Source organism: Sardina pilchardus, chromosome 1 (genome assembly GCF_963854185.1).
Source record: "Sardina pilchardus chromosome 1, fSarPil1.1, whole genome shotgun sequence".
Lineage (NCBI taxonomy): Eukaryota > Metazoa > Chordata > Actinopteri > Clupeiformes > Clupeidae > Sardina > Sardina pilchardus.
Window position 1 is genome coordinate 5944149 of NC_084994.1, and position 68186 is coordinate 6012334.

General features: G+C 41.3%; 4 protein-coding genes and 1 long non-coding RNA gene across 8 annotated transcripts; 2 read left to right on the top strand and 3 right to left on the bottom strand.

Moving 5' to 3' along the window:
• Window positions 1-4767: 4767 nt before the first annotated feature.
• Window positions 4768-11856, bottom strand: LOC134081344 (interferon-induced protein 44-like). The gene is made up of 8 exons (XM_062537553.1): window positions 11812-11856; window positions 9403-9463; window positions 9174-9207; window positions 8883-9081; window positions 8038-8190; window positions 7233-7398; window positions 5486-5586; window positions 4768-5173 (listed from the first exon to the last, which is right to left on the bottom strand). The coding sequence occupies exons 2-8, from the start codon at window positions 9446-9448 to the stop codon at window positions 4961-4963; spliced, it is 912 nt and encodes a 303-aa protein (XP_062393537.1). The 5' UTR covers window positions 9449-9463; window positions 11812-11856; the 3' UTR covers window positions 4768-4960.
• Window positions 11857-12480: 624 nt separating this feature from the next.
• LOC134081360 (interferon-induced protein 44-like) lies at window positions 12481-23772 on the top strand. Its single transcript, XM_062537554.1, has 8 exons — window positions 12481-12541; window positions 13613-13673; window positions 13941-13974; window positions 14298-14496; window positions 20163-20315; window positions 20657-20870; window positions 21172-21272; window positions 22485-23772. Exons 2-8 carry the CDS (start codon window positions 13625-13627, stop codon window positions 22659-22661), a joined length of 927 nt encoding a protein of 308 aa, XP_062393538.1. The 5' UTR covers window positions 12481-12541; window positions 13613-13624; the 3' UTR covers window positions 22662-23772.
• An 8021-nt stretch (window positions 23773-31793) lies between these two features.
• Window positions 31794-42223, bottom strand: LOC134079218 (interferon-induced protein 44-like; the record flags this gene model as incomplete). Its single annotated transcript, XM_062535470.1, has 6 exons — window positions 42142-42223; window positions 36254-36320; window positions 36030-36063; window positions 35386-35584; window positions 34827-34985; window positions 31794-32027 (listed from the first exon to the last, which is right to left on the bottom strand). Coding segments are annotated over exons 2-6 (681 nt in total), but the record flags the coding sequence as incomplete, so codon positions are not given.
• A 1805-nt stretch (window positions 42224-44028) lies between these two features.
• On the top strand, window positions 44029-60133 carry LOC134081376 (uncharacterized). 3 transcript variants are annotated; one of them, XM_062537555.1, is made up of 16 exons: window positions 44029-44076; window positions 45170-45270; window positions 49764-49812; window positions 49914-49956; window positions 50101-50290; window positions 50411-50554; window positions 50691-50898; window positions 51977-52077; window positions 52827-52988; window positions 55068-55104; window positions 55182-55215; window positions 55549-55747; window positions 56897-57040; window positions 57130-57310; window positions 57511-57611; window positions 58045-60133. In XM_062537555.1, exons 3-16 carry the CDS (start codon window positions 49770-49772, stop codon window positions 58585-58587), a joined length of 2130 nt encoding a protein of 709 aa, XP_062393539.1. In that variant the 5' UTR covers window positions 44029-44076; window positions 45170-45270; window positions 49764-49769; the 3' UTR covers window positions 58588-60133. The 3 variants fall into 3 exon arrangements, with proteins under 3 accessions (XP_062393539.1, XP_062393541.1, XP_062393540.1); XM_062537556.1 differs by lacking the exon at window positions 44029-44076 and having other exon boundaries at window positions 44526-45270; XM_062537557.1 differs by lacking the exon at window positions 45170-45270 and having other exon boundaries at window positions 44039-44076; window positions 49914-50290.
• Window positions 46559-48566, bottom strand: LOC134081449 (uncharacterized). Of its 2 annotated transcripts, XR_009939532.1 has the most exons (4): window positions 48449-48566; window positions 47222-47558; window positions 46877-47013; window positions 46559-46607 (listed from the first exon to the last, which is right to left on the bottom strand). It is a non-coding gene; the product is annotated as an uncharacterized LOC134081449 (long non-coding RNA). The 2 variants fall into 2 exon arrangements; XR_009939531.1 differs by lacking the exon at window positions 48449-48566 and having other exon boundaries at window positions 47222-48270.
• Window positions 60134-68186: the final 8053 nt, after the last annotated feature.

Here is a 68186-nt window from a genome sequence, read left to right on the forward strand (position 1 = left end):
AGTTTTGGTTATATTTTGTAATTCTATGTCTTCATTGCCCTGTAAATAAATTAAATAGCTGTACTTGTAATTGTTGGTCCGCAGCCAAATGGAGTAGGTCATGGGACAAAGGCTACCTCAACGTCTGGCACAGCCAAATGTATATTTCCCTCAGTGAGCAGGAATAGGTGAAATCTGTGTCTATCCCACCAGGCTGTCCAAGATTGCTTGCTCCCGTGCCTTTACCTCACGCATGAGCAAATCGGTCTCTTCTAGAGTAAATCTTCCCTGACGCCCCCAGGTAAATCTGCCATGATAATACCAACAGGCCATGGAAAAATGCGCCAGGCTTTTACAGGGAATGAGAAATCAAATTGGTTTATTGCATGCTACGTCCAAAAGACACCCACAACCCTAGCTCTGCCGTATTACCCAGAAGAGGTGGTCACGGCAAGGCAGTCGGCTAAGCGCAGCAAGAACAAGAGCCACACAAACACGACAATCTAAACTCAGATTAAAGGGCGTGAACAAGCCCATTTCATCCTGCTACAATCATAGCACTATTTAAATACACTAGTGCAGTGCCCGTACAAACAATGTTTTCCAAGAAACTTGTTGCCCAATTACGTTGATGCAGGTAGATCATGTTAGATTGCCGATGATGTAGAATCAGGCCCGTGCAGTTAGTAGAGCTTTTTACTGACTTTGCAAAGTAAAAAAAGTGAAGTGGAAAGGCGTTTGAGTTGCAGCTAATGGCAATATTAGACACATTACATACCCGTGCGCTTTTGCTGTTGTTGGGAAATGATAAAGCTAACCGCATGACCATGCCATGCCAGTATTAACTCGGAAGTGATGTTTGAATTAATGTCATGCCCATAGCCGATGTCTAGATAGAGTCAAGAGTGGCTGTTTTAAAACCGCGGTGGATGATGTAGAGTAGCCTATGCAACATTACGTTACTTACCAACATGTGTGCATGTGTGTCGGACTCAGCATGTTTATCCAAGATGAACAATCTTGAAACGGTCCGTTGTTTACAGTAAGTGATTTTTTTAATTTCCATGAATGGCAACATGTGAGTTTGTCAGCGGATGGGCTTTCTTTTCTATGCTGAAGTAAGTGAGAGGGAGAAGGGGAGGAGTGGCTAGAGTTAGAGTAGCTAGAGAGCGATAAAATTGTATTTTGCTTAATTTAACGATATCTTTGTCATTTTTTGTCCACAAATGACCAAACTTTGCACTGCACTCACGCATGCCATGGCAAGACCTGTGTCAAATTTTAGGTCAGTCGGATGAGTGGTTGGAGAGTTATGCGTGGAACACACAGACAGTGACATACAGACAGACGTTCCTTGCATTAATAGATATACTAGTGCAGTGCCCGTGTAAACAATGTTTTCCAAGAAACGTGTTGCCCAATGACGTTGATGCAGGTAGATCATGTTAGATTGGTGATGAGAGTTCTAAAAATGGCCGCAGGATCCTTCGAATATAGTGATCTGGAAAGAAACGAGATCATCTGTAAAGAGTCTTTATTCGATCATGCACTTCCACAAACAACGGAAATCTCCGATGAACTACTTCATCTCACTAAACGCCGAGTAAAGGTGCATCTTCACGCAATCACCTTGAGCGACTACATCAGACAAGGAATTATCCCACGGGGTCTCAGATGGCAGAAGGAACCCATGTTGAGTAAGAAAACTGAAGAATTCCGCGATCGTTGGTGTTCCATCTTGAACTAGATGCACCGCATAGCGGTACACAATATGACCGCCGCTCAGTTCTGCACATTCTTTCCAAAACGAATTACGCTCGTCAACTTTCCTGTATCTCCGATTTGTGCAATATACTGTATGTATATATCTCCTTCTCTTGCAGCTCATGTGTATATGAGTGTGTGCATGTGTGAGTTTGCTTGTATAAAGATGTGTGTGTGTCTGTCTGAGTGTGTGTGAATGTGCATGTGTGCGCGTGTGTGTGTGGAATCCGTGGAAGTGTGTTTATCTGTGCTTGTGAATCTGTTGATATGTGTGTGTGTGAACTTGGTTACTTTTTAAACTGAGCCCCCTGCCGGCTCAACATAAAAATGGAAATCGGTTTTGCCAATAGCCTACTCACTATATTGGAATTTAACAGTTACGCCATTTTGACAGTAACGTCAACAATATATAGAAGCAGTGGCGGACCGTCAGGGCCTTCAAGGCCTTCTCTGAAGGCCTAACTATTTCCAAACGAATGAAAAATACTAGTGTCTTTAATAACATTTTACTTAACCATTTATTATTTGCTCCTGCTTCCTTCCCCGATCGTTCTAGACTACTACCGCTGTCGGCTGTGTGATTTGATTGACAGACTGTCTGAACAAATAGCGAGAGTGTGCGATATATTTTCATCCAATCCCATGAGTTCCCTTGTTAAGGCCCGCATCAGGCCTTCACAAGGAATCACTGCGTTTACGGTACCTAAGCAACCATTAGAAATCATATTATACTTTGACTTAACTTCATCATTTTATTTTATTTTCATACTTGATCGTACAGACAAGTGTGTAGTATCGTTGGAAAGCCCCGGTTCTGCTCTTTCCTGCAATATAAGTTTCATCTCGCTGTGACTTATAATAGCGGAGCAATGTAACAAAGAAAATGTGTGCGTTTTTTGACGCACTTTGCGTCGGGCTCATAGGGTTAAGGCATGTATAGGCTATAGGCTATAGGCTCTTTAGATCAATAGCAGGTATAGGTATAATATCTGTCTACAACGTTCTCAGCGCAGAGAAATTATTTGCGGCGGGCGAAGTGCAAAATGCGCACCATTCGTTTCTGTCGGATTGCTCACGAAGTTCACACTGATATGAATGACACTTGACAGAGCGCAATCTTTCTGATGGCAGTTAATGCAATTAATGCAATTAATGAAGCCATTCAGTAGCCTATTCCAGTTTTTAAATTGCAATAGGCCTACATTTCTACTTGTTCTCCAACTTCAGGCAGTAGGCACTGACAGTAACAAAGTTATGTCCGCTTTGTTAACTTGACAGCGAGCGAAGATATTCTATTCTGTCAAAAGTAGGGCCACTGCTGATGAGCTATTCAACATTCTCAACAATTACCCTAGTCTACCTGAAAGAACATGACATCAAATGGGAAAGCTGTGAGGGACTCGGATGGCGCACATACGATAGCAGGTAAAAGAAATGGCCTGCAGACCGTGATAGAGGGGGTAGCGCCCGATGCGCAACGGACGGACTGTTTCATTCAGGGAAGCGCTCGCGTCAGGGCCTGACCTGACCTGACTGAAATTTTGAACGAGGTTGTGCTTCATTTAGCCTATAACACAATGGTAGCCTATAGTTGGCCCTATTTCTGTAATTTTGGAAATCATCTTTTTTTGAAGCAAGGATTAACACCTTGTCAATGACAAAAACTGACGATATTGGTCATTGATTTAGATTTTTATTTTCTCTATTTCTGAACTGATATTTAGGCCTATCTGTAGCCTAACTGTTACTGAGGTATATTTAGCAAGTGACGTTATGTCAATAAATTTGACAATTTTGAGCTTGACCTAGGCTACTACTTTTTTAGAGTGATGATGATGGACAGGTGGGGGTCGAGAAAGCCCCCTTGATCAAAGTGGGGAAGGAAAGAAAAAGTTTGAGAACCACTGCAGGCTATGTAGCGCCCCAAAATAATTAACTAGGCTACTGCTCTTCCACTTGTTTAGTTTTATTTTATTTTTTTTACTAGAAAACAAGCATTAGCATCCCAAATCAAATCAAGAGATATTAAAATTATTGACCGATTGTCAATATCAAAATAATTGTGACACATTAAAATTCTTATAATGTTTTTCACTGGCTATGGCTCCTAACTGATGCATGAGATATATAGACCTAAATTTATGTATGGATAGATACTGTAGATAGATAGCCTAGCCTACAGTACAGCCTTCTGTAAATAGCTATATTGTATTGGATGTGAGTTGTATCGGTCTACAACACCACTAAATGACATTGAGAAACCCATGCTGATATATTATATTCACCTGTGTAACAACCATGTTAGTATATGTTGTGGTCTAGGCGGCCCGTGTGTCTGGCAAGGGGCCTGCACTTAAAGATTGTGCTGATACCTTTTGCAAACAACCAATGCTGGCTTTACCAATGATATTAGTATTTGAACAATCTGTTTTTAGAGTGTAGAGTAATATCAGGGACAGAATATCAAAATATTCACTGAACGATGCATACTGTATTTTGTTTTTGGTTTGCAATGCCTTTGTACATTGGTTGGTCAAAAAAAAAAAAAAAATCCTATGAGTGAGGGCTGCCCACAAAAAACCTGCATGGGCCCAATGGTACAAAAGTTCCTCTGGGCCAGAATGGGCTAGCCCACACTGGGCCAGCAGGGGCTTTCTGGGGGCAATCAGCTAATTGTGGGCTGCCCAAAGAGAGCCCACAGAGAGCCCAAAGGTTTAGTCCTGACCTGGGCAAGCCCACGCTGGCCCTGCATGGGTTTGTATGGGTTTGGCCCTAGCCCACACTACCCGAAGAAATACCGCATGGGCCCCATATGGGCCCCGCAAGGGCGTGTTTGCTGGGTTTAGTAGGGATGGTGCAACAGAAAAAGAATGCAGCGCTAGTTTGAAACTAGTTAGTTTCAACGTAAGGTTAAGACGCAACTTACACCTAAACGTACGATCGACCTTACGTTCGACTGGTGCAACCGGCTGCAAGTCCTTAATGGACAATAGCAATGGCTAACGATACAGAAGAGGCAGAGGGTTGATCTGTCAGCATTTATTATCTGTTATACAATGAATCTGCAGGGTTACACACAGGCAGGGGATAGAATTCTGGCATCTCCCGATCCAGACTACAAAATCTTGAGAGAATGAAATAGAATAAAATTTGCACACATTTGCTGTTGAGTTTAAGACATTACAGTGTATGTTGATATCAAAACAGCTCTGGTAACTTAATGCTGATTATCACAGCTACTGTTCCTCATGTTGGCAGGACCAGGAGGCATCTTATCTTCCACGTGGTCGTTGGCGAAATTCAGGATGTGTGTCAGTGCAGACAGTAGAAGCACGTTCACATTTGGGTCCAGATCAGTCTCCTCATGGTAGTTCTTTACTGGGAAGATGTAGCTCACAGTAACTCCCAGTTTGTAGCTGCAGTCCTGCATCTGAGGAGATGTTGACAAAGAGGAGAAATGGAAAGGAAAGAAAAAATATGTTGACAGTCAGGGTGGGAATTTCGTCATTTTAGGGGCAAGGCCATTTGGCCTTCACCTTCTTTTTTTTTAGGGGCACCAAGGCCACATGATAGGGCACAAAGGCCACTGAGTAAAATTCGATGGTTTTACATTTCAGGGTTATCTCGACACAAATACATACAACTTCTTTAAGAAACGAGGATAAATGGAAAGAAAAGAGACAATACGTTGACAGTATCCTACAACACGTGTACAGAGGCAGATTCTCTAATGGAAGTCTACCTTCTCCTTGATCTTCTTGCTCTTGTAGATCATTGTGATGTCCTTCCCGACATCTGGGCATGCCTGATCCACTTTCGTTAGCATTGTAACCTGAGGGATTCCTGCAAGAGAAACTCTGCATGACCATGACCTTTAATTTGACATCTGCCTTGTCATACAAAGCAAATTCAGCATACACTTCTAGTGCAACCAAGTGGCTACAAAGCTGTGCTTTAAATTTAACATGCTGGTTTTGGGCGTTTTTTTTAAACATGTTAAACATGCATAATGGTGTCTCGTAAGGATCCTGTCCATGCTTGACATCGTTGAATATTGAACAGGCAAAACCACACAAGCAAGACCAGACCAAATTGGCAAAAACAAGGCATAAAAATGGCGCTCAATTTTTGCAAGCAAACATTTTTGCAAGCACGATTACAGGCTTTAGAGCAGGGGTCTCAAACTCAAATGAGCTGGGGGCCACTGTAACCAACATCAACTGGTTGGGGGGCCGCATAGGTTGCCCCCCCCCCCCCCCCCCCCCCCCCGCCAAGTCTGTGGTTTACAAAGGTGTAAATACTGTATAGCCTACCTATCTAATCAGCATATGATGTCTGGATGACAACTACCTCGAATTATGCACCTCTCAGTAAATACTGAATGTTGAACATATTTGAGCAGTTTTACTTTACTTTTGTTGTCCTTTCCCCTACATAAGAAATTAACAGCAAAACAGTAAAATGTAAACCAACAACAGTAAACTATGGCTACGCCTATAGGCTACTAAAGCAAAGCTTTTGTATACAATGAAGTAGCCTGGTCAAATCAGTGTCTGTCACAAGTGACTTTGTAGTTTTTCAGCTGTCTGTACGGGGTCCAGGACACTATCATCTCTATTACCACTGGCACCTCCATTTATGTTGGGCAGAGGGTCGAAGCATGGTAGCCGCTTAGAAAACACTGTCGTTCACTCAAAAGACACACCTTCACAGACGCACCCAGATCACTGTCAATTACGATCGATCATAATCTCCAAAAGGCAGACATACTTCAGAATCAGATATGTGAATAACAGACCCAAGACCTCATCAAACGTGATTTTTTGTTTCAACATTTGATGTATTTCTGCTTCAGTTTGTGCAAAACTTTGGCCTGCATGCATCGCTTCCGCGTCATTACAAACCACACGTCTCCTGCGTGTAGTTTGTAATGAGGGGGCTAGTTCATGAAAACGTTGCTTGAATCGAAACACTTGATGTCTAGCAGGTGGAGTCTAGGCTACAAATGAGATTTGTCACCGTACCTCCAGTCTGTTTTAACCCGTGTCGTTTATCGCATAAAAAAATACCCTCAAGGGGCGACTTAGGCTACATTATTATTTTGACAGAAAGTTGCGGGCTGGAACATGTTGCAAGTAAACAATTGCTAATTCGTGTTGTTGTCACGAGCCTGAGCTACGGTAGCGCAGCCATAGAGCCCAGCCCACGATTGTTACAAAATATAAGATGCCTAGATGCATCTGCGTGGGCCGCACTAACATTAAGCTTCGACTTCAGGCCGGGGGGCGCAAAATATCGTCTCGCGGCCCGCGAGTTTGAGACCCCTGCTTTAGAGGGAGCTAGAGAATTCTGGATTTTTCCAAAACAGCCTATTTAATATTCTACCTCAAGTCCCATGACAGTTCAAGCTAATGTGACTTTAAAAAATGCTGCTGACGGTAGCTTTAAGTATATTTTGTGGAAAAATAATAGTGTTGACCTTTACTGACCCATTTCACTAGCCTGTTCTCTGATTTGCTTCATCTTCTTGAAGTCATCCTCTCCCATCAGAGTGACCCTGTCCGCTGGAACGACACTTACGAGGCAGTGAATCCTGTCACTCAGAGTGGGGCTGCTGATTAAATCTGTGTCTGAACAACGGCTTCTAGGGTTAAGCTGCAGTGAGAAGAGTTAAGTGAACAGACTCTAGAAGTGATGTGTTAAAATTTCAAATACCGCACTCTAAAAAGTGATGTGTTAATGGCTCATTGTGAGTAGGCTCAGGGACAAAAAAAAAAAAAAATGTGTCAATTTCACTACCCTATTGTGTGGCTGGGTGAAGGGTCAAAGTCAGATTTCAGCTATCTTACAACAACAACAACAGCAACAACAACAACAACAAGCAAACAAAGAAAAATCTACACACTTTGTCTGGCTTTTTGAGATAGCTGAACTGTTTTTTTCCCCAGTCAGCCACACAATTGCTCTGTTGAAACTGACACAAAATGTGTTGTCCCTGAGCACACACAGTAGAGACACAGTCATTTTAACACATCACTTTTTACAGTGTCAAGTCAAGTCAAGTTTATTTTTAAAGCGCATTTCATACACAGAGGTCATTCAATGTGCTTTACATAAACAGAAAGCAAATAGTAATGCATGAGTGCCTGCTTGCATGTAAGTGTGTGTGTGTGTGTGTGTGTGTGTGTGTGTGTGTGTGTGTGTGTGTGTGTGTGTGTGTGTGTGTGTGTGTGTGTGTGTGTGTGTGTGTGTGCTTGAGTGGCTGCATGCACGTGTGTGTCTGTGTGTTATTACCTTATGGCCGTCTTTCATTTGACCTTTTAAAACTTTGATGAGGTCATCAGGATGCGCCCCATCAGAATCCCCCACTTCTAGACCCATGATGTCACACATGACAAAGGGGAGGAATTCTCTAGTTTCTCCATCTCTGATCCTGTGGACTTTGAACTGAAATGACAACAAATGAGATCTGAATTCCAATGTCATGTCAATGTCAAAAGTTGTGCGCTTTTCAATAGACATTTTCACCATGTGAATTTGACTTTTTGGATTTCATCATTGTCAGTGGCTCAATTGGATTATGGGATTATGATTATTTGGAATCCATAGGGGGCACTGCGATACAGGAAGTGAGCTCGTATCTCAGCAACACTTTGATGTGCGAAGCCAAACTTGGCACAGGGACATGGTATCTGGTTGTGAGGCCGCAGCAGGAAATTGGTATCATTTGCCATCCGTATAGGGGGGCACTGCGATACAGGAAGTGAGCTCGTATTTTAGCATTTCTTTGATGTATGAAGGCCAAACTTGGCACGGGGACATGGTATCTGGTTGAGAGGACACACTAGAAAATTGGCTTCCGTAGGGGCGCTGTGATAAAGGAAGTGAGCTCATATCTCAGCAACGCTGTGATGTATGAAGGTCAAGCTTGAATGAAATGAACGTTTGGTTCCCAGACCACGTGGTGGCGCTAGCCAGGCTAACTACCAAACGACAACTGATGATTTTTTTGCTGTTCAGTAAAATAATGTGAGGAGTGAATTAAGCTGTTTGTCTGACTCCCTGCATTTACAATTTTACATTTACACAAAAATGATTTTTTTTTAAAAAAATATGTGTTAACATGGAATCTCTCTTACTATCTTTGTAAAACTGCGATCACTGAGTGTTTCAGGAATGGCTGCACTTGTCATGCGCTCCTGGAAGATGGAGTCTATGGAAGTGATGAAGCTGGACTTCCCTGCTCCCACTGGACCATGGACCAGGATACGCAGACTCGGGACCTCTGGGTTTCTCACTCTCATTCCTTTCAGTTTTGACTTCATTGTTTTTTCCTCACTGCCGCAAATCATATGAATGGTTCACTACAGCAGTTCAAGATGAATTCTAATCGTTGAAAAATATATATTATATTTAGAAAAAACACTCACCCCCACTTAATGGCTCGCCAGTCTGTTTCCATCACTGTGAGAAACACAAACAAAATTGTACCTTTCTTATAATTGTACCGGTCTTGCAACAGCATGTTTAGGGATGATCAGAAGATCTCATTAGACACTGTTTGTCTTTTTTTCCATCACATCTCATCATCCTCATTACTTACTGCACTTGTCATTGTGTGTGTGTGTGTGTGTGTGTGTGTGTGTGTGTTCTACTCACATGAACTTGGAGTGGGAGGCTTAGTGAGTTTCAATAACCAGTCCATTTTGTCCTGTGTCAGCTGAGGGAGCAGAGGAAATCATTTGAACATTTGAAAATGTTTATGTATTATTTTTTTTTCCGTTGCCGTTCCAGTGTTTCAAGGCCTTTCCTCTAAAGGGGTAACTGGTTAGAGTGTGTAAATGTTGCGTCAGTAATTTAGATTACATATTAGAGAAAGACCATTACACTGGGGACATGAAAATCCATCTTATCAAAACAGAGTAGGCCTAGCCTATGACACAGGGGAAACACTGATTAATTAAATCTAAGGGAGTCTGGGGACAGGAAAGTTAATTGGAACAATAAATACTGTGTGTGTGTGTGTGTGTGTGTGTGTGTGTGTGTGTGTCTGTGTGTGTGTGTGTGTGTGTGTGTGTGTCTGTGAGTGTGTGTGTGTACTTGTTTATTTATCAACTGCATCTTGATTTGGCGGTGCAAAAAACAAAACACACATGCTAATTCATTGTGATAACATATGTACTACTATTATATGTAGCATCAAACTTTCCATTTTTCAATTGCATACATACATACATAATGGCAAAACTACATTGAATTACACTGTGAGCTTATTGTTGTTGTTGTACAGTAAGTGTCCTACTTTGTGAGAAGAGGTTGTTTACATCACTGCCTGTTGTACTGGGCATATATGCTTGTCAGCTACTTGCTGACAAAACAGGAAGTGGTGGCTGGCATGAAGCACCTTGTGGTTAAGTGTGGGCGCAGGATTGGGTAAGCGCTCGTGGGAACAAATGGCATACAATTGGCCAGTGACTTTGTATATGACTGTACAATTTTAGCATTCATTCCAAATATTGCTTTGTATATTTTAAGAGGGAATACACATAGCTGTATGAGAACAGAAATTATTCTATCACCCAAGCAGATGTCCATTCTTGTGAAACACTAATATCCTAAAATCATGAGAGACAACTTAGCATTTCAGTGTTGAAAGTTAGCTTACACTGCAACTATTGGTTAACTCTGGGTTAGGGTTAGGGTTAGGGAGAGAGAAGAGTGTGGAGCTAGAATTTAGAATTTAGAATTTTACTTCCACTGTAGCATTTTCCCCGGTGTGTTCCAGAGTCCGGCTGACATGCTGACCAGAGGCCTGCCTCCCACTGCGGTGACATCAGAGGACTCAGTGTCCCCAGTATGTTTTTTTTTTATCACAGCAGGAGCTTCATCTACACTGAGAAGGATCTTCATCTTCCTCAATGCGTGTGACTCTAAAGCACAGCCTACTGTAACTATAAGGGCCCTGCTGGTCTGTGCTGAGTCCATCACGCCTCCTTATGTTGCTGGCACTTGCTCTGTGCTCCTGTGTGTCTTTCCCTCTGATGGCCAGTAGGTGGGGGTGTGGAGCTGTCAGAGGAGTGTCTATGTAGGCTGGGTGAACCCTGCCTGACCTGGCTGGCTCAGGATGGAAACCTGCATATCTGTCTACCCTGCTCTCTGTCCACAACCTTGGCTCCAATCACAAACTAGGTTATCCAAAAGATGCACCGGATTGTTGGTTTGGTTGGATGAAGCCATGAAGGACTATCCAAGCATAGAGTCATTTGAACGATGGAAATTAATCACACCTCTTGTGCAGTAGAAATAAAGTGCAGACTTCCCATACTAATATTCAATCTGAAAAGATTGATCTTAGCATGGTGATAGCCAGACTACAGTCTATGCACTACACAAGGCTGATGGCTCTCCCTTGAATATCTCTACCCTTTTGTATACTGACTTTTACAGTATGTGTCTCTCTCACTCTTTTTTCTCATCACTTTATCTACATTACAGTAGGTCTCCTTCATGTGTCACTCCACCCTTGAGCCAGATGGAGCCAGGCTCCCCCTAGTGGTGTTTGGAGGAATAGAGACATAACAGATGGCCGTTTGTGCCTTACACATACTGTATATTGATGCCTTTCTTCATAGACAATAAAGATCATACAGTCAAAACCAAACTGCCACATGTGGACAAACGAGTCTTTGACTCTTATAAATGAGTGCAAAATTGGCACATTAATCTCTGATTAATGCTATTGAATAAACAGATAAATGCAATACATTTGTTTCACAAGAGAATACAAGTGAGCCTCATCCTCTTTCACAGCTATGGTATCAATATGAAATAGTTAACCTGACACAGCTATGGTATCAATATGAAATAGTTAACCTGACACAGCCACATGCCGGCTAAATAGTGCTTCACATTTAAAAAACAGATTGCTCCAAAGCTATACATAACAGATTGCAGAAAAACACAAGCTACAAATGTGGACAAGATCACAAACTAAATTATTTTTGCATGCATGCTAGCAAAAATAAAAATAAAAATTGTATTAAAATGTATGAGCTATGTTTGTCCTACCTTTATGATAAGAGGAGACCTGTGTTTAAACACTGTGTAGGATGCTGCTGTAGAATCTGAATGTCAACAACTTGCAGAAACAGTTTCATTTTCATAGACAGGAAGAGGTGGCACGAATCAGCGTGTGGTTTAGTGTGCAGGACTAGGTGTGTTTGTGTGCAGAACTAGGTGTGTGTGTGTGTGTGTGTGTGTGTGTGTTAGCCAGTGCTTGATCAAGGGAAAAATACTGTCTCCACGGCTAAGTTGATGACAAAATCACCCTTTGGTCAATTTTTTTGCCAGAGGTGTGACAGTTGTGTGCCTGCCCGGTGTACAGTAGCAACCCTGTAAGAGCAGGCCTACTGTCCCATCTACCAGGCATCACTTCTCCCTCCCAGAGATCCTGGAGTGATACAGTATGTGTGTTATGTTGGTCTGACATAATGTTTTATACGTAGTTTTTTGGCGTTCAACCAAACTGTATAAAGCAGCAGTTCTCTCTGCTTCTATGGCAAAGACACAAACATGTGCCCACAGACACAAACATGCAAGTTCAAAAGGGCTCTAGTTTCTGTGTTTGCGTTCCCATAACTGATCTCCAAACCACAACCGTGACATGCTGACATTTGTTCAGTCACAGCATCCTGTCTCTGAGATGAAAACAAAAAGGTTTCATGAGAAGCGGGCACCAAAGACATTGGCAATGAAGTGTCTGTGCTGAACAACATACAGCACTCTCCACCTCCCAAAGGTAAGATACATATGACTGACATCATTAACATAAATCTTCAGCAAAAAAAAAATATATATATTATTTTTGTATTACTTATAAAATATGAAGTTACAGTATATAGCAGTTGCAGTGAAAGTTAAAATTCTCAATGTAAGTTAATATAGTAATTTGTGTTACAAAGACCATGTTTTAGTTTAGCAGGTTAATTATGAGAAACACACAGTAAATTATGACAACAGTTGGGATTCGTATTCAAACTAACTGGCAAATATTGTCAGCCTTCATCCAGACTTATTGTTCAGTGTTGACCTAGCTGTTACTTGTGGGCCACAACAAGTCATCTTACATGTTGCAATTTGTCACAAACTCTGGGTTGGAGTAGCAATGTTTCCATGGCTCATCCTAATCTAATGAGATGTATCTACTCTCCCAGGAGCTCGCCTGCTAAAGCACCTCATCATGTATCATGTATCATGTACTGTCTTGTTGACTCTAGCAGTGTCTGGTGTGGACTTTAGTGGCAGACAGGATGTGGGCGGGCCCAAACACAGAAAGCTTCTGCTGCATCTTACACCAGTGTTTTAATTGTCAGGGCACACAGGATCCTTACATACTGCATCCATCCACACTACAGTATGTGTACACATTCTCTCTCTCTCTCTCTCTCTCTCTCTCTCTTTCTCCCTCAGACACACACACACACACACACACACACACACACACACACACACACACACAAACAAACACTTAAAAGAGAACTCCAGCTGATGACAAAATAGAGCCCCGCTGTTCAAGGTGACAGTAGGGGAAGAACATTAATACCATTGGTGCCACCTAACTTGAGTTATCTACAGTAGCTGATGGCTGGTGCAGTCAGGTGGCTACAAAGCTATGCTATGGGGGCAGAATCTAGGCCGAATTTGCACCTTTCAAAGTGCTGTGCAACATGAACAGGATCTACCATGTGTTTCTAACTCAGTAATTGTGAAGAAAAGAAAGTTAGTACCATAAGTGTTGTGTATTTTGTAGGCTACAACATTTTACAAATAAAACTTTCTTTAACCAGATGATCTTATATTTCCCTTTCAGAAACAGGCAGACATGGGAGGATCCATATCGAAGCCATGCCCTCCTCCTCCCTCCTCTCCATGTAAGGGCATTCTTCCTGACCAGCACCCCCTAGTGGATACAGCGATTATAGCCACCCTCACATTTATACCTATTCTTCCAAGATTGTTGTACAGATTATGATTTCCTATTTGAAAGGCATGATAAAGTCTGTCTGACTATCAAAACTGATATATCTCTGACATTTTCTGAATGAAAACTATCATTTTGAATTGTGTTCTGGTGGGTTTTTGATGTTCTCCGATTCATTAGTTAATTCATTCATTAGTATGAATCATTGGTTTCACAGTGTTGCTAAAACCCTGGAGGGAACTGGACTGGAAGTGAGTTTATTTATTTATTTATTTTAAAATCTTCATTCACTGAAGAGTGAAAATCCTCCAGCAAGAACTGAACTTGCTCTGTCCTACTGAATGTGTTAATGTGTTAGGAGTGTGCTTGTTTGATTACTTTGTGTTCAATGAAAATGACCTAATTATTTGCAACGTGAACTATTTGTATTTTGTTTCTCTTGTCTTGAAATGGTATGTTCGATGAAAGACATGACAGATCTAAAATGCATATTTAGTTTATTGTTTATTAGTTTATTACAGACCTTATGTAGCCACTATGCATAGTTAATCAATTAAAATGTCTAAATGCACAGCAAAAGGGATGAGCTGATAGACCATTTAAGGAGATTTCAGATCCGCAACCCAGATGTCAAGCATCTCCGTATCCTGGTCCATGGTCCAGTGGGAGCAGGGAAGTCCAGCTTCATCAACTCCATCGACTCCATCTTCCAGGATCACATGACCAGTGGAGCCATAGCTGAAGCTTGTGCTGGACACAGCTTCACAAAGATTGTGAGTAACGTTCATGATAAGCAGTGTAGGAATGAATGCAAATCTATATTATAATTTCTACAGGTGGTGGATATGGGCACAAACGTAGTCAAAGGAAAAATATCCTTCCTTATATTTAAGGATTTATATTGTCTTACATACTCCTGGTTTAATGGCAAAGTACAACGTTTCGACCACTCAGACCACCATACCTGACGAAGACTTGAGTGGTCGAAACGTTTTACTTTGCCATTAAACCTGGAGCATGTAAGACAGTGTGCGAATATCTTTCCTTTGACTAATGTTCATGGTATCTCATTAAACCGGGAGCATGTAAGACAGTGTGCGAATATCTATCCTTTGACTAATGTTCATGGTATCTCATTAAACCGGGAGCATGTAAGACAGTGTGCGGATATCTCTCCTTTGACTAATGTTCATGGTATCTCATTAAACCTATTTCCCAGGTGTTCACCACCTCCCCCCAACATTCTAAGTCATGTTTATGAATCATATTGTGTATGTAGTCATATTATACACCATTATTGGAAGGCTTGGACTCTTAGGAATCAGTAAATGACAACAAATGTCATGTAAGATATCATATGCGTATATATACACACACACAGTGGGGAGCACATGTATTTGATACCATGCTAAAACAGGAATATAAAATCATTTGACAATTGATCTTAATGCCTTAATTCAAAAAAATAGTAAAAATCAAACCGCCAAGGACACCAATTTTCTTTAAGGATAAGGATAAGGATAAGGATAACTTTAATAATCCCCTAAAGGGGAAACTCAGTGCCACCATACAGACAACAACATAAGCAAAGCACAACATGACACACAATAACATAAAGCAAGACACAGCAACAGGAAAAGCAACATACAGTTAGACAGAACACAAGCAGACAGCAAAGCAGACCATGGCAGTGGACTACCAACATGTGCAACATACAGCAGTATAGGAGGAGGAGGTAAAAAAAATAATAATAATAATTATAAATAAAATTATAAATAATTAAGAAAATCAACCCTGATGTCAGAGGTGCTTATTAAAAAGCCTGACTGCAGAAGGCACAAAAGATCTCCTGAATCTCTCAGTTGAGCAGCTGGGAAACAGGAGTCGCTGACTCCTACCACTTTTTATAAAAAAGCTATGAAGAGGGTGGTCATCTTGTGACACAATCCTTTTTATTTTCCTCATGGTTCTCTGTTCTATCACATCTTCCAGGGCACTTTGGCTGAGACCAATGACTGAACCCGCTTTCCTAATGAGTTTATTTAGCCTGTTCCTATCCTCCACTGCCAAACAGCTACCCCAGCATACCACCGCATAAAAGAGGACACTGGCCAGAATCCCATTGTAAAAAGTGTTTAAAATGGGCCTGCTAACATTAAAAGACCTGAGTTTCCTGAGGAAGAACATCCTGGACTGAGATTTTTTGAGTGTAGCACTGCTGTGCATCTTCCAATCCAGTTTATTATCCACATGTACACCCAAGTACTTATAGCAAGAAACTATCTCAACAGGCTGGTCTCTGATTAAAATTGGGCTAACCTCAGTTTTTTTACGTCTAAAATCAATGGTAAGCTCTTTTGTTTTCTCAACATTTAAGATGAGCTGTGCTTCATCACACCATTCAACAAACCTACTAACCTCTTCTTCATATGCTCTAAAGTCATTATTAATGATGTAGCCTACCAGGGCAGAATCATCTGAAAACTTTTGCAAATGACAGGTTGCACTACTGTGTCTGTAGTCAGAGGTGTACAGTGTGAATAAAAAAGGAGAGAGAACTGTCCCCTGTGGTGCCCCTATGTTGGTGTTAATGACCGTGGACATGCTGCCATGGATCCTGACAAACTGAGGTCTAGATGTGAGATAGTCATATATCCATGCTATGGTGGCTGGGTTTAGGCTCATATTTGTAAGCTTTTTTGCTAGGAGACGTGGCTGTAGTGTGTTGAAAGCACTAGAGAAGTCAAAGAACATAACCCTGAGAGATGCACCAGTGTTCTCCAAGTGGTTATATGCGCGATGAAGCAAGTATAAAAGGGCATCGTCCGTACCCACCCCCTCCCTGTAAGCAAACTGGAGTGGGTCCTGATACAGCTGCACCTGTTTCCTCAAATGTACAAGGAGGGTTCTCTCAAAACATTTCATAACATGAGAGGTAAGAGCAATGGGTCTAAAATCTTTAACTGCTTTGACATTTGGCTTTTTGGGCACTGGGATGATACAGGATGTTTTCCATATGGATGGAATTCTACAACAAGACAAAGATAAGTTAAACAGATAGTGAAACACTGTACATAGCTGATCGGCACATGTCTTAAGGACACGCGGCATAACTCCATCTGGGCCAGGAGCCTTGTTAACTTTAAGCCTCCTCAGCTGGGAGTGGACCTCATCCATGTCAATATTTATGGGAGAACAAGGAGAAAGACTGCCCCCCTGCTCCTCAGGTGAGAGACTAGATCCCCCTGGCACATCATTTACCAAGTTCCCCATTGACTCAAACCTGGCATAGAATAGGTTCGCCTCCTCAGGAGAAAATGAGTTCCCACCTATGTTATTACATGCAGGGCCGTAGCCTGTCATTGATTTTAAGCCATTCCAGAGACCCCTTGAATCACAGTCCTGCAGTTTATTTTCAACCTTGTCCTTATAGTTCTTTTTCCCCAACCTGATGGCTTGCTTAAGGTCTTTCTGTGCTACCTTAATTCTCTCTCTATCCCTGCTTTTAAAAGCAGCCTTTTTCTCATTGATAGCACCCTTAATTTCTTTTGTGACCCATGGTTTATTGTTAGGGAACACTTTAATTGTTTTACATGGGATGATCATATCCACACAGAAATTAATATATCCAGTCACAGATTCAACAGTGCCATCTAGTCCATCTGGCTCGCCATCATAAAAAACAGTCCAGTCTGTGCACTCAAGACACGCCTGTAGTTCCTCACAGGCCTCCTGTGACCACACGCGCACAGTTCTTGTCACTCGGGGTAGTTTGCGGGCTACCGTTGTGTAGTTGTTTGAAAGTAGGACCAGGTCGTGGTCGGAGCGACCCAGGGGTGGGAGAGCAGTAGAATAGTAGCTGTTTCTGACATTGGCATAGAATAAGTCAATAGTTCTATCAGATCTTGTAGGGCAAGTGACAAACTGCTTGAATGACGGCAGGGAGGAGGAGAGGGAACAGTGGTTGAAGTCACCATTGATTATCACCAGGGCATCGGGCGTGTGACTCAGAAGGTCGTGAGTTGCTCTAGCTATCGTGTCCGTCGCCAGTTTGGCATTGGCGGATGGTGCTATATAAGCCACCATGACAATAACATTTGAGAATTCACGAGGGATGTAATAAGGTCTGCAACTCACCACAAGCAGCTCAATGTTCTGATCGCACACTCTCGACTTCACTGTTACATGCCCGGGGTGACACCACTGTTTGTTGATGTACATGCATACACCTCCACCTCCGCTCTTGCCCGTCTTCCCCAGATCTCGGTCATGTCTTATCATTGTAAATCCATCCATTTCCGTGTAGGCAGCAGGAACGTTGTCATTAAGCCATGATTCCGTAAAACACAGCAGACTACATTGTCGAAACATGCGATCATATTTCACGAGTGCTGCAAGTTCGTCAACTTTGTTAGCTAGGGAGCGCACATTCCCCATGATCACCGATGGCAATACCGGCTTAAACTTCCTTTGGCTGTTCCTGACCCTACAGCCACTCCGCCGGCCTCTTTTCCTTCGCTTAAGCTCAGGAGGCAGATTCATGGTACGAGGAGTTGGATAGTTCACCATAGTATCCCGGATGCTGTAAAGTTCCCCAAGACTGTAACGCGTAACAGCCACCGGGCCATTCACCCGCAGGGCTTGACAGTGCGAGCGCGCTAGTCCACTCCATATGAAAAGCCACAACAGTCCAACTGCACGCAATTTGAATTCGGGCTTTTTACATGCTATAATCGCACACGAAAGACTCATGCCACGGAGACAAGACACGAAGGAAAGGACGATAAACAAACATGCAAACGCCAGGTAGCGAGTCGCCGACAGGGCAGGCGCCATTACCGGAAACCGGTAGTTCATTCTTGCCAAGTGATTTCTTTGTGATTGTATCGTAAAAAAATAAATGTTTTCCCTGAATGCTAGGGGAAGGAAGTATTTGACCCCTTTATGTAACCCTAAGCGAATTTAACACATACAGTAGGGTTAACATATTGATTTGCATTGAGCTCAATGAGTATCAAACAGGCTAATAGGCCTACTGGAAAAAGCAACATGCCAATCTATGATGAAGGGTATGTGATGATGTGGGGCTATTTTAATTCCAACGGCCAAGGGAACTTTATCAGGATGCATAATATCCTGGTAAACTATGCAGGATTGGCGACTGCAACGCTGGTTTCGCTTTCTCTCGTTTTATGCTTGCAGATTTCTCTGCAGAGCTTCCCCAGAGCTTCCCCCGAGCTTTAGGAAGGAAGGCTTGGACTCTTAGGAATCAGTAAATGACAACAAATGTCATGTAAGATATCATATGCGTATACATATATACTGTATATACACACACACACAGTGGGGAGCACATGTATTTGATACCATGCTAAAACAGGAATATAAAATCATTTGACAATTGATCTTAATGCCTTAATTCAAAAAATGAGTAAAAATCAAACCGCCAAGGACACCAATTTTCTTTGTGATTGAAGAATGTATCGTACATAAATAAATGTTTTCCTTGAATGCTAGGGGAAGGAAGTTTTTGACCACCTATGTAACCCTATGCGAATTTAACACATACAGTAGGGTTAACATATTTATATATGTATATAACAGATTTGCATTGAGCTCAATGAGCATCAAACAGGCTAATAGGCCTACTGGAAAAAGCAACATGCCAATCTATGGTGAAGGGTATTTGATGATGTGGGGCTATTTTAATTCCAACGGCCAAGACAACTTTATCAGGATACATAATATCTTCGATCCATGAAATAGCTGGCCTTAAAAAATAAAAATCTGCCTGCCCCTATGTTAACCCTATGTGTTAAGGGTAAACTATGCAGGATTGACGATTGCAACGCCGGTTTCGCTTTCGCTTTTTGCTTTCTCTCGTTTTATGCTTGCATATTTCTCTGCAGAGCTTCCCAAGAGCTTCCCCCGAGCTTTAGCGTGTATATTTTACAAAAGTCCTCAATCGGTCAGTCTGCCTTTTCATGAGCATGATCGAGACTTCACATGAGACTTCCTGGTCCATGGGTGCGTGCCCGAGGATTCCTGAAGTTGCAAGCGTGGTTCTACAGCTATAGACCACTAGGGCGGCGGAAAAAAACATTGTTTGACCGGTATTGACTCATTTAATCATATATAACAGTATGAAACGAATTGATTAACTGAAAAACGTTGCATAGTATACCTTTAAATTCCCAGAGAATTCGTGTACTTAGTGGTTTTATTTTTACTCATATTTTGAATTAAGACATTAAGATCAATTGTCAAATGATGATTTTATATTCCTGTTTTAGCATGGTATCAAATAAATGTGCTCCCCATACTGTATATTTTGTGTGTATATATAATATTGTCAAATGTATAGTACCACAGTATGTCTCAACTCATTCTTTACTGAGAATTAGTATAAATTAATGGGAATGTTTATCATCCTTTTCAGTATAAGACCCACAAAATTAAAGATGGAGAATATGGATCCCATTTACCATTCGTCTTCAATGATGTCATGGGTCTGGAAAGAGGAGATTCCGAAGGGGTGCAAACAGAAGACCTCAAACAAATCTTGGGGGGTCACATCAAAGAAGGTTATGTGGTAATACACACACACACACACACACACACACACACACACACACACACACATTTTTCTTTTTTATGTGTCCACAATAAATCTTTGTCCACTACAAATCCTCACAAGGACACAAAATTGGCAGGTCCAATAACTGCTCAGATAAGATTCAGTCATATTCTCCAAATATGGTGACTTCCAACAATGGATGATATTGAACAGTTTTGATTATTAGCCCTTAGAGACCTCGTGTGACTAGTCTATGCACGTGCCCCATCACCAACCCACTACCAAAACATCCTAATGTGTGATGAATTAATAATACCATATACCGCTCTCTGTCTCTCTTTTTCACCCCTTGACAGTTCAATCCAGTAATCTCATGTTCAAGGGAGAAGCACAGAGACAGCAAAGCTCCAGGTCTGAGTGACAGGATTCACTGTGTGGTCTGCGTCCTTCCAGCAGACACCCTCCTCTGGTGTGCTGACGGCAGTAAAATTTCACAACATTCCATGCAGAGAAAGGATGAGGACTTCATCAAAAAGATTAAAGATGTCCGAGCACACGCCAGCACAATGGGCACGTGTTACACAACAAACAATCTTTTTTTATTTATCAAAGCTAAATATCAATTTAATTTCTTATAAAAAAGGAAGGAATGTAATGTCGACAACACTGATTAATTGCTCCCGTTTAATATAATTTTAAAATATATTATTAAAAATAATGTTTCATTAAAAGGGAGCAATTTATCAGTGTTGCGGACATTACAGTACATTCCTTCCTAAGTTACTCTCCATTTGTCCTGCACCTGCAAGGTAGGATGTGCACACAGCTACTTTTCTTAATTTCTTATAAAAACCCTTTTTTTTTGTTTCAGGCATCCCTCAAATTGTCATCCTGACGAAAGTGGACGAGGCATGCCCTGAGGTCAATAAGGACATTAAAATGATCTACAGAAGCAAAACCATCCGGGAGAAGGTTTGTATATCTCTCACATTCAAGTCAAAACAACTAGTGTTGGACTTACATCATGCAATTTTCAAAAGGTGATTTCAAATGATTTCACAGCTTGAAGGAGACTGAATTTCAAAAGTCAGTATGAAATCATGGGAAATTCATTCTGACGCTGCATACTCCTTTCATCTAGATCGATTAATGTAAGGTGGCAATCCTATGTATGTCTTAAATCAGTTTGAGTCAGTCTTTAGTCTTGGCGTTACAGCAATATTAAACATACTCAATATTATCGCAGTGGCACAACTGGCTACAGGTGCCCAAACCACATGCGAGGAAAAGCCATCCTCGAGGGGAAGCAGCCTATTCTGAAGAAAATAATACCTCAACCAGAAAAGCACTCAGAGAGCGCAGACCTCTGCCTTCTATCAAACCTGAAGCCATTCTATAGCGTTGGAATGTTATTAACCATGTGGGCCACAAGCTTGGTTGGAAGTCGAGCGGTCCCGGTCGTGTGATGGTGAATATGTTGTCCATACTGCGTGCTTTTTGCTAGTCGCTGGCTTGTTGTTAGCGGTCACCCGTTTTCACACTCCACACCAAAACACTTCTCCAACACATTATCTGTGCCTCTAGACCATCGTTTTCTCAACCTTTGGGTCGCGGGATGTTCTGAAAGGGTCACGGACTGACCCTTAAATAATAGATAAATAAATAATAAATAAACAAATCCTCAGTCCACAAACTTTGAAGCCCCCATTCTTACATTATGCTGAACCTGGTTCTGCACGATTAGACCTACAGTTTTGAACATTCAGCTAATCTTATGCTAAGCTTTGGCTATCATATAGTTAATTTAAAATGTATCAACTTTGATGTTTGATGTGATGATTTGATGTTCCGATAATGTTTTTGTAGATGGATTGATGCAGAGATAACAGGGATAAGGTGGCTGGTGTCCTTAAGGGGCAAAGGTCAGGTTAAAGAAACAAAAATAATTAGTGGGATAAATTGATGAAGACAAACATATTTTTAAAATGATTACTCTAGATACGGCATGTGCTTTCTATGGGGCATTGTTACAAGTTCACAAGATCTTAGATGTCATCAATCTTTGGCAAACAAGATAATTGATACCATTTTTATTTTCATAATTGATCCTATTTTTCTCATTTTTTTTGTACTTATCAATGCTGTGTGTGTGTGTGTGTGTGTGTGTGTGTGTGTGTGCTTCAGGTTAAACATTGTAGTAATAACGTGGGGGTTACCCAAAGCTGCATCTTCCCAGTGAAGTGCTACCATGAGGAGATTGATCTGAACAACGACATGGACGTGGTGCTTCTGTCTGCACTGAAACACATCCTGAACTACGCCGACGACCACTTGGCAGATCAGAAAAAAGAAGAGGACTGAAAACACCATTGAAAGAGTGACTACCATACTGTACTTCATAATGTCTTTCTCCGTTATGCTTAAAGACTTTACATTCCAATCGCCTAGACTAGCTTTATTATTGGTTATCTTTTCTATATTGATTTAACCTATAAATCTAGACGCCTCTATCAGCAGCAAATCTAATTGGCCAAACTAATTAGCAACTCTCTGTTGATTTTGGAGCTGGCCAGTTTGAACATTGGCCGGGCCAATCACATTGTGTAAAGAGTCGGTCTTACTGATGACTGTCCAGCAACCAGAAGTTGCGACAGCTAAGCATCCTGCTACTTGAAAACAAGAAGATGTTTCGTTTAGCATTATCCTATTGCATGGAGAGGGAATTTGAAAGACATCCATTTATCCCACCCCTCCGATTGAGCCCTGCTATGGTGAGTCCCTAGACCCTACATCTTGGTGTGGGTCTGGCTGGCTAGTCAGGCAAGATTTAAACAGGACAAATCATCTAATAGGAGCGGTATTTAAGATTGACTACTAGCATTTAAAACATGTATTGTAGTCCAAAATCAAAACACTGGAGAGCAACTGCCTCCCTCTCCCTCCAGGCTCAAGGCTGTCCTAGGTTGCCATGGAGAGCCTAGATTGAGGATTCAACTAGCATGAACTGAGCGCAAAGAGTATAAAAGTATGTTGTCATGTTTTATCAATACAATATCAGAATAGTCTGTATATTTATTAACCCTTATGTTGGCAGTGTTTAACATCATAAAATATATGGTTCACTTTTTTTGTTTTGCTTCAAGTTTCATGACTTTTCCTCATTTGAAGGGTACAGTACAACAGAGTAAACATGAAATTTGCACAAAAATATGTTTCCAATGTCCTGTAAAAAAAATAGTTACGTTGGTGGTATTGGGGTCAATTTGACCCCATTTTTATGAAACATGATGAAAATGAATATTTGACAAATTATGGATATTATTATTGTTATAGTATGAGAACATGTAGTTATTATCATTATTGCATATACAAGTACATATTACATATAAGTTATTTTGGCAGGTCTGAAAAAGTCCAAAAAGTCAGCCTTTGGGCTGTTGACACTGGATTGGCCATATTGCCAGTAAGGGTTCCAGGGTTCATAAAGGGGTGTGGGGGGGTGGGATTGTTTTGTAGGGCTTTTGATGGTGGCTATTACACTCTTGTTAAGTACCTACCACAAAAAAAAATGGGTAAAAAAAATAATTTTAATCATTTTTTGAGAGTTTTTTTAGCTGGGGTCAAATTGACCCCAAGGACAACGAACGTCGGTAAGATTTGAGGACAACATGAGGGTTAATACTAGTGCAGTGCCCGTGCAAACGTGTTGCCCAATGACGTTGATGCAGGTAGATCATGTTAGATTGGTGATGAGAATCAGGCCCGTGCTGTTAGAGCTTTTTACTCTTTGCAAGGTAATAAAAAAAGTGAAGGGGAAAGGCGTTTGAGTTGCAGCTAATGGCTATTAGACACATTACATACCCGTGCGTTTTTGCTGTTGTTGGGAAATGATAGCCTAAAGCTAACCGCATGCATGGCCCGTCTATGCTATGGCCATGCCAGTGCTATGAAGCGCAAGGCAACCGCGGTTGTTGATGAGTAGCCTATGCAACGTTACGTGACTTTAACAGCCTGCTTACCAACATGGGTGCATGTGTGTCGGACTCAGCATGTTTATCCAACACGAACAATCTTGAAACGGTCCGTTGTTTACGTGAGACATCGTAATTTCCATGAACACAGAGTTTGTCAGCGAAATGGGCTTTTTTGTTTCTATGCTGGAGTCAGTGAGAGTGAGGGGGAGTGGCTAGTGCAGAGAGCGGTAGAATTGTGGGATTGCGGCAGAGTTGTATTTTGTTTAATTTAACGATATCTTTGTCATTTTTTGTCCGAACATGACCAAACTTTGCACTGCACTCACGCATGTCATTAGCAATGCACGTGTCAAATTTTATATCAGTTGGATGAGTGGTTTGAGAGTTATGCGTGGAACACACAGACAGACAGAGTGACACACAGACAGACATTCCTTGCATTAATAGATAGATGTGTTCACTTCTGGCAATTTGGCTAACTAATGGTAACTATTTCTAAATAGAGCAATGTTGACAAGGCTGTGTCTGCAAAACTAGTCGACTAGTCTACTATAACTACCCTGTTGCTGGTAATGGAATCATGAACAATATACATATAAGTACAAGTTGAATACCCAAGCACATCCTATGTTAATTTTGCCCGGGTGCAGGATCTTCAAGAGCCGTAATAAAAAAAAGATATAAAGCTGCACACCAGTTTATAGCTCCCAGTGAAATTTAATGAAGCAACGTTTTGAGCCAAAAGCTCTTCCTCAGGCTACCAGACCCAGGACATCCTCAGATGTCAGAGTAAGGAGTCAGAAATCATACAAAAAAGGCCTCAGGCATCAGGTCTCAGGAAAACCTCTTGTCAAGTCTACGGATTTACACCATCAGACATTAGATTATGCCTGATGCTTTTCTTCTGAAGTGCACATGCGTCTTGGTAGCTACCTACCAATCAGAGTGGAATCTGGCAATAATTTAATTCATAAACTAAATTATGACTTGAATACATCAATTCCACAAAGATAAGGAAAGGCCAACGGAGCTAGACAACATAGAATGCATGTCAAAATCCCTACAGTATGTTATTTTCCCATAAGATGGATCTCATTAAATGGGAAAAATCGCAGCGTTTTTGTAGGTGACCTTTGGTGGCTTATAACTTCATTCAGTCTAGAAATGTTTAAATATTGCCAGTGTATGAAAATGTATGGTGAAATGTGATCATGTAATCGAAAATAAAAGTCGCTTGTTCCCATTCATTACATTAGCAGTCTATGTTGACAGCACATCCTCACACTTCATCCTAATGAAAAATATACCAAAAGTCTAGATAGCCAAAGCTATTTATCACACTCAGGCCTGATAGAGTTCAGGCATCGTGCCTAAATTCAGGCTTGAGCTCGCCAGGGAAGGATGTCAACAAAGGCTATTCTCTAGATTGACTTTGAATGTATTTGATAATTTCCTGTCTATCAGCCCTGCACACTGGCTAATCTGGCAACCTGAATGTCTAAGTACCACTAGCTGTATGATAGATGTGAAACATCAACAGTATGTGCAAGCCACTACAGCTTGCATGACACGTCTGAATGACTGTCAGCCATGAGCCCAGAGAGACCACACCTGGGAGCTCCACATCACGTCTGAATGACTTTCTAAAACGGATAGTTCCGGTCCTTGATTGTGATTGGCTGAATCGCGTTCGATGCCGTTGTAAATATCATGATAAACTCACACCTTGACCGCATTTCGTTCTATAGTAATGCGCTAGCACAAAACTAGCAGTGTCTGCGTCTTGTTGTTGCATGGCAACCATTCATAAGGAGGGAATATATTTCTTGGCGGAAGAAAGATTATCTATGAATACATCGTTACATTGTCGTTGCTGTACCTTCGTTTCATTAAATCTTGCTAGATCGACGTAGTAACCGTTTTAGAAAAGCAATAAGCCACTCGAGTCCGTGGGTTATACTGTATAATCGAACAGCTAAGGGGGTTTTAGGCACTCCGCTTCGCGTCGTGCCTAACAACGCCCCTTAGCTGTTCGATTATACAGTATAACCCACGGCCTCTCGGGGCTTATTGCTTAAATCAGCCATGAGCCCAGAGAGACCACACCTGGGAGCTCCACATCCCCACCTACAGGGCACTGGAGAGAATGACACACAGGAGCCCATGGCAAGAACACAGAGGAAACGTCAGCAGCAAAAGAAGGCGTGACAGACCCAGCACACTCTAGCAGGGTCCTTACAGCAGTAGCACCAGTGTGACTATGAGCTGTGTTAAAATGGGCCCTTAGTAGCATCAGTGTACACTAATAGTTGTGTTAGGCAGGGGAGTGTTTACCTGTTAAAATATAACAGCAATAAAACATTGTCATAAAGAGATACAGGCTCATCTTATGTAGTTTGTTCACACCAGCACGTACGTAATCCTTCAACCACACTAAACCACACAGCAGGTGCTTTCTGCCAGCAACCACTTCCTGTCTAAATAAAACTGATTCTGCAAGTTGTTGGCATTCTACGACAGCGTATTAGGGCCACGTACTGTATATATATATTTTTTTTTTCAGAGATGGGGGGGGCAATATTCCGAGAATAAAGTGGCAAATTTGCGAGAAAAAAGTGCCAAATTTGCCACTTTATCACTTTATTTCTGAAGTCGGAAATTTGCGGATCAAATGGGAAGCTAGGCTATAAGCCAGGCAGGGTTTTTGTGTTTAACTGGTCGAATTCATCTCGAATTCCTAGCAAATTGTATACTTCTAATGTATTTGTTGGGGGTTAATTTCTTCCTTTTATTGTGTGCTCAAAATTTCCCTGGGAAGAGGAGTTGGGAAGGAGACTCAAACCCAGCTGTGTGTCTCACTCGTTTGTTTAGCGCCGAGGCTGTAGGCTAGCCCCCTTGGACTGCTCTGTCTGTTTCCCCTGTGTCTCCTGTCGTGTGTGTGTGTATGTGTGTGTGTGTGTGTGTGTGTGTGTGTGTGTGTGTGTGTGTGTGTGTGTGTGCGCGCGAGAGAGAGAGAGAGAGTTGTGTGATTGACGAGTGGACGAGCGATTGACTGATTTAGCAGTGAGTTTATTGTTTTTCGAGTGGACACCTCCTGCTGCCCCGTGTAGCCTAGCATGTACAACGTCAGGAAAATAAATGGCCCGAGTTTGGAATGACATGTCAGCCTCCCCATCTCCTATAACCTCCCATCCCTACAATATTTTCCAGTATCAAAAAGAGAATACAATCAGCTGTGTCAGCGTCACACTTTCTAAACATCAACAATTCAGCTTGTGCAGTTGCAGCTGCTGGCACATGCTTTAGTAAAGAAGTGACTATTGAATATCTCTACCCTTCTGTATACTGACTTTTACAGTGTGCCTCTCTCTCAATCACCTCTCTCATCACTTCACCTACATTAGGTCTCCTTTATGTGTCACTCCAGGAGCCAGGCTCCCCCTAGTGGTGTTTGGAGGATTAGAGATATAACAGACGTCCATTTGAGTCATACACACACACACACACACACACACACAGATACATAGACAAATACATAGATATATATATATAGATAGCTAGCTAGATAGATAAATAGATACTTTATTGATCCCCAAGGGGAAATTCAAGAATTACATTACACAGCTATTTTTAAAGGACTCCTCCTACTCAGGAGAGTATGATGCTTTTCACACTGCTCCTGCTCGACCTATCCTTTCTCCCTCTACAATTCATCATCAGTTCCTCAAACTAGTTTGTTGGCCCTATTTTGACTGTATGAAACATATAGTCTGAAGCGTATCGGTTTTGGGGCATTTAGGGGAGTCCACATCTGCTAGTATTTTCACAGTGTAATAAGTAATCAGATGCCAGACGCATGCTCAAAAGGGTTGTTCTTATGTGTCTTGATTCATGTGTGTGATTGGGGTGGAACATCCATTAAACCATTGAGAGCAAAGATTCTAGAACAGAGCAAGATGGATCACTGGCCGGAGAATACGTTGGATTTTTTGAAGTACATTCTAACGCTCCATGGGCGCCATTTTGGTAAGCCGAAAAGTAATAAATCGTGCCTTTCACACGGCCAGATCATTACAGAGTAACAAAACAAAACAAAAAACAGCTGGCAACGGCAAAAACAGCTGTTGAGGTGGGTTTATATGATTGGAACTGTGTCAGAAATGTTGCTGAGCTTACCAAAATGGCGCCCTGTACCGTACTTCATTCTTTTGACGCAACTGATCCATCTTGCTCTGTTCTAGAATCTTTGATTGAGAGTGACATCTGCCATTTCCTTTAAGACCAAGGAGTACAAAATCAAACAGTGTGTTGATATTTTGACGATGAATGAGCGCATCTCTGTAGAAGGAATCTGCTTGCAATGAGAAATGGGCCACTTTCAAGACTAAATCATACAAGTTTTGTATAGAAATACACATTGCTGGCAGCATAATTTTTTTTATTTCTTTTTCATATGGGTAAGCTCAATCTTTTAAGATTGAACATTAGTCTGGGGAGGCTGCGCTTTGTTTCTACTGCATAAGAGTCGTGATCAATGAGCATTGTTCAAATGACTCTGTACGCTTGGATAGTTCTTCAACCAATCAGACCAATGATCCGGTGCATCTTTTGGATGAACTAGTTTCTGATTGAAATCAAAGGTACTGGCAGTAAACAGAGGAGATAGATCTGCTGGATTCCAGACTGAGCTGCCAGGCGAAATTCAAATTCCCCGGAAGTTCAGGCAGGGTTCACCCAGCCTAGCAAAGATGCACTAGATGTAAAAAAGGACTCCAGATGTGAGGTTACAAATCTACTGCGGATAGATTGGGTCATTGTTTTTTATCCCAATCTCTAAAGTCAATGCCAATGGTCATGCTGTCCCTGCTGTTCCTCCTCATGCTGTCATTCCCATCAGCTTGAGACTCACTCATCTCCCCCCCTGCAAAATTATTACTTCTTCTCCTGTCAGCTTCCTCAATGCTTGCTGCATGGTCGTTGGCTAAGTTCAGGATGTGTCTCAATGCAGACAGCAGCAGCACGTCCATGTCGTTGTTCAGATCAATCTCCTCGTGGTAGTTCTTCACTGGGAAGATGCAGTATTCGGGAACTCCCACATTATCACTACAATGGGTAATCTGTAGAAACACACACACACACACACACACACACACACACACACACACACACACACACACACACACACACACACACACACACACACACACACACACAAACAGTGATGGGCAAGCTGCTTAGGAAATGTAGTGAGCTACTGTATGCTACCAGCTACTCTATATTAATTGAAGCTTAACTGCTGTACAAAAAGCTACCAAAAGACCAAATGTAGCAAGCTATGTTACATATATTTCTCAAAAGTAGTTTGCTACATCTGAAGCTTCTTTGTAATTAGCAAAACAATGGACATAAACCAATAAAGTGAACCAGCTTCATGACAAGTCAGTGGTTTGGTAATGACCTAGCCAACATAACTCAGCATAAAAGATACAGTAACTTCATTTGAAAGATGGCTGATCCAGTACTGACGTGAAAGCCAGATGAAATCTCAGTCTGCCTCATGGATTAACTAAGTATTTTTTTCTTTGCTTTCAAGCAAATATTTCTAGGTTATTTTTCTGCCATTCAACTGGAATAACTTCATCAAAGCAGGTCAACCTGATTCACAACCACCTCTGTTACATAACTGGCCAGATCAATATCCCACAAGTGTGACTGACTTGATGCTACAGTATGCTCCTATGAACCAGTGTTCCCTTTATTTTTTTGAGCAGTGTATTAGGATTCATGGGCCAGCTGATCCTACTTCTCTTCGGTGAAGAGAATTTTCCTACACCACCAATTATTGAATGTGCTCATCGTTCTATGGGACATCAGAGGGATCAGATTGCTGCTCCGAAACCAATCCTGGTGAAATTTCTTTGTCTTCATGATAATAATTCAACGTCTATCCCGGGAGATAAGGGAGCTTAAGCTCAATGGTGAGCGCATTTACGTCTATCCCGACTACAGCGCTGGTCTCCTTCTGAAACGTCGGCTGTTTGACCCTATTTAAAAAAAAAGCTTTGTGATCTTGACATGGACTACTCCCTGCTCTACCCTTCTACCCTGATAATCATTGCTGGTGGCAAATCTATGCTGTTTGACAACCCTGAGCAGGCCGAAATTTTTGTTCGAGACATTCCATCCCCATAAATAGGCTGACGTTACTTTACTGTATGAGCGGCTGCGAGTGAGAGGTTTTACCTCCCTCTCTCTTTCGCTCCTCTCCTCTTGCTTGATCTCCTCCAACTTTTGTACTCTTTGGGCCCGATTTTGCAGACTGCACTGTGAGCTTTCGCGACTTGCGCAACCTATAATTACTATTCTCTGCAAGCGCATCCTTCATTTTTCCAGCGCAAATGTACGTTCTCTAAAAAGGAGATGATATCGCGCCCTAACGGGCATGTCAGTGAAGAGAAGAGGTGTGGTCTGGCGCAAAGTTCGCCAGTCGCTAATATATGTATGCAGAAAGTAAGTGCGCCACTGACCAGGAAAAACCTCGGGAATCGTTCGCACATAGCTGAAAGGCTATTTTATGAGCACATGAGGCTTGGGGATATGGAAGAGTGCACAGTGCGTGCACACACCCTACTTCTTTCATCAGCAGGAGCGTGCAGCCCGAATATAATTAAATAATATTTGTCCGTTTCTCGGTTTTAGGTTCCTCTATTGGTCAGCAAAAAGTACACTTCATAGCATAACAACATCCACATGCAATAATACAACAACAACGTCTAACAGTGACCTGCTCATTTAGACTCATTTCACCCCCTCTCTGTTCATTTACAAACGCTAGCAAGTGATCAAGTGATATTACGACTATTGCCGCCACCAACACCACGTGACCCAATTACCACAAGTAACCACACAGGTGCTCAACACAGACATCATCTGACCCCAACATAAAGCATACTCCCAGGCTGCATTAGAGTGTGGTTTGGCAGCCTTACCTTGTTGAAATATTATTGTCATGTATGATCGCTAAACTTTGATTATTACCTCCGCCAAGGAGGTTATGTTTTCATCGGGGTTTGTTTGTTTGTTTGTTTGTACAGTATGTGGTTTGTTGTGCCACTGTGATAATATCAAACATATGTTTAATGTTGTTATGCCAAGACTAGAACAATACTCACTTTGTCTGACTTAAAACTGCTAGGATTGCAACCTTACATGAGCTAGGTGAAGGAAGCGTGCTGTGACTCCAGTCAAACACCAATGATTTTATTCTGACTTTGATCATTCAGTCTCCAGCTGTGAAATGGCTAGAAAATTGCATAATGTAAGGCCGGCGTGACTTGAATGTGAGAGATATACACACCTTCTCCCGGATGGTTTTGCTACTGTAGATCTTCTTAATGTCCTTACTGACCTCAGGACATGCCTTGTCCACTTTTGACAGGACGACAATTTGAGGGATGCCTGAAAAAAAAAAAAAAAAAGAGCTTAATAAATGAAATTGATGTGTTAGCTTCGATAAAAGCTGATTGGCTGCTGGGTAACACTTGCCCATTGTGCTGGCATGTGCTCTGACATCTTTAATCTTTTGGATGAAGGCTTTGTCTTTTTTCCGCATGGCATGGTCTGAAATGTTGTCGCCGTCAACACACCAGAGGGTACCATCTGCTGGAATGATGCTGACTAGACAGTGAATCCTGTCACTCAGACCTGGATCCTTGTTGTCCATCTCTGATGGATGTGAATTTAATGGATTGAACTGAAGGTGGAAAAGAGAGCGGTATCTGGTATTACTGATTCTTTGTTATTTATTGAAGTCATTCGAATGTTGCGTCCCCTCTCCTGTGGACGTGAGGTTGCTGGATTTGGTGGTGGGGAATCAGCACAGAATGAATGGCAGGTTACTAATTTTCCTGCCAATTATATTGTATGCAGTGTTGGTCATCTTACTTTAAAAAAGTAATTAGTTACCGTTACAAATTACTTCTGCCAAAAAGTAATTGAGTTAGTAACTCAGTTACCACACTATAAAAGTAATTAGTTACTCAGCAAAGTAACTGACGTTAATTTTTATGTTCTATAACGTCAAACATATTTATTATAGCCTAACTGATTGAAGAATAAAACCAACTAGATGTACCGCAAAGCGATACACAATATGACCGCCGCTCAGTCCTGCATATTCTCTCCGCAAATATCAATCACGCTTGTGTTTCCATCGCCTACTCCATCCCTACTGCAACTTTTATGTATGTAAATGAGTGTGTGCATGTGTGCGCTTGCTTTTGTGTGTGAGTGCTTGTCTGTCTAGTGTGAGTGTGTGTCTGCTTGTGTGTGTGTTTAATGTGTCTCTGAGTATATGTTCACTGTGTTCTCTGCCGTCACTGTCACTCCAATATCAGATAACACACACACACACACACACACACACACACTCACATGCGCACGTGTGCACACACACACACACACACACATACACAGGCACACACTCACACACGCACACAAACACACACTCGCACACACACACACACACACACACACACACAAACACACACACACAGACACACCCAGAGAGAGAAAGAGAGAACACACACAGAATACACACAGATAACACAGACACAGAGAGAGAGAGAGAGAGAGAGAGAGAGAGAGAGAGAGAGAGAGAGAGAGAGAGAGAGAAAGAAAGAGAACACACACAGAACATGCACATACACACATATACACACATGCAAACACACAGATGGGCACACAGAAACGCACCCACACACACAGGCTATAGTACATCACACACACATTCACTTCTCAGCTCCGGTGGTCTCACAAAATGTACTCAAAGATGTGTGTGTGCATGTGTGTGTGTGTGTGTGTGTGTGTGTGTGTGTGTGTGTAGGTGTGTGTGTGTGTGTGTGTGTGTAGATGTGTGTGTGTGTGTGTGTGTAAGGGTGTATGTGTGCATGCGTGTGGGCGTGTTTGTGCATGTGTTTGTATAATGTTTTATGTACATGTGTGTATGTAGTGGTGCGTGTGTGTGTAGGTATGCGTGTGTGGGTGTGTATTTATGTGTGTGTGTGTGTGTGTGTGTGTGTGTGTGTTCCTGCATGTTTGTTGCACCCAGAGCAACCATTCTCTTTTAAAACATATTTGGAAACTAGTTGATTAAAGGTTTCTAATGGTGTCACTTATATGTTTCTAGGACAAAAACTAGCAGAGATTGAGATGTTTGGAACAGTTTTTGAAATCCCCAGGGGGGGATTTAGACTGATAATACCACCATCTACTGGCCGATGGGTATACAGTCCTGAATGTACACATAAATCCATTTATTTTATAGCCCCCCATGGATGAAATTCCACAAAACTTGGCATACTCCCAGAGGGTGTCAGGTTAATCATACACATGAAATTTGGTGCAGTTCATAACATCTCATCTGAAGATAGGGGCAATTAAAGCAATATTACATTGCATTTTCAATTTTTACAATGGGGGGGCAAATCACAAATGACTGGTTATAAGCTAAGTTGATGCAAGCTCTAGAGAACAACATACCATAAACTTTTTGTCATCCTCGGTGCCACGGTTCAGGTAGTTATGTAGGAAAAACTGTCATTTTTGGGCTTTGGGCGGGGGCAGCGCGGGGGTGGAGTGACCCCCGGGGACGAAACGAAAATTTTCCATAGAACTCTACTGGGGCTACATGCCCACCAAGTTTCATGCGCTCCGGTGTTACGGTGTCCCGGGAATCGTTGACGAAAAATGACGGGAAAAAAGAAAAAAGAAAAAAAAAAAAAAAAACTTTGACAACAACTATATGACCGCTTCGCTAGCTACGCTAGCGGCGGTCATAATTATTCGGTACAATTAGTGGGTGGAAGTCAGAACGTGCGCATGGCATCTGCCCACCCAGCCCAGGCCCGGGGTGGCTATCGGGAGATGCGGGAGGATTCCCGGTGGGCCGTTAACGTTTTGGGCCGGTCTGATTATTGTGAGCTTAAATATATTGTTTCTGACGATTTGTTGCGCTCTCGTGGCACTTCAGCAGCCAGGGCTGCGCGGTCGCGGCCGCCCCTTACTCGCAGTTTCCCAAATATTAACAAAGTAGCACTCACAAAACTGTTCGGAAGTCGCAGCAAGTCTATATTTGCAATTGACAGGAGTAAATGAACAATCCCTTCTCCAGTACAAACACATGGCCCTGTGTATTATATATAGCTCAGGGGAGGGTATTATATATGATCCTATCCAGTGAACTCGCTTCATTCAGCCAAATTGTAGTAGCCTAACGCGACGCTTTAAATTCTCAGTAACGATAACGGCGTTGCAACGATGAGAAAAGTAATTAATTAGATTACTTCGTTACTGACAAAGTAGCGCCGTTAGTAACGGCGTTATACTTAAACGCCGTTACTACCAACACTGATTGTATGTGACTCAAATGAAGTGACGTTAATAGATTGGAAATTGCTGATGTAGTTTTCATGTGAGTTTGTGTGTGTGTGAGTGTGAGTGTGTGTGTGTGTGTGTGTGTGTGTGTGTGTGTGTGTGTGTGTGTGTGTGTTACCGTATAACCTTCTCTAATGTGACCCGCCAATATTTTTTTGAGGTCATCTATTTGCACCCCTTCAGGATCTTCTGTTTCTCTTTCCAGGCCCATGACATCACTGAAGACAAATGGCAAGTAGGATTTGTATCCTCCATCTTTGATTTTGTGGGTTTTATACTAAAACACATGATAAACATTCTCATTAATTTAAACCAATTCCCAACATCCACAAACACAGCTACAATTATGATTTTTTATGATTAACATGAACATGTATTTCCACTTTGAAAATATACTGTATGTTGACTTCTATTTTTTTATTAATGTACTATGATGTATGATTTATATAAATGGATGTCTTCTAATTTATATTACTGTACTATGATGTCTGTCTATTGGCATTGGCAATATAATTGGCATCAGTGGATCAACAAAGATTTTGATTTTGCCTTCCATTGTGTGTGTGTGTAGTAGCAGCAGCAGCAAGCCCCTTTTAAGTCCTCCCTTGTTACCCCCATTTAAATGAAATTTGCCCATATTTTGTCACATTAAATGATATATCATGAACAGTACTCACTGTCTTTGTGAAGCTGTGTCCAGCACAAGCTTCAGCTATGGCCCCACTGGTCAAGCGCCTCTGGAAGATGGAGTCGATGGAGTTGATGAAGCTGGACTTCCCTGCTCCCACTGGACCATAGACCAGGATACGCAGATGCTTCACATCTGGGGTGCTGATTTGAATATTTCTCAGCTCTTCTTTCATCTCATCCCTTTTGCTGTGCATTTAAACATTTGAATGAATTAAAATTGCCTGTATGTTGCATCATGTCTCATTCAGTATGCTATTTCAACAAAAACATTTTCAAAATAGAAATATTTTTCAGTTCCGTCGCAGCCAATAAGGTCATTCTAAGTGAAAATAAAGTAACCTCTCATCTCATTTTCTCACTGTCGTGTTCTTGCTGGATATTTTGATTTAAAATTTAACACAAATCCATTACAGATGCATCTCAGTTGTGTCAGGTCTTTCATCAAATATACAATTTTAGCCAAACAAAATAGGCTACAAGTACTTCACGTCACATAATTATGCAATCAATCTAATTGAAAACAAAGGAATCAAACTTAGACACTTGAGTATTAGACACATTCAGTTAGGACAGTGTAAGTTGTGTTCTTGCTGGTTTGTAAGTGAATCTGAATCTCTGAAAGTGAACTCACTCCCACTCCAGTGTCCTCCAGGGATTATGTAGCACTGTGAAACAAATGAAAATGAGTAATGAATGAATTAGCTAATGAATCGGAGAACACCGAACACAGTTTGATAGCTAGGCATTTTGTTTTATGCCTTGGGAAATCATCATCTGTGTACACAATGTTGGGAGGTAAAGGTTATAATTACAGTTTCCACTAGGGGGGTGATTTAAGAGGAAGCATGCCCTTACATGGAGAGGAGGGAGGAGAAGGAGTACGATGCTCCTTAGATTTTGATCCTCCCATGTCTGGCTGTTTCTGAAAGGGAAAAATGAGATAATCTGGTAAAGGACAGTTTTGTTTTTTGCACTTAAATGATGTTGAGTATGTTAAAAGGTACAAACACAGCCTACATTCTGCCCCTATAGCATAGCTTTGTAGCCACCTGACTGCACCAGCTAGATAACTCAGGTTTAGAAAAGAATGATGAGAGAGAGAGAGAGAGAGAAACTGTAATGAAATAAAGAACTATAACACTGGTGTAAGATGCAGCAGGACCCTGTTGTTTGGCACAACCACATCCTGTCTGCCACTAAAAGCAACACCAGACATTGCCAGAGAGTGTTTTACCAGGTGAGCTCTTGGAAGAGTTCTGCCCAATCTGAAGATATAGCCACATACCCAAAGCCAAATCTGATTACATTAGGATAAGCCAAGGAAACATTGTTACTCCAACAGAGAGTTTCAATACAGATGACTTATGGCCCACACATACTGTACTGTAGTAGCCAAGACAAAACTGAACAATATGTGTGGATGAGGGTTGACAATATTTAGGCCACATGAAGTATGAATCCTGACTGTGTCATCTTTGTACAGTACGACTAATCATTTACAAAAAACAAGTTCTAGTTTAGATCAACTAACAGGGAGAATTTGTAGTCCAACAACCAAGTTTATGCATAAAATTAACTCAGATACAAATCTATAATAAATATAGCCGCAAGCGGCGATGGCGGGCCCGAGCACCTGCGGTGCGGAGACCTGTTAGATTTCGGAATCTAACAAAGCAACATGTGCGTGTTGGTGGGCATGTGCATGAGCAACACACATGCCCACCAAATTCGGTCAAGTTTCCTGAATGTATGTGTCAGCCACAACAGACAACATGCTAGGTAGTGCTATAGAGTCCCTAAGCCACACCCTAGGCCAGAGCTCTATCTCTGACTATCGATAGAAATAACGCACAAGCCCACCAAATTTGGTTCATTTTCGTGAATGCGTGTGTCAACCACAACAGACAATGCACTAGTTGGCGCTATACAGTCCCTAAGACAACCTTGGCCAGAGCGCTGTCTCTGAATAGCTATAGCAATAACACACATGCCCACCAAATTTGGTTCATTTTCGTGAATGTATGTGTCAACCACAACAGACAATGCGCTAGGTGGCGCTCTAGAGTCCCTAAGCCACACTCTAGGCCAGAGCTCTGTCTCTGACTAGTGGTAGCAATAACACACAAGCCCACCACATTTGATTAATTTTCGTGAATGTATGTGACAACTACAACAGCCTATATGCTAGGTGGCGCTATAGAGTCCCTAAGCCACACCCTTGGCTAGAGCTCTGTCTCTGACTAGCAATAGCAATAACACACATGCCCACCAAATTTGGTTCATTTTCGTGAATGTATGTGTCAACCACAACAGACAATGCGCTAGGTGGCGCTCTACAGTCCCTAAGCCACACTCTAGGCCAGAGCTCTGTCTCTGACTAGTGGTAGCAATAACACACAAGCCCACCAAATTTGGTTCATTTTCGTGAATGTTTGTGTCAACCACAACAGATAACGTGCTGCTAGGTGGCGCTATAGATTCCCTAAGCCACACCCTTGGCTAGAGCTCTGTCTCTGACTAGCAATAGCAATAACACACATGCCCACCAAATTTGGTTCATTTTCGTGAATATTTGTGTCAACCACAACAGATTACATGCTGCTAGGTGGCGCTATAGAGTCCCTATGCCACACCCTAGGCCAAAGCTCTGTCTCTGACTAGCCACAGCAATAACACACAAGTCCACCAAATTTGGTTCATTTTCGTGAATGTTTGTGTCAACCACAACAGATAACGTGCTGCTAGGTGGCGCTATAGAGTCCCAAAGCCACACCTTAGGCCAGAGCCCTGTCTCTGACTAGCAGAAGCAATTCCACGTGTAGCTGCCAAATTACATACAATTCCTAACCTTTTTTCTGCCTATAACACCAACTTCCTGTTTCTTAATAAAACGCCATAATTCAAACCTTCGCCATTTCAATATACTTCAAAAATTCAAAAATCTGGTCGCAATTCCTTTCGGGCAACCCCTCAAGATCATTTTAGTGCTTATATGACATGATTTCGATAAACCGTCTAGGAGAAGTATTTCAAAATACGTGATGTGCAAAAATCATAATCATAATCATAACTCAAATTCTTCTAAGATTCACTATATAGTTTGAATGTAAAACTTGTTCAGAATAATACAACACACATGTCCACCAAATTTGGTACATTTCCGTGAATGTATGTGTCAGCCACAGTAGACGGCGCGCTAGGTGGCGCTATAGAGTCCCTGAGCCACACCCTAGGCCACAGCTCTGTGTCTGAGTATCAAATGCAATTCTACATATGCCAGCTAAATTGCAAGAGTTTTAGAGCATGCCAAGTTGGTGAAAAATGTTACTGGTAAGATAATTATACTATAATAATAATAAGAAGAATAATCTGAGCAAAAACAATAGGGCCTTGCACCTACGGTGCAGCCACTTTCAGTGGCCGCACCTCGGTGCTCGGGCCCTAAATATAGCCGCAAGCGGCGATGCGGGCCCTCGCACCTGCGGTCCGGACCCGTGACATTCCGGAATCTAACTAAGCCACACCCTAGGCCAGAGCTCTGTCCCTGACTAGCGGTAGCAATAAGACACATGCCCACCAAATTAGGTTAATTTTTGTGAAAGTATGTGTGAGCCACAACAGACAACACGCTATATGGGGCTATAAAGTCCCTAAGCCACACCCTAGGCCAGAGCTCGGTCTCTGACTAGCGGCAGCAATAACACACAAGCCCACCAAATTTGGTTCATTTTTGTGAATGTCTATGTCAACAACAACAGCCAATGCGCTATGTGGCGCTATAGAGTCCCTAAGCCACACCCGAGGCTAGAGCTCTTTCCCTGACTAGCGGTAGCAATAATACACATGCCCACCAAAATTTGGTTAATTTTCAATAATGTATAAGTCAACCACAACAGACAACGCACTAGGTGGCGCTGTAGAGTCCCTACGCCACACCCTATGCCAAAGCTCTGCCTCTGACTAGCCATAGCAATAACACACAAGCCCACTTAATTTGGATCATTTTCGTGAATGTTTGTGTCAACCACAACAGATAACGTGCTGCTAGGTGGCGCTATAGAGTCCCTATGCCACGCCCTATGCCAAAGCTCTGTCTCTGACTAGCCATAGCAATAACACACAAGTCCACCAAATTTGGTTCATTTTCGTGAATGTTTGTGTCAACCACATCAGATAACGTGCTGCTAGGTGGCGCTATAGAGTCCCAAAGCCAAACCTTATGCCAGAGCTCTGTCTCTGACTAGCAGAGGCAATTCCACATGTAGCTGCCAAATTACATCCAATTCATAACCTTTTTTCTGCCTATAACACCAACTTCCTGTTTCTTAATTAAACGCCATAATTCAAACCTTCGCCATTTCAATATACTTTTGAAATTCAAAAATCTGTTCGCAATTCCTCTCGGGCAACCCCTCAAGATCATTTTAGTGCTTATATGACATGATTTCGATAAACCATCTAGGAGAAGTGTTTCAAAATACGTGATGTGCAAAAATCAAAATCATAATCATAACTCAAATTCTTCTAAGATTCACTATATAGTTTAAATGTAAAACTTGTTCAGATTCATACAACACACATGTCCACCAAATTTGGTTCATTTCCGTGAATGTATGTGTCAACCACAATAGACGGCGTGCTAGGTGGCGCTATAGAGTCCCTGAGCCACACCCGTGGCCAGAGCTCTGTCTTTGAGTAGCGTTACCAATTCCACATATATCTGCCAAATTCCATGAGTTTTAGAGCATGCCAAGTTGGTGAAAAAAGGCGAAACATGGACGTAAGAAAATTCCACGATAATAATAATAAATATAGCCGCAAGCGGCGATGGCGGGCCCGAGCACCTGCGGTGCGGAGACCTGTGACATTTCGGAATCTAACAAAGCAACATGAGGCGTGTTGGTGGGCATGTGCATGAGCAACACACATGGCCACCAAATTTGGTCAATTTTCTTGAATGTATGTGTCAACCACAACAGACAACGCGCTAGGTGGCGCTATAGAGTCCCTAAGCCACACCCTAGGCCAGAGCTGTTTTTCACTAGCGGCAGTAATAACACACAAGCTCATGAAATTTGATTCATTTTTGTGAATGTAAATGTCAACCCAAAACGGCTAACACGCTAGGTGGCGCTATAGAGTCCCTAAGCCACACCCTCAATAGCGATCGCAATAACACATGTGTCCACCAAATTTGGTTCATTTTCGTGAATGTATGTTTCAACCACAACAGACAACGCACTAGGTGGCGCTATAGAGTCCCTAAGCCACACCCTAGGCCAAAGCTCTGTCTCTGACTAGCGATAGCAATAACACATAAGTCCACCAAATTTGGTTCATTTTCATGAATGTTTGTGTCAACCACAACAGACAACGTACTACTAGGTGGCGCTATAGAGTCCCTAAGCCACACCCTAGGCCAGAGCTCTGTCTCTGACTAGCGATAGCAATAACACAAGTCCACCAAATTTGGTTCATTTTCGTGAATGTTTGTGTCAACCACAACAGATAACGTGCTACTAGGTGGCGCTATAGAGTCCCTAAGCCACACCTTAGGCCAGAGCTCTGTCTCTGACTAGCGATAGCAAAAACACATAAATCCACCAAATTTGGTTCATTTTCGTGAATGTTTGTGTCAACCACAACAGATAACGTGCTACTAGGTGGCGCTATAGAGTCCCGAAGCCACACCTTAGGCCAGAGCTCTGTCACTGACTAGTGATAGCAATAACACATAAGTCCACCAAATTTGGTTCATTTTCGTGAATGTTTGTGTCAACCACAACAGATAACGTGCAACTAGGTGGCGCTATAGAGTCCCTAAGCCACACCTTAGGCCAGAGCTCTGTCTCTGACTAGCGATAGCAAAAACACATAAATCCACCAAATTTGGTTCATTTTCGTGAATGTTTGTGTCAACCACAACAGATAACGTGCTACTAGGTGGCGCTATAGAGTCCCGAAGCCACACCTTAGGCCAGAGCTCTGTCCCTGACTAGCAGAAGCAATTCCACATGTAGCTGCCAAATTACATCCAATTTATAACTTTTTTTCTGCCTATAACACTAACTTCCTGTTTCGTAATAAGACGCCATAATTCAAACCTTCGCCATTTCGATATGCTTCGAAAATTCAAAAATCTGTTCGCAATTCCTCTCGGGCAACCCCTCAAGATCCTTTTACTGCTCATATGACATGATTTCGATAAACCGTCTAGGAGAAGTGTTTCAAAATACATGATGTGCAAAAATCATAATCATAATCATAACTCAAAGTTGTTTAAGATTCACTATGTAGTGTAAATGTAAAAGTTGTTCAGATTTATGCAACACATCTGCCTACCAAATTTGGTTCATTTTCGTGCATGCACATGTCAACCACAACAGACAGCGCGATAGGTGGCGCTATAGACCCCCTGAGCCACACCCTAGGCCAGGGCTCTGTCTCTCAGTATCAAATGCAATTCTACATATGCCTGCCAAATTACAAGAGTTTTGGAGCATGCCAAGTTGGTGAAACGGCCAAACGGGCTAAGACGAAGAAAGAATAATAATAATAATCTGTACAAAAACAATAGGGCCTTGCACCTACGGTGCAGCCACTTTCAGTGGCCGCACCTCGGTGCTCGGGCCCTAATAATCTGAGCAGAAGCAATAGGGCCTTGCACCTACGGTGCAGCCGCTGCTTCAGCGGCCGCACCTCGGTGCTCGGGCCCTAATTATTTTCACTTATTGGTATCTTACCTTTGGGAGGTGGAGAGTTCTGTGTGTTGTTCAGCACAGACACTTCATTGCCAATGTCTTTGGTGCCCGCTTCTCATACAAACGTTGTTTTCATCTCAGAGACAGGATGCTGTGACTGAACAAATGCCAGCATGTCACAGCTGTGGTTTGGAGATCAGTTATGGGAGCGCATACACAGAAAACAGAGCCCTTTTGAACTCGCATGTTTGTGTCTGTGGGCACATGTTGCCATACTGTACAAGCAGAGAGAACTGCTGCTTTATACAGTTAAGAGAGGTTAAGAGAGAACCGCTAGGTCACTCTAACAGGGAGGCTACACCAGCCAGGCCCAAGCTTGACTCTACCAAAGGTGACATTACATGAAAAGCAGACCACGCCCAAAGTATCCTATGCTAAAAGTAGGCTAATTGAATACATTAATGAAATAATGAGGAAAGTCAGTGAGTGAAAGGCACACCAAGAATGTTCAGAATGCAAGTCAGCAAATCCATATCGCCACCTACAGGCCATGTGAGGGACTGACACACAATAACAAGAGCAAATGCCAGCATCAAAAGTAGTCGTGACGGACAAGCAGTAGCATTCATGGAAAGTAAACCATGTGTCATGTAGCATGGCCTCCACTGAAAAGCTGAGCTATGTTTTCAGTCATGGCTTTAGGGAATGAGAGTTTTATCCCAAGGGACGTCTCTGCTTGGTTGATAGAATAATTATCTTTTCATAAAGCTTCATGGTTATTTGAAATTTAAAGGGAAATTGTTTCATAAGTAGGGATTAGAAACGGTTCAAGAAGTGGAAAAGAAAACCGAAAAATAACAAAATTCTCATTTCATAGAGCTTCATGATTATTTGCATTGAAGGGAAATTGGAATGGCAATTATATCTGAAATATTGTGTGTGTCCTACGGTAAAAAATTACAGTCATAATTGAAGGCACAAAGTCATACTGGCCGATTTTATGTATTTTGTTCCCACGAGCGCTTACCTAATCTTGCACCCACACTAAACCACATGCTGCTTCATGCCAGCCACCTCTTCCTGTCTATAAAAAAAATTGTTTCTGCAAGTTGCTGACAATCATATGCCCAGTAGAGTTGGCAGTGATGTAAACATCCTCTTCTCAAAATAGTAGAACACTACAATAATAACAATAAGCTAAGCTGTGTAATACAACTTTCTTAATATAATAATGGTTTTAAAGTCATGCATTCAAAAAAAATACAATTGTATCTCATAAAAACCCATGCAATACATCTAAAGACAACAACGCTATCATAATGGCCTAGCTTTTCTGCACAACAAATAAGCTCTAATAATGTAAGACACCTTTTTTATACAGAAGTCATAACTGTAATCATTTTGGATCTGGAAAATTGCATACTTTTACTTGGCTGGGTGAACCCTGCCTGAACTTCCGGCGAACTTGGATTTCCCCCAGCAGCCATACGGCTCCAGCCTCCCCAGACTAATGTTCAATCTTAAGAGATTGAGCTTAGTATGGTGATAGCCAGACTATACTTTTACGGCACTGTGAACTCTGAGCTGGGTCAGGTAGCTAGCTTGGCCACCACTGCAATGCTGAGCTGGGGTTTCACTCATGATTTTAGGGAATGAGAGTTTAACTAGAATGGACTTGGTTGATAAAAAAAAGCTTCATGGATGAACAGGAAAGTTAGAATGTACTGTATATTAAATGTCCAATATGATATGTGTTCCCAGTCAGAATATTACAGCAAGAAAACATTTGTCACAAAGTGATACTGGCTCCTCTAATGTTATTTGTTCACACAAGTGTGTTACCTACTAGACACTAAACCACACGCTGATGTGTGCCACTTCCTGTCTATGAAAATAAAACCGTGTCTGCAAGTTGTTGACATTCAGACTCAGCAGCCTGCCCAGTGATATAAACACAGATATCCTCTTCTCACAAAGGTAGGACAAACACAGTTCATAATACTCTACAGTTTTCCTTTCAGTTGAACTGGCATGCATGCAGAAACATAATAATAATAATAATAATAATAATATGTAGTTTTTCACACAAAAAAAGAGAAGGTACTATGTCTAAAGACAACAATGTTATTACTGTGTTTATCTGCAATTATCAATGAAATGAAATCATTATTATTGATCTGTTGATTAGATTTGTAGTGCTATTGAGCCCTGCATGTGCAGAATGAAACCAATGGCTGTGTTAGGTCGTCTACTTTACATTGATACCTTGATCTTCATCCAGCTGTAGAGTGAGTTGAGGGCAGCCTGTGAAAATCCCTCATTCTGTAGTTAATCACAGTTTTTTTTACTATAGTTATTATGTATTCGTTCATCTGTATGTTTGTTTATTTGTTTATCTATTTATTCATCAACTTTCAAATCAATTAATCTGATCATGTATTCATTTTGACACTAGCAGTAATTTATATGTCTCAGTCTTTGAGAGTGTCTGCCTTAAAGGCATCAAGAGGCACAAATATCCTCCTGTTTGGGGGTGTCTCAAGGGTGGAACAACACAAAAAGGGAACCCCACCACAATAAGAGTATATTTTACCAAAAGCCATTGATTACTTGAATGAAGTTATGAGAAAAGTCAGTAAGTGAGAGGCATACAAAGAAAGTAATATGCAATGTGCTATATAGCATACTGTACGTATATACACAAGAGAGAGAAAATCATGGAGGGCCTTCAGCTCCACACAGCACAAAGACATCCTCTGAGAGCTCTACATCGCCACCTACAGGCCAACATGGAAAAGACACACATGAGCAACACAAGCGTGACTGACCCAAGGACAAGCAGCTTTCTTGATAGAAGAATTCTTATTTCCATAAAGCTTCATGGTCAATTGTGTCAAAGTGAAATTGGAATGACAATTAAACTGTATGTTCAGTGTTCATCATGAGGAAAACTGTGTGGACTCCCCGGTAAAATAATTTGTTATTTTAAATGTATGTAAATGTATAATTAATTTGTTAACACAAGTGCTAGTCTTGTAAAAAAAATAAACCACAAGCTGTTTTGTGCCAGCCACCACTTCCGGTCTATGAAAAACAGACTGTTTCTGCAAGTAGCTGACAAGCATCTACCCAGTACAGCAGGCAGTGATGTAAACAACCTCTTCTCACAAAGTAGGTCACATATAACAACTAGAAAAGCACTCAGAGAGCGCAGACCTCCGCCTGTATAGTTCTTCCTAAGTTGTCATACACGGGCACTGCACTAGTCTTGCTAACAGACAAACAAACAGACAGACAAACAGACAAACAAACAAACAAACCCAGTCGAAAACATAACGTCCTTGGCGGAGGTAATAACAACTTAAAGTACTCAGAGAGCGCAGACCTCCGGCTGCATTGTTCTTCCTTGGTTATCATACACTGTAAAAAATTTACTGTAAAATTTACAGTAACTTACTGGCAACAATTGGCCAGTAAGTTACTGTGAATACCTTTTACAGTAAAGGTACTGTATTTCCATTTACAGTATTTATATATTCACTGTAAAATGAAAAACAATTAAATACTGTGATTTCAGTCGTATTTACAGTAACTTACTGGCCAATTGTTGCCAGTAAGTTACTGTGAAAACCTTTTACAGTAAAGGTGCTGTATTTCCATTTACAGTAACTTACTGGCCAATTGTTGCCAGTAAGTTACTGTGAATACCTTTTACAGTTAAGGCACTGTATTTCCATTTACAGTAACTTACTGGCCAATTGTTGCCAGTAAGTTACTGTGAAAACCTTTTACAGTAAAGGTGCTGTATTTCCATTTACGGTAACTTACTGGCCAATTGTTGCCAGTAAGTTACTGTGAATACTTTTTACAGTAAAGGTACCGCATTTTCATTTACAGTATTTTATGTATTCGCTGTAAAGTGAAAAACAATTGATTTTAAATTAAGATTTTTTTTGTTGTTGTATTTACAGTATTGGTTGTTTCCCTGTAAAAGCTAGGTCAGTTAAATACTGTGAATTCAATTGAACTTACATGAGCAATCATTAATAGAATAACTCATATTCCAAAATATTTCAGTTAACTGCAGACAATAAAACAATTTTAACTTTTGTTTTATTTAAGACATTTCAAATGTATGACTGAAGTGGATGTTGACAGACAACAGTAGACATGGTTTGAACACAACCACAACCTTATCTGATTTGACACAGATAAGGGGGTTAAAAGCGCAGTGTGTGTAAGTGCAGTATGGCAACTGGCAAGTCTATGTAATGTAGTATAAGGAGTTGTGTGTGTACAGGATGCGGAGTAAAGAAACTCATCCCCAGTCTGTTTTGTGGGTGTTCCCTCAGACTGCCACGTGGGAACAGAGACGTCTGCTTGACCTCAGTGGTTTAAACAGTCCGTGGTCAGAGCGTGAAATGTCTTTTGAAATACTTTTGGTATAGGTATCCTGCAGGGTAGGGAGAGGTGCTCTGATGGTACCTTTCGCAGTAAATGTCAAGTGTCTGAAAAAGAGAAAGAAAGCATACATTACAATTCACCCCGTTCATGAATATACAGTAATTAATGCAAACTACTCCGGTTGTGTGACAAATAAAAGCAAACCCACACTAGTCAGGTGCAATAGATAGAAGTAATGCAGATGTGTACAATACACCACCATAGCAAAGTTTGGGAGTTCACTTTGATATGTCCAGTGTTTTTTTTTTGGAAAGGGGACATTTCGAAGTGACCCTACACTTCTGAACATTAGTATGTCTATGTGATATCATACCTAATCTCATAATTGCCTGCGGCAACTCTGCCTTCATGCAAACACCACTTTTTCTGATGCCTAACATACTGTAGGCCATCTCCCATCTGACTTGCAATAGCAGCCTCTGGCTCCAGGCTGGGACTTCTGGATGGCTCCTAAAAAGAATAAACAGCAATTGCCATATAATTTGTTAATAAACAGCAATTGCCATACAAAACAAATCATAGCTTTAAAAAATAAGCAAGGCAATCAGATGTAGAAATAGAAATGATAATTACCTTGCCATGAGGCACCCTTGTCACCATCTATGTTACTTCTTGATATCAGTTTATTTATGAACATAAATAAAACACAAACACTTACACCATGTTGAGGGCAGCAGCCATGGCTAACAGGCATCATCAGGTAGTGCCATCAGGGTAGACCGACTTCGCCCTGGACAGTTGTTGACAGTTGAGCCCACAAAGTCATAACAGACACATGAAAGGAGGGGATAAACTAAACAGTTACAGACACAAATACAGTACATGCACACATATTAAATGCTATATGCGTGTGTCTCTATTTGGTGAGTGAACTCACTTGCAGGCTTGGAACTTCTTCCTTATGGAAGTGACACACATTTGGAACATTCCAAAATGCACACAGCCTAAGTGTCTCTGACACAGCGTTCTCAGGGCAGCAGTCCTCACACCACCTACTAACAGAGGGAACAGAAAGAGGCTTACATTAATTAATACATTGCAAAACACACAGAACATGAAAAGACCATCACTGAAGCACTACTACACTCACATGCATCTTAAATAAACACATGCCTCAATTTAAGTCACCAAACATTGGGTAAATAAAGGCTATAAAATGAATACCATTTAGCCAAACACTACCCTTCACAAACTAAAGATCCCTTTACTTATCGGCATGATATTTCTGGTAATTGAAATTCCCCAAATGCTCCCCTTTCACATCCACTATATGACGGATCTATGAGCATGACTATGCAAAACTACAGTTCCTAAATTAGGGGTGAGATAACTTACACATCAGCCTACTTCATTAATTTGTTTTACTGGTCCTCTTAACAGTTATAGCAACACTACATATTATGCATCAACACTACATGTATTAAGTTTAATGTTAACTACCCATGCCCCATGGAGTTCGCAAAGTAATGTTACTAACTAGCTGATAACGTTAACAACTTTCACCTGTGTCTGTCTGCTAGCTAACTTCAGCCTTCAGCCTGCATGGTAACAGCCACTTTAAGCTAAGCTACTTGCGTCTGATATTTCATTCAAACTAAAACTCTACATTCATAACGACATATCAGACTGAATTATTGCTAGATATGATATTGACTATCATTCGAAAAATCCCACATGATGGTTAAGTTAGTTACTGGAAAAGTTAACATTAACAGCTAACACCGCTAACGCTAGCGACGTTAGCTCGCTAGTTCTAGCTATCGATATGTGCTATGCTGATTCTAACATGACAATAATGGCTTTGGTTAACATTTCATTGTGAAAACAATACATTTCTAATAAATTCCCGTTTTCAATTGGCATACAAAAGTACTGTAATTCTTACCTTGAATATGATGTTTGTACAGAGTTGAAAATTGCAGTCAGATTCATGATTGAAAAGTGACGGTTGAAGTGAAGTCACTCTGGCTGGAGTTGAAAAGTCAGGGGTGGGGGATGGGAATTACTGCGTGTGCGCATGCGCTTATCAAGAGGCGATAGCAGCAGTTAAAAGCAATCGTGGAAAATTATTAGGCTGAAATGTGTTATGCTTGCTCAATAGTGTGATCAAAGCCTTAATTCTTGACATCAAATTGACTTTCTCAACCGTCTCTGGTATGTCATTATGAGTTAAAAGAAAGATAAGATTAAAAAAGGGAAAACACAGTAGGCTAGTTTACTTAACTATTTACAGTAGCCTAGGCTACTATTGTGATTTGTTTACAGTAGTGTTTTGACTACTGTAATTTCTATGGTAACACTTACTACTGTAATTGTAGTTTACAGTAGAGGTACCGCATTTCCATTTATAGTATTTTATGTATTCACTGTGAAATGAAAACCAATTAAATACTGTGATTTCAGTAGTTTTACAGTAACTTACTGCCCAATTGTTGCCAGCAAGTTACTGTGAATACTTTTTACAGTAAAGGTACCGCATTTCCATTTACAGTATTTTATGCATTCACTGTAAAATGAAAACCAATTAAATACTGTGATTTCAGTTGTATTTACAGTAACTTACTGGCCAATTGTTGAAAAGAAAAAATACAGTAGTTTACTTTACTATTTACAGTACTATAGTGGCTATACTGTGTTTGTTTTACAGTAGTGCTTTGACTACTGTAATGTCTACAGTAACACTTGGACTACTGTAATTGTAGGGGCGTTACTGTAAATTTTACAACATTCTACTGTAAAAAGCATATACAGTAGTGCTACTGTGAAATTTCCTGTAAATAACTGTGAATTTCACAGCCATTTTTTACAGTGTACATTTGAACCTAAACTATTTAGATCGCCACCACGTGGCCATACCATGCCATTACACCGCCAAGCGAAAAACATAACTGCCTCCTGAAACCAGACGGTGATACGGATCAATCCCAAAATTGTTTCTTCCTTGGGTCATTTCAGACCTTCCCTGAAAATGTCATCGAAATCCATCCATCACTAATGAGTTGTCTTGCTATCAAACAGACAGACAAACAAACTAGTGCTTTTCTAGTTAATTAATGCTCTTTTAATTTTCATGACAACCCTAGTTGCTGCATTTCTTCGCAAATGATATGATGCTTGCTCATGGTCATTTTGTGAATGCCTGTGGAAAATCCAAAGTTGATATAGATCCAAACAATTCACTCCGTGTTTTATTCTGGCAGGTGAAAATGGGACTCTATTTCTCGAAGCCATTACTTCAGCATGATCCAAGTAAGTATATTGAAGCCCCTTTCCAAACATATTCCCAAAATGTGTCATATTAGACTCAACTTAAATCATGTTCCATCTGTTTGGTCTTCTGTGTCTTTTAGTGATGAATCCTCCTGGCTGGTTTGAAATCAACTGGACGGAAATGTATCATCTTCTTTGTCTATTACATTTTGATAGTTAATGCATTTGTGAATTAGTTGAGAAATGGAACACATTTTGCAGCATTCCTTTATATTCAGACAGTTGAATTAACTATATCCTGAGCATATTGTACATGTTTTTGTGTAGTCAAAACCTTAAAATGAAGGAGAATTTGAAGAAACTGAAACCTGCTGTTGATCATCTCCGCATCCTTGTGATTGGTCCTTTTGGGGCTGGAAAGTCCAGCTTCATCCAGTCCATAAAGAACATCCTCATGAACAGGATCAGTAACTCAGCTTGTGCAGTTGCAGCCGCTGGCACATGCTTAACTAAGGAAGTGAGACAGATTTTGTACATTCAGTATGCATTCAGTAACAATCAATATGTAGTAATATACACAACTGCCCTGCAAGGTTACTACAACTTTTGCTTGCACTGTGTTTGTCGATGTTATTAGTATAAAACCTACCAATTCAAAGATGCGCGTGGAAGTGATCTGCCATTTGTCATCAGTGATGTCATGGGCCTGGGGAAGGATTTGGGAGTGCATCCTAGAGACATCATCAGTGCTCTGAAAGGTCATATTAAGGAGGGGTACAAGGTACTACACCACAAAGGCACCAGGACAAAAATGACCAAAAAGAGACAAAAGAAGATTTACTGTATGGGGTATTTTAGTGATACACAGTCTCTCTCTCTCCCTCTCCCTGTGTCTTTCTCTCTCCCTTCCTCTTTAGTTTAAACCTACACAGCCATGCTTCGAGAATGACGAAGGATACAACAGCTGCCCAACTGTGAATGACAAAGTTCACTGCTTGGTGTTCGTCATTCCAATAGACACCTTCACAGCTAACACTAGCAATGAAGATGAGAAGACACACAGCCTCTTGGACAAGGACCTCATTAAGACGATGCAGGACATCCGATACAAAGCTTGTGATTTGGGTATAAGATGATTAACTAAATTGATTAAATTAGTAAAAACGTTTGTTTTAATTATAATGGAATATTACCCTGTTTATTTACATTTATTTACTCCAACTAAAATTGCTCAAGGTGGTGTTGCAATACTTTAGAACAATTAGAAGCTTATAATCATAAACATCTATATGCCGGGCAGTTGAGATTAGTTTTTTTAGCATGCTAAAAGCTAGCATGACCATCCACGCTAAACACCCTGGAACAGATATTTCCATAGACCTCTGAAGTTCGCCTACAAAATAGCTGCCATCTTTGAGATTCGGTATCTGATTAGGGAATATTTCAGAACTTTTATCGTGGACAGCTCCCCTTAAGAGCATCTTAAAGGGATAATCCGGAGTGAAATGCACTTTAGATACATTTTTCAGACTATTGGGAGTACATACGTTGAGTTGACACCAAAATCATGTCATTCGGATTTATTTTGAGAAAGTTCGAGCTCACCGTTTTTAGCCAAAACTCGTTAGCCTGGAAGTGACGCGGGCATGTCCTTTCGCCGCTACAAAACGCTATTTTTATACCTCTTCTACTGTTCCAAACAACACTACACTTACGTGGTAGTGAGTAGAGGGTCCCTAAAGCCAAACCGAAGTATCCCCACGTCTTTATGTGGTCGGATAGAGAGTCCAGAATGAATTTAATCGAGTCAGTACCTTTCCGGAAATGTCGCTGCTGCAGCTGGCAACGCTATAACAACACTTTATTAACATTTCGAAATTGGCCGGATTTACTAGCCTAGCATTGGCCATTCATTTGTATGGAGGACGGGACTTAGTCACGCTCTTCAGTTATATATAATACCTCCATGATTTGAACTGAATGTTATTTCATAGGGAGCCAATGTAGTTCATGGAGGATGGGAGAGACACTGTATGTTGCCAAACACTGAACTCACAACAGCAAAGAGCATGAATGAGAGTCTCAGCAATGGGTTAGATTAAGTGAGGGGCTTAGTTTGTAACTAAAATGTAAAAGAAAGATATTTAAACTCTTATGTATTTACACATTTTTTAATGTCATGGTTTTGATTATTTTATGTCAGGGATCCCTCATGTGATCATCTTGACAAAGGTGGACCGGGCTTGTCCTCATGTGAAGAACGATATCAAACATATCTACAGGAGCAAGATCATCCATCAAAAGGTAAATTAGTTAGGGGACTGGATGCCTGTAGGGGGTCATCCCTATGTTCCCCAGGTCCTATGTTCCCCGGTTTTCGCCAAAAGGGTCCTATGTTCCCCGGTATGTGTTGCGACTGGGGAACATAGGACCTTTTTTGGGAAAAGTTGGGAACATAGGACCCTTTTTAAAATGTACCAAAAAAGGGTCCTATGTTCCCTGGTCCCATACAAAGTGGGGAACATTTATTTTTATTCACTTCTAATGCTTTGCTAGATGATTTGCTAACTCCAAAAGGGTACAAATGTGATTAAAATTGATTAAAACACTATATTTACATAGAATCAAATGTGTTCCGTTTTTCTGTAAACTTTGCTCAGATGATAACAATTTAAACCAACAGATTATCAGAATTTCTCCTTAAGGCTTTTTGACACTCTTTGAATATAACAATAATAATGTCCATCAGTTGATTTGTTTAACATTTCTGACCACTGCTCATTCGATCCTGAAAAATGACAGCAATTACACAGCAAATGAGACCAAATGGTATGATCACTGAAAGGAAATTGCTCTGTATCAGCAGTAATTGGTAGCCTCTACATATGGAGGCGTAGGTGTCACCTTTACCCTTATTGTGCATAATGGACTGGATTATTGGCTGTTGTTGCACACCTTTCTAATCAAATTTGGATTATGCCATGATATATGCTTCTTAACTAATCCAAATACAGAATTTAAAATGTGTGTGTGTGTGTGTGTGTGTGTACTAGGCGCAAGCATGTAGTGAAGTCTGCGGAATTCCCATGAGTGACGTCTTCTTAGTGAAGAACTACCACGAGGAGAAACAGCTCAACCCTGATATGGATGCAGTGCTGCTGTTCACACTGACACAGATCCTGAACTACGCCAACGACTTTGTGGAGAACATCAAGGTGCAGATGATTATTTTGATTGAGTCATTATCCCGGATTTATGGGGCGTGTTTGATCGAATCAGAGCTGTGCAGATCTGGCTAAAGGTGAGGCATGTCTTGAAAGATTCGAACAGATTTGCGCATCGCTGCAAGATGAAACACGTCTGTTGATTTGATGATACAGACCAGGAAGCCATGACATTTTCTTCCTACAGATACAGGTCTAAGTCTTCTGTTAAAAACTTTGTTTGTTGGCTCCATATAAGTAAAAAGAACATTCAAAATGTTATGTAGTTTTACTACAAATTGGTAAAAGTCACACAGAGACGTTTTTAAACGCAGATGTTTTGCATCGTTTTGGCCGATCGTCCAAATGAAACCTGCAAACGCATAGCCCTGAATCTGAAACCGGGTCCATAAGTTCAAAGTGCATAAGTTCAAAAACGCAGCCCTCTAGCGTTCGTTTGGACGGCGGAAAACGCATACCTGCGTTTCGATGATGTCATCGCCACACTCATCAACCTCTAGCCCATACCTATCAATATTTAGCTTTCAAAAAAACAGGATTACGTTACTGCATTTTAGTCGTTGTTTTTACCTGACCGAGAGCCTATGGCCCTTTCCGAAACGTGCCTCTAAACCCTAGCCCTACACCCTTCCACTTTCTTTGCGCGTTCACACGAGGGTAGGCCACTTTGAGTATCATCCGAAACAAAATTTGAGTCGAGTGAAGTACCTAGGAAGAGGAGCTACCACGCCTCCAGGAGCAAGTCAGCATGGATGCTGACTTGAAACGCAGGGGCAACCATTTTCACGTGTTTGTGCAGCTCGTGTAATCTCCCTGCCAGTTGTTTTTTGGTCCGTATGACAGCATTTACTGACAAAAGCGTGATTTAAGCTACATAATAACAACTCATGTTTAGTTTGATACTCAGTAAAATGTGCAAGATTGTACAGAAGTAGGCTGTAATATTTAAACACATGTACAGGTCGCATTTACAGCACATTTATAATTTGATGTTAAAACCCGAACTATCCCTTTAAATAAAGCAATACAGCAACTCCTCACTCATAGTAATGAAAGGAGAGAATAGGGATGTATATCATAAGACACAGGGGTGTCCAGAACATCTTTATTGGTGATTTAATATATTGCCTTCATCATTTCTATGAAAACAAATATGACGTCAATTTCCTTCTCCCTGTAGTGTTATTTTAACCCCTACCCCTTCACAGTGTTCTCCGCACCCACGAGTGTGACTTGAAAAGGAAGTTCACTCGCTAACCGAGTTGAAGTGAGTAGGGACGTTTCGGGAAGGGCATACAGTATATGCAGCCAACCTCCAAAACTCCAAAGCTGCTGTCAGATTTTGTTCCGAGGACACAAGTTAGGCTACCGACACTCAAGAACAGTTTGTGATGTGTTAATCAATTCAATTTCCAACCATTTCACAACAGCTAATTCTGGAGTAGCCTAGGCTATATCAACTAGCCCGCTTGCTTGCGAGACTCAGCTGTGAACTGCACCGGTTTCCTTATTTGGGTTTTACGTTGCCAGGTGTTAGCCTATGAGGGAAGGGTTGAAATAAATTGAAAGTAAGTGATTGTGTATGTGTCGGGTGTATGGCAACCTGGTGTCAGACTAACAGAAAATGGGGATAAAGTTGTACTAAACCATTACTGACCAATCTTCAAATTATCTTGCTTAGCAAAGATCTTGGAGTCCTTAGCCAACAACCAATTGAAATAATTTCTTTCACATTTTTCTCTGTTAAACCCTCACCATGGTTTCAGAGCGAAACATAGCACAAGCTCTGGGGAAATGATGTATGTAAGTGGTATCTGTGAATTTTTACAAGTCCAAGTATATGGGCCCAGTATTGCCTCAATTATGCATCTCTAGAAATATCTTACTGTTGCTTGTTAACATATGTGCTAAAAGATAGACCAAAGATCTGCCAAGATAAGTGAAAGTGAAACTGTAGCCTACATCAGCTCTTGAAACACACACACACACACACACACACACACAGGAATGCATGGCACACAATCCAATCACGCAAACAGTTCACTAAGCTTATGTGTTTTATTCTGGTAGGAGTCTTCATCACCTCCAGCAGATCCAGCAACTCTGTGTAAGTCCCACACATATGCATACTGCAGGCACAACACAAACTTATGTTTGATTTCATGGTCTTCTGTTTTCCTCTAGTGATGGAAACCGGCTGGCGTAACATAAACTGGGGGTAAGTGTAGTGCAACATCATCCATGTCTTTTACATTTTGATAGGTATTATATTTGATGAGAAACAAAACACAAAATATTCAACAGCATTCTTCCATATTCAGAGAGGTTAATTATGACTGCACTAGCGTAATGGTCATGAGTGATTGTCATCTACAAATTTTTGGTCAATGATTCCGGGGACACCATAACACCATAACTGACTTTTACAGAAAAAAAATGTTGGTCCCCGGTACAGAACTGAGCGGCGGTCATATTGTGTACTGCTATGCGGTACATCTAGTTGAATTTACCATGATCACATTTAATGTGGTTTTTTTTTATATTTATGTAGAAAAAACGATGAGATGAAGAAGAATTTGAAGAAAATTCAACCCAAGAATCCTGCTGTTGATCATCTCAGGATTCTTGTGATTGGCCCTATCGGAGCAGGAAAGTCCAGCTTCATCCAGTCTATAAAGGGCATCTTCTTGGACAGGATGATCAATACCGCTAGCACAGTGGCAGCTGGTGGCAAAAACTTTACTCACACTGTAAGACCATTACAATACCATATTAACTGTACTTGTGTATTTACCTCATATTTTGCAAAATCAGTGTATAAACCGCAGCTAATCAGTGTATAAACCGCAGCTTATTGTTGGGAAATTAGAGTAGCAATATACAGTGGGTACGGGTTGAGAATGCACGTTTTGCCGCGGCAATCCCGCAGAGATCCCGTAGGCCAGGCCTATTCAACTCGCGGCCCGCGGGCCAGATGTGGCCCGGTTAAAATTTCCTGTGGCCCTCGTGTCTCGTCATGCGAATGAACTCGCTTTTATTAGCGAGTAGCGCACTGTTTGCCCCTATCAGCCAGACTAATTCTTCCAGTTATCTTCACTCAGAGATCACAACACATCACTACACAAACTGACATTTCCAAATGTGTAACTAGTTTTAAATGTTATCATTAAATGTTAATTAAATGATAATTAGCGTTGAATTTAACGAAAAAGTATAGGCTAATGCCAGCTCTGCCTATGTGTATCTATTTCACGATTTTTACTGCCAAAGATTCTAAACCTCGAGCCTGCCCAAATCACAACAATCCCATTCCCACGAGTGGAGTGAAGATGGCTCTATCTAAAGCTAAGAAACGTCTAATTGACAATGAGAATCGTCAGTTTAAGTCAGAAAGGACAGACAAATATTTATTCATTTTACCTTCACCAACAAGTACAAGAATTACATGTTTACTGTGCAACAATCCATCGCTGTAATTAAGAAGTATAATATTAAGAGGAACTTCTATACAAACCACAGCTCCTTTTCCACCAACTTTCGCCTAAGGCTCATGTTGCCTTTTTTTTTATGGACAGTCAAAAAAAAAAAGGTTTAGTTATGCCTATATCACCTTCACAGAAGTAGGTTCAATTGGTGTAACGCAAAGTTAGTGTGGTTAACATTACCATTTCTATAATCTTTTAACTACAAATCCCGCACCTGTGGCATTCCCGATGTGCGGCAAGGAAACGTGCGTTCTCAACCCGCACCATCTGTATTCAACTGCCTTGCAAGGAAACGTGCATTCTCAACCCGTACCATCTGTATTCAACTGCCTTGCAAGGAAACGTGCATTCTCAACCCGTACCATCTGTATTCAACTGCAAGGTTACTGTAACTTTTTTTTTTAATCTTATTAGTTCACAACCAACCTATTCGAAGATGAGCATGGAAGCATTCAGCCATTTGTCATCAGTGATGTCATGGGTCTGGGCAAAGATTTCGGAGTGCAGCCTATTGACATCATCAACACCTTAAATGGTCACATCAAAGAGGGCTACACGGTACAACCACACAGACACAAAAACAGATATGCACTTCAAAATAAAAATGTTAAGTGGTATTTCATCAACTCAACTCTCTCTCTCTGTAGTTTCATCCTGTAAAGCAATGCTCTGAAAAAGACACAGGATACAACAGCTCCCCAACTTTAAACGAGAAAGTTCACTGCTTGGTGTTCACCATTCCAATAGACACCTTCACCAACAATGGCCGTTTGGACAATGACCTCATCAGGATGATGCAAAACATTCGTGAAAAAGCTTGTTCTTTAGGTGAGAAGCTAATAATATGATTAACTACACTGATTAAATTAGTAAAAACTTTGTTTTGAATTATGATGCAATATTGTCCTGTGAGTCAATTTACAGCTGTGATTTCATCTGCTGCATTCCTTGAGTTTGTTTATTTACTTTCTTATGTGTACTCCAAACCAGAGTTGTGTTGTGTGAGTAATTATTATATTCTACTTCAGAGATCCCTCTCGTGGTCATCTTGACCAAAGTGGACGAGGCTTGTCCTCATGTGAAGGAGGACATCAAACATATCTACAGGAGCAAGACCATCTATCAACAGGTGAATTAGTTGAGGGAGTTTGTGAAGCAGGTTTCCATCCAACTTTGTGAGCTCACATTTTCACTAGGCCTATTCAAATATTAAAACCTGATTGGAAACACTTGACATGCAAAACTTCTAATGTGCATAGCAATTCAATTTCTAGAAGGAGGTGAATTAACTATCAATTTGCAAAAGGTACAAACGTGATTGAAACATTCAACATTTAAATTTGTTACATCTTCCATTTGTACCTTAGTCTGTAAATGTTGAACGCTCATATAATATGCGAATGAGTTAAATGGAAACATGCTTATTGACTGGCTTGTTTACACTCCTTAGATAATACCCATACATTCTCTAATATTATATTTAAATTGTGTGTGTGTGTGTGTGTGTGCGTGCGTGCGTGCGTGCGTGCGTGCGTGCGTGCGTGCGTGTGTGTGTGTGTTAGGTTCGAGCATGTAGCCAAGACTTGGGGATTTCCATGAACAACATCTTCCCAGTGAAGAACTACCATGAGGAGAAGGATCTTAACCCTGATATGGATGCAGTGCTGCTGTTCACACTGAAATGCATCCTGAACTACGCCAACGACTTTGTGAAGGAGATGATGGAGTCTGAAGATGCTGGGGATCACAGTGAAGGCACTGAAACCAACTCACTTGTGGAGAAGATGAAGGAGTCTGAAGGTGCTGTGGATCACAGTGAAGGCACTGAAACCTCTAACTCACTTGTGGAGAAGATGAAGGAGTCTGAAGCTGATGGGGATCACCATGACACGTCTCCTGAAGATGCTATAGGTTGCAGGAGGAGGAGGAGGAGTGAGGAATTGGACCTTAGCATTAGCTTTGAATGGAGGGAGACGAGTGAGTCTCAAGCTGATGGGGATGACAGCATGGACAGCATGAAATGGGGCACTTACTTTGCAGATTGGGATAAAAAAAACAACGACCCTGCCGTTCACACAGACACAGATCGTGACCTATCCCAGTGACTTTGTGGAGAACATCAAGGAGCCTGAAGGTTCTAGGGATCACAGTGAAGGCATTGAAACCTTTTACTCACTGATGTAGATTTTGGACCTAGTTCATTTTACAAAACTATGCTCTGCTGTACGTTGTGAAAACAACAGTGCAGAGCAAGAACCTTCTGATTTTTAAAGGTCTTTCATCAGGCCGCTATCACGTCTGGTGTTGCTGCTTCCATTGGTTATAGTGGAAGCTAATGTATGTGCCTCTATCCCGTCTGGCGTAGCTGCTTCCATTGGTTATAGTGGAAGCTAATGTACGTGCCGCTATCACGTCTGGTGTAGCTGCTTCCATTGGTTATAGTGGAAGCTAATGTACGTGCCGCTATCACGTCTTGCGTAGCTACATCCATTGGTTATAGTGGAAGCTAATTTACGTGCAGCTTCAGTTATACGCGCCGTTCATAATAATGCAAACGTAGTCACTTACCCTAATGTTTTCATGTGTTACCTTTTTGTTTTGGAACTGCATAATGAATTACTGTACTGTAATCCATACTATTGTACCAAATATATAATGTAAGCTGACATCTTATTTTCCCATCTTTCATTATATTCATTTATTTACCGTTCAGTTCTACTGGTGATAACCATGCTATACACTGTACTGATCTTATCAGTAGGGTTGGGTACCGACACTCGGTACAAGTACGTACTCGGGGCGAACATCAACGGTAGTAACCATCCCGAAATACAATGTGAATTTCGGTGCCTCATTTCGGTGCCTCATTAAATATGCAGCTGCTTAATCGCGCTCACTGGTGTTGACTCTTAAAACGGCAGCGTCAGTGCACAGTCTGCACACACCACTGAAGGCTGTTTTCTACTGACAGCTAACCTGGTGTTGTTGAACAGGTGCAGCCTTTGAAAGTCTTTGAACCGTGGTGTGCTAGTGAACCTGCCCGCATTTCCACCAGTTCGGAACCGAACCAAGGATGCATCATCAACAATGGGTGTTGCTTGCAAAAGCAAACGTTAATGAGATGCATAAACGGGAGAATGATATGATCAGTTGTCCCATAAAAACGGCAGAAATTAGCTGTTTAAAATGCTAGTCAACGTCTGCAGTGCAATGCTAGTTGAATCGTTTTGTTTACTCTGGCAACAGTTGATATGGACGGAAATCTCATGCTTTTAGCAGAGACGTTTCTTAGGCAGACTTTTACTGTCTATGGGTAAAAGTCATCGGTAAAATTAATAAAGCCTACATGTATATTTACATAGCCTACAAGTGTAGTGATACACGATTAAACGGCAGAAGGGGATCATCCATGTATTGCTGTTTAACTGGTAGCCTAACGATAGATTGCGAAGTTGATGAGAATGCATGCATTCCGGTTAGTAAAACGTGGAGGTATGACGTATTTTTCTCTGTAAGACGGCATTGAGTAGCCTAATAGCCGGTTGCCAAAAAAGTAACGATAGATAAATGCGATGTTTATGAGAAATGAATGCATTACATGTAACATGACCTGTTTAAAAATACATTAAACATTGGGTTATTTATTTTGAATTGAATTGAATTGAATACTTAATGTCATTGCACAGAATACAACGAAATTGGAAGAATATAGGGCTAATAATTTAAGACATTGCAGACACACAATCACTCATCCCCATTCTTCTGTCCACCCCATAGTAGGGTGAGGGACCCACACAAAACATATAGCCTACCCTCCCATTACATGTAGGCCTACTATGCTACAATTCAACACATTCATCTGGAATACCAGATTAGGTAGAATGAAGAAAAAAGTGCAAAGTTGCAAACAGTCAAGTCTTTCATGTTTTGTGGTTTTCAAGGTAGGCTACTGCTTAATATGCTGTTGGTCAAATTTCACCTAGGCCTTAGGCTATAATATGTGTAATAATATGTGATTTTTTTGTTTTATTATTTGTATAGGCCTATTATGAAAGATTTTAGCTTAAAATATTGTTGGTTGGTTCTTGAAAAAAAATCATCATAAAAACTTGTTTTCTTTTTTTTTTTTTTAAAGTACCGATTTAATTACCGTTTAGGAACCGGCACCGTTTTGAAAGTATCGATTTGGCACCGGTATCGAAATATACCCTTTCAATACCCAACCCTACTTATCAGTATCCTGAGGTGTAGAAATAAACTCCACTCAACAACCTCATCTATGAGCTCCTTCTTTTGATTTCTATTTCCTGTTCTTCAGAATATCTCAAGCAAGAGGGTGTGAAGACCTCCATGCTGTCTGTGGTGCTTTAGCTGTTACACTTGGGGTCTTAGGGTATGACAAGATCTCAGTTCTTTCTGTGCTGTTCAACTCGTTTCCTGGGATAATACACTGCAGGTCAGTCGAGATGAGCTTCAGAAAGTGAGCCAGCAGAACATAGAAGCAGCGAAGAAGCCTATGTTCGAAAGAAGCGATCAGCAGCCCATGTTCTAAAGCAGCGATCAGCAGCCCGTGTTCTAAAGCAGCGATCAGCAGCCCGTGTTCTAAAGTAGCGATCAGCAGCCCGTGTTCTAAAGTCAGCAGCCAGTGTTCTAAAATAGCGATCAGCAGCCCGTGTTCTAAAGTAGCGATCAGCAGCCCGTGTTCTAAAGTCAGCAGCCAGTGTTCTAAGATAGCGATCAGCAGTCTGTGTTCTAAAGCAGCGATCAACAGCCCGTGTTCTAAAGTAGCGATCAGCAGCCCGTGTTCTAAAGTAGCGATCAGCAGCCCGTGTTCTAAAGTCAGCAGCCAGTGTTCTAAAATAGCGATCAGCAGTCTGTGTTCTAAAGCAGCGATCAACAGCCTGTGTTCTAAAGTAGCGATCAGCAGCCCGTGTTCTAAAGTAGCGATCAGCAGCCCGTGTTCTAAAGTAGCGATCAGCAGCTCGTGTTCTTAAGTAGCGATCAGCAGCCTGTGTTCAGTTTAGTTCAGTTAGCCTATTAGCTGTTTCGATTTGCATTGAGCTCAATGAACATCAAACAGGCTAATAGGCTAGCTGAACAAAACACCATGCCAATCTCTAGGTATGGTGAAGGGTGTATGATGATGTGAGGCAATTTTAGCTCTAAAGACCAAGGGAACTTTATCAGGATGCATAGTATCCTGGATCCATGAAATAAGTGGCCTTTAAGTAAGGGATAACGGCCGACGAGGTGACCGGTTCGATGGGAATAATGGCTAGGTGGAGGTTTAGAACTCCAGCGACGTGCGAAGCACGGAGACGGAGTTGCCTCCGCCTAGCCATTATTTCCATCGAACGGTCGACCTCAAAGGCCTTTATCCCGCTTATCTATCGCTATAACTTTGTTGATTGTGGAACTACTTTCCGCCACATATCAACTTTCTATGTGCAGAACAAAACTGCCATTACTATTATTCTAAATAGATGGTTGCTATGGCCAAAGGCCAGTCGTTAGTTCTAAATGGCTGGTTGCTACGGCCAAAAGCCAGTCGTTAGTTCTATCTCTCCCTTTGTCAAGCGGGCATATCCCAGGATTCTGATTAACTTTAACTTTGAAAGATCACTATTTTTATAGCCTACATGGCATCCAACTAGCTACAATCCACCTCCGTCATATGCTACAATGTTACTATGGTTCTGCACATCTGTATTTCAGCTGGATGCAACGTCACAGTTCATTTAAACTTTGCAACGAGTTTGGCGAATTAATTTTCAAGTGTGATACGGGAACTACTTCAAAGGTAGCAGGTTATACGAAGTTAATGGCCACCCCATCAGCCAATCAGAGAAGAGAATTCCATTGTTGAGGGAGATAAAAATAAAAATATGCCTGCCTCTATGGGAATTGAGGACATAGGGTTAACATAGGGGTGCCAATACTTATGACCCCAGTATGTTAAGGAAAAACATTAATTTATTCATGAAACATTATTCATTAACAAAGAAAATTGGTGTCCTTTAAAGTTGGATATATCCACATTTTATTACTTAAGGCATTGAGATCAATTCCAAAAGATGATTTTAAATTCCTCTTAAAAGTCAATTTAAGCATGGGGTGGTAACACTTTCAGCCATGACACTCCAGAGGCAATGTAATTGTGTCGTCCAATGTTGACAGCGTTGTCAATGGACAGACCGATACAGCTCTCCCAAGGGATACCATGGTCCTCTAAGGTGGAGTTAATTTGGGCAAAGATCTCACTTGCGGTCCCACATGTCTCCCCACCTGTTGTGCACATGATTAGAAATTGGTGGACAACTTTGCTTCCCATGAAGACCAGGACAGTATAAGCAGGTTCATCTTTTGCACTCCTGTAAAGACAAGTTAGAATGACACAAATGTACAGTACATGTTGTTTGGTGTTAACACAAGACAAATATTTAGCAGAAGAGATAAATCGTTTGGGAAATACCTGTGTCATTTGACCCATCTGTAGCAAGAGTATATGGGCAGTTTTTGAGTTCCTTCACAAGCTCTTGGGTAAAATAAGGCGTGAGTGCTTCATTAGTAATGCAGGATGACTTAGTCCTAGCACAATTGAAGTCCTGCACCGTCTTTGAATCTCCAAAGCAGTCTTTTAGGAGAGACCCTAGGTGGTCGGCAAAAGCTAGAAGGACATTATGAACTACCAATCCAGCCGTCATTTTGACCTCAGCCCTTCTTGTCTGAAAGAAATAAAAAATGATTAATCCACCCAACAGACTTTATTTGAAATGGACACCTGTGATTGAAATTGAAAAAAACGGTGTTTTTCGGAATGAATAGAATAGAATAGAATAGAATATATACTTTTTTGATCCCGTGAGGGAAATTCAGTTTTCTGCATTTAACCCAATTTAACCGAATTAGTGAACACACAGCACACAGTGAACACACAGTGAGGTGAATCACACAACCCAGAGCAGTGAGCTGCCTGCCCAACCAGCGGCGCTCGGGGAGCAGTGAGGGGTTAGGTGCCTTGCTCAAGGGCACTTCAGCCGTGGTGGACTGGTCGGGGATCGAACCGGCAACCCTCCGGTTACAAGCCCGATGCGCTAACCAGTACACCACGGCTGCCCCAGTACAGAGCATACATACAGAAAATACATTAACTAAGCCATGGAAGAAGCATTTTTCGTTGATCACGCAGTACCGAGCCAGTGATCAACAAAAAATGCTTCTTCCGTGGCGTAGTTGATGTATTTTCATTCAGAAAAAACTTTTTTTTTTTTCAATTTTCGCCAAACTTACACTTTAAAGGCACAGGTACCTAAACTCCACTTCACTACATATAACAATAAATTAATTAACAATCAGTTATCAAATGCAGTTCCTGCCTTCCTACTATTCCAAACATTTTTATACATTTGTAGGCCTTGGGATTGCAAGATCTGCACATCTTTCTTGCATTTTTTTTCTATAGTAACATAAGTTTTGTGAAAGTAGAGACATCCCACCTTTGTGTGTGTAGCCGTCCTCTCCTAAGATCCGTTGAGAAACGTTGAGAAAGACAAAAACAAACGAGAAAGAGCAGAGTGACTCCTTTGTTTAAAAATGATGTTATGATTTGATGTTGTGGCATCAGATTTCGGGGGGCGTTGGTTTATTCGCCTCCTATGGCAGAGCCAAAACGCCCTACAGCAGGGCTATTCAATTAGTTTGTAATAGGGGCCAGTTCATGAAAAGTATCACAACTGAGGGGCCGGAGAAATACCGCTTGAAATATGAGTAATTACGTACAAATGTAGATACAATAAACTACAACAGCACAAATATGGGTGTTCAAATGTTGCATTTTGTAAATGCATAATATCAGAGCCCGTCCCTTATTAGACATTCTCTGATAATATCGTTTTTGGTGGTTATTTGTGTTTTGGGAATATTTCTGCCACAGGCCCAGACTACCACAGTGGTAGGCCAACATTGGGAAGGTGACACTGGATCTATATTGCTAATATGTTGCATTTTGTAAAAGCATAATTATTTTGTGGTTATTTTGTTGTATTTGTGTTTTGGGAATATTTCTGCCACAGGCCCAGACTACCACAGTGGTAGGCATTGGGAATGTGACACTGGATCTGCATTGCTATGGCTAATATGAAATCTGTGATAACATTAACAGCAATGGAATCTGAGCTTTGCGCAGTAACTGCTAGGTCCATACAATTTCCAATGGGCACAAACAGGTTTCAAACAGTGTTTAAATGAATTAAATGTGCGTAATCGGTCGCATATGTAACTCTTCTCAACATACATTTAACGTTCCCACCATTTAAATTGGATGAACGTGTTCACAGATCAATGTTACTTACAGTGGACTTGACATCAAGGCGATGGATGTGTATTAGTTTCACACTGAAACTATTTCCATGGTGCAACCCGTTAAAATGTTAGTAGCTTATAATACTCCAACGTAGTGGCAATTTACGTTGAAACTAAGCTAAGATGGAACTTATGTTCAACTCGGTCAAAACGTTACGTGCAATTGGCTGAGGTGCAGTGGCTGCAGGACTTCAGAGCGAGTGAGAGCATGCAACAGAACTGATGCCGACTCCTATTTGCTCCAATAGCTACATTACGAGTGGCGAATGTTTTCGCGAGGATCTGCTTGACTGGAGAGGCACACTACCGGTGAGATTTCATGCACCGAAAATGCTTCATGCTTTGAGGAAAAAAGCTTGGATTTGGATGTTGGTGACGCTGCGTAAAAACGAAGCAAGGCACCTCTTTGTATAATATCCAGTAACAAAGTAGCCTACAGCGGCAACGCACCACACAGAACATTATTTCTAGGCGCTACTCGCAGTGTAGCCTATCACTGCACCTCCATTAGCGTGTTTTCCACCAGCTATTTACGTCTCTACCGATCATAAAGATTTGCTCATATATAACATCAGCCAACACTTCAAGGGCCACTACAAAGTATCTCGGGGGCCGGATCCGGCCCGCGGGCCGCTAATTGAAGAGCCCTGCCCTACAGTATATGCGCACTGCGTACGCACGGCTGTAGAGATGTCTTCTCAAAAGGTCCACTATACCCCTTTTCCACCGACGCGGTTCTGGTGCTGGTTCGGAGCCAGTGCCAAGTCTGGAACCGGTTCTTTGCTTTTCCACACAAAATAACCTGGCTCTGGGCCAGGAAAACTGGTTCCAACTCAGCACCAACTTTGAGCTGGACCAGAGATAAGAACCAGTTACATCAACAAATCAGAAGCTTGCGTTGTCCACAGAGGCGGGAGTAACAAAAAAAATCTGAAAACAATGGCGGCAGCTCCAGGGGTCTAACTGGAAATATTCAATGTGAATAAAGGTTTCTTGACCACTTTTAATGGCTAATTTTGATACGGTTTATTGTTTATATGCGACACAAATGTGTCCCGGACACACAGATCATTGCAGGTTGCTGTAAGCTCCCGAACGGTAAAGTTAGCTTGTTAGCTTGTTGACCAAAACATAGCAACCTAGCATGCTGATATAACTACTGTGGTGTTTCTGGTCAGGCTAACGTATGGTTATTATAACCATAACAACGGGTGCTAATGTTGGCTAACATGCTTTTCTAGCGACTGCAATAAATACACATGCAACATAGGGCACGTCCGGTATATTCCACAAATGGATACAGTGATACAGTTGAACTCTCTCGACATTTGAGCTGTTTGTGCTCAAAGTTAATCGTAATAAGTTTTTCCACCACATCATAATGCACTCTGTGATATAATAGCCCAATATTTTTTATCTGAATGTTTATTAGAGCCAAAATAATGCATATGTTATGCTAATTTTATTCAAAAACGACTTGTATGAGTTCAGGTCAATGAGGCCTACAGGCCATAAATAGCAAATAGAACTTTAAAACATGAATGTTCACAAGAACTTCAGCTAGTTAAAAGATCCATAACAACATAAGATAAATATATGTCTTATTATGGATTTACAATCAACTAAAATAGGGTCGGTCATTTTTGACCGGGAACACAAAAGATGTGATTTTGTGCCGCTGTTAGAAATTTGAAATGGTTTCAAAACAAAGGTTCTTTTTAAATTTGAACATGAAGTATTCCATGATAAATAGCACAATATATTTATTTTAATGTTGATTAGAGCCAAAATAATGCATATATTATGCTATTTTCACTAAAAAACGACTTGTATGAGCTCAGGTCAATGAGGCCTACAGGCCAGAAATAGCAAATAGAACTTTAAAACATGTAATGTTCACAAGGACTTGAGCTAATTAAAAGATACATAGCAACATTAGGTGAATACATATGTATAATTATGGATTTACAATCAACTATACTGGGGTCGGTCATTTTTGACCGGGAACACAAAACTGATTAACATGAAATGAACACAACAGGAGGGTTAAGCCTTTCTCTGTGTTAATTTGAATGAAAAAAACATTAATAATAAGCACAGTGTAGTTTAGATGTAATACATTTATTGTTTATATGCGACACAAATGTGTCCCGGACACACAGATCATTGCAGGTTGCTGTAAGCTCCCGAACGGTAAAGTTAGCTTGTTAGCTTGTTGACCAAAACATAGCAACCTTGCATGCTGATATAACTACTGTGGTGTTTCTGGTCAGGCTAACGTTAGCAGCAAAAAAAGCAGCGTAGTATGGTCATAACCATAACAACGGGTGCTAATCAAGTGCTAATGTTGGCTAACATGCTTTTCTAGCGACTGCAATAAATACACATGCAACATAGGGCACGTCCGGTTTTATTCCACAAATGGATACAGTGATACAGTTGAACTCTCTCGACATTTGAGCTTTTTGTGCTCAAAGTTAATCGTAATAAGTTTTTCCACCACATCTCCATTTCTGCTGGTTGTTTTGGGATACAAAAGCGCACGTAAACAGTGACGTAGCGACGCAGCACTACTCTGGAACTCAGTCTGTGGAAAAGCGAGCTGGTTCTTGAATAATCGGCAGGTAGCACCAGCACCGAACTGGCACTAGCACCAGCCCGGAACCAGCACCTGGTTCGTGGCGGTGGAAAGGGGGTAGAGGTCATATTAATGTTAAATCCGCTGAAAGAGTTAATGTCATATTTTAATTAATCATTAACTGGGTGGCATTTGGGTTTGGCAAGACCTTGTTTTGGGGTGGCAGCCAACTAAAACCATCCTTCAGTTGCTCCTAGTGCATGTCAGGGCCTGTTATTATCAGACTCTGCATCAAGCTCACCTTCTCCCTGTGTGTACAGTATTTTGGTCTATAAAGCTTTACTACCTCTGCATGCAAAACACAAACACACTGTACTACCTCTGCCCACAGTGCAACAGCAGCGTAGCAGCTGGTTTACAGGAAACAGGAACTTAGCAGTTGGAATGGGAGGAGAGAGGTAGCCAGCCAAACTCTAGCCCCGCCTCACCTGGGTGTCATAATGGGGGCAATAGGCGTGTTCAAGTTCAACTCCAAATGACCTCTTGCAGCAGCGAGAGCTGCCGGTGGCAGCAGGGGAGGGGATACAAACGCTGCTATGAAGTTGTACACTCTCTACTTCCCGTAGTCTAGACTTGACCATGTGACGAATCACGAGGCACAGAGCCGCACGGACCCTTGTGGATATGAGGAGGCATCTAAACACCTGCACATACGTCAGGGATGTAAAAGCCGGCCCCGGCAGTGGCGCGACTGGCTGGGGCACC

Bases quoted from the DNA above. Each gene is read 5' to 3' on its own strand.
- LOC134081344 (XM_062537553.1), bottom strand. From the start codon at position 9,448: ATGGACTGGTTATTGAAACTCACTAAGCCTCCCACTCCAAGTTCAT. The intron at 9,082-9,173 runs GTGAGTGTTTTT...GATTTGCGGCAG, and splicing joins TGGCGAGCCATTAAGTGGGG to TGAGGAAAAAACAATGAAGT. The intron at 5,174-5,485 runs GTAGACTTCCAT...ACATCTCCTCAG, and splicing joins GCAAGAAGATCAAGGAGAAG to ATGCAGGACTGCAGCTACAA.
- LOC134081360 (XM_062537554.1), top strand. From the start codon at position 13,625: ATGGGAGGATCCATATCGAAGCCATGCCCTCCTCCTCCCTCCTCTCCA. The intron at 13,674-13,940 runs GTAAGGGCATTC...TTGGTTTCACAG, and splicing joins TCCTCCTCCCTCCTCTCCAT to TGTTGCTAAAACCCTGGAGG. The intron at 20,316-20,656 runs GTAATACACACA...ACCCCTTGACAG, and splicing joins ACATCAAAGAAGGTTATGTG to TTCAATCCAGTAATCTCATG.
- LOC134081376 (XM_062537555.1), top strand. From the start codon at position 49,770: ATGGGACTCTATTTCTCGAAGCCATTACTTCAGCATGATCCAA. The intron at 55,748-56,896 runs GTAAGACCATTA...TAATCTTATTAG, and splicing joins GCAAAAACTTTACTCACACT to TTCACAACCAACCTATTCGA. The intron at 57,311-57,510 runs GTGAGAAGCTAA...ATTCTACTTCAG, and splicing joins TGAAAAAGCTTGTTCTTTAG to AGATCCCTCTCGTGGTCATC.